Genomic DNA, 51,387 nt, shown 5'->3' on the forward strand with positions numbered 1-51,387 from the left:
AGCAGCTGTCAGGATCTTGCTCTTGAGAATTGTGGGAAGAGCTCTTTATTTGAGGTTAGAGTCCAGTCTGTGCTCTTGAGGCAGATCAGGAGTCTTAAAATGAGAGACTCAGAGCTTTCCTGGTCCTGGATAGGCATTGGCAGAAGAGGGGACCAAGCTTTGTGCCACAACAGTTTTCCCTAGGGTTCGTTTTCACTGAGAAGGTTGCAGGGACCAAGCTTTGTACTGTAACAGTTTTCACCAGATTTGTTTTCACCGTGAAGATTGGTTCTTTAGTTTGAGAAGTCTGTTGATCTCTGCTGGCCTGTCTGCAGCTCTGCTGACAGTTCCCAAAGCTCTTCTCCCAGCTTTAAGTAAGGCTGGTGGAGAATTGAACATTTGTCTACTTGGGATATTGAAGTGCCTGCAATTTCTTTTCTAAGGCCTTGACATGGAACTCTAGTTTCATCCCATACTTAGGAGCCCAGCTCTCCATTAACCTTATCTTCCCCGTAAAGATCAGAATAGCCATCCTGGATTATTCCACATCATCCTCAAAGATATATTCACCCAAGACTCCGCCTAATCATTTTATTTTTCTAATGAAATCATAATACCTTCTAGAGAGATTGTTGATGTTTTGGGCAGTGGTTGAAAGGAGCAGAAACTGATGGAAACCTCATGACATTTATAGGCAGCATTAATGTCATTGAAGTTACTTTGTCCTTGTAGATATGTAGATTTTCACCCATAAACTACAGTGTGGGAGCACTGATCACATGATGGTACTAATGCAATTTAGAAGGCAAAGTATAAAATCTCATGTGGATCATCCTGTCCAGGAAGTATGGTCACTGCTCATGTTTCCACCCATGCTTTGATCCTGTAGTGGAATCTCCTCTGTCTCTGACAACAACTAACAGGGTTAAAGGGGACTTTGATACTTCTAGAGTCACACCTGTGATTAAATATTTTTCTTTAAGCCTGATTCACCAGCTCTCCCCTAATGATCATGCATCTTTGAGTTTTAGGAAAGTGGTGTGTACTGAGATTGGAAGCTGATGGCTTTGGCATTTTACTGAATGGCTATAGGTAAAGTTGGTCACAGAGGAAGCATGCAAGGGGTTCCTATAACTCACTTCCTCCAGACATCACTACATGCATATCCCTTCTAGAGGTCTTTCTAAGCATCATAGTTGACATAGTATGCAATGGCTTCCTTAGCATTCAGAGGGACTCACCCTTTCTCTATGACATTTTAATTACACATTTTCTAAGAAAATCTTTAATTCCCAAAATAGATGTCCCCATATTCATCTCCAACAGACCTATATATATGATGATCTCTTTAGACCTGGTCTGAGACATGGTGAGAGAGAGGACCATAACTCAAGAAGTAGCCATCCCAACTTCAATATCTGAGTCAAAACCATCCCTTCCTTTTCTTTCCCTCTCCTCTTTTTTTCTTCTCATTCTTCCTGTTCTTGCTCACACTTTTCCTTTATTTTCTTCTCTCTCCCTGCTTTCCCCAGGGTCTTACTCTATAGTCTAGGCTGTCCTTGAACTTCCATTCTTCTTGTATTGGCTTCATAAGGGCTGGGCTTACAGATGTGGCCATGATGGCTGGCTTTGTTTTTCCTTTGCCTTTTGTAGACATACAATTCAATGGTTCTGGATTTTTTTTTTTTTTTGTAACCATTTTCTAATGTTCGCTTTCCTACTCTGGGTCTATGGTGAACAGGAATACAAGAAAGGGCCACTGACAGCCTGACACAGGGGCCTATTATGAAACTCTCTGTCCTGCCTCTCCTGTTCAGCTGGTCCTGCCACCTTTCAGGATCTGTTATAAAGCTTCCTTTGCAATTTCCAGTTTAGCATCAGGGTGTTGTGTGCTGTGATTAACCAAAAAGTAAACTCAAGAGCATCAGACAGAAAGGTGACAGTTTCACTTAGGAGTGCAGAGGAGGATGGGTAGCAATGGGTACCCATCTGGCCATTAACATCTCTGGTACAAGTCCTGTCAATTTCTCTGTCATTGTTCATGCCAACTTTCCTTCAGTCTGTGACCAGCTACAGCATTTGAGGCACTGTATTCAGACATGACCATAAAAGCATTTCCTGAAGCTTTCCTCAGACAATCTTGCATCTCATTGGCCAGACCTGGGTCACCTACTCATTCCTGAAGCAAACACCAGCAAGGAGAAATGGCTTACAATCATGACCTCTCCTGGAGCTTGTGAGTTCTGACAATGAAAATCATGGGTAAGTAAGTAGAATAGACAGTTCCCAAAGTACAGATAGATGACATCTTTAGTATCCAGGAAATGAAAAAATAAATCTACATTAAGCTTCCATCTCACCCCAGGGGAATGGCTGTCATTGAGAAAGTACATTTCAGAAAGGGCTTGCAGCATCCGCTTATGTTGCATCCACAGCCAGGAACAAGAGGTCAATGAATGCTTGACTGTGCTGGCCTCACCTTCTCTTTCATGCAGTCCAAGATCTAATACTAGGGAATGGTAAGTCTTCCCACCTCAAGCTAATCTAGATAATCCTTCATATGCTTGTCCAGAGGCTAGCCTGATCTAGATATTCCCTCACAGGCATGCCCAGAGGCTAGCCTGATATAGACAACCTCTTACAGGCATGCCCAAAAGATAACCTAATCTTGATAATCCCTCACAGGCTTGGACAGATCCTTACCTGATCTAAATAACCCCTTACAAATGTGCCTGATGACTTGCCTCCTAGGTGATTATATGTCGGGAGCGGTCTTTGTGGGACTGCAATCAGAGCCAGCCAAGGGGTCCCAAGTTCGTACCTGAGTGGGGGAGTGTGGATGAGGGAATGACTAGCTATAGATAATAAAGAAAGACAGAGAAACAGAATAAAAGTTAGGAGGGCAGATCAGTCAATACTGAAATGCCACGAGTTTATTTTTCACCACTCTTATATACCTTAACCAAAAAGGGGAACACAGTATCAGGTATATGGAACAGACTTTTCTTCCTCACTTATTCTAAGGGTTCAGTAACGACACCTTTGCTCCAACTTCTTGTTTCCTAGCCTTGAGGTCAGGAGTAGCCACACCTCAAATTCAGATCTGTTGTTATTTAGAACAAGGCAGCCAAAATATCCTTCTGTAGCCACACCTTTGACCGTTAGGTCTTGTGACTTGCTGACAACTTTGAACTCTCTGCCCTTGTGCCAAGATGGAGTGCAGCCATCTTTATGGGTACCCACAATTATAGATCCTGTCAAATGTACATTAACCATCAGAATCTGGATGATGTAAACTAGTGCGGCCACCATAGAAATTAGTGTGGAGGATCCTCAGAATTTCTGCTTGTATAATCTTCGAGATTTCTTAGAACAGGGAAAACACCAGCAGCCATATGCAGGAGCCACTTTGTCTTAGAGCAGTTGAGTATCTATGGCGGTTACTTTAAAGGGGATTTGAAAGACTGCATACTTGTTTTGTAATTAGTGCCTTCACCTCTTTGCCCAGAGACATGGATAAATTACCCAGAAGCACCAAGCTTTGTTGTAAGACCTAATACCAGAGGGGGCAGGTGGACTTATGGAGCCAGAGACTTGGGGCTGTACACTGATTGTGTACAGTTCTTGCAAAACCTTTGCCCTTTAAGACTTTTGTTTCAGTTTTGTTTAGCAATTATTGAACAATCCTTATAACCTCCTAAAAGAAGTTTAAGCCATACAGACTACTTCTGCTTTATCATTTCCTGATTGTGTGTGTGTGACACAGGCCTTCTTTTGTAGCTGAGAGTGGCCTTAACTCTTGATTCTCCTTCCTCAGTGGCCCTGAGTTGGAAATACAGGTGTGTACCACTCCTGTCACTTTTTTTTTGTTGTTGGTAATTTTATTTAACATTGTTTTAATCAAGTAATGCAGCTGTTTAAAGTGGGAAAATTTTAAATACAGCTCAGTAGTGAAGTGGAGGACTGCTTTTATCAGGTAACCCCCATGGGAAAAAAAAAGCCAGATTGTGTGAATTTTAATTTTACTTGTTTGGCACCAGACTGAGTGAGTAGTAGTTGAAGCCCACGCCCTTGCCTCAGTGTTGAGAAGCCCTAGCAGTTTCCCCTTTAAAATAATAACAAGAGCCAGGCAAAATCTTGCCACTCTGACACGGAATGTTATGATCTCCTGGGAAATCTCAGTGACAGCTGTGCTGGCCACACAACAGAGACCCTGAATCCTATGACATGTGAGTGACATGAATTTTCAAATGTCTTGTCTTTGGTGCGACACAATACATTCCCTCATTACTATTCCAGGTATATGTGATGGTGTATGTGCTCCACACTCAAGATTCTTGCCAAGGTTTGAATTTACCAAATGTTTACATCATTTCAATGTAAATTTTTCTCCCATGCATTTAGTTTAGTTTTATAAACCATGAAATGGATGATATAAGGGATAAGATGCAAATGATGAAATGATGTCTGAGCTAATATGCCACAGAAATGGACACGGTCCTTAACTACCAGAATGTACTTTTGTGGAAGGAAATATATGCTAGGTTTAAATATATGCTATGTTAAAGACAAGTATTCAAATATAGTCAAGAATCCAGATGGAATTTGCACTAACTAGTGGATAATTCACTTGCATGTGCCTGAAGTTCAAGATTCAACCTGGTGGTCAGGCCCTAGTTAACTGCATCCATGCTTAGCAGCCCACATCCCAGGTGCTTTGCCTTCTTTTTCTTGAATGTGATGATTGATTTCTTGTTTGTCATTACTTCTACCACTACTACTCTTTCTAGACTAGTCTCTGTCGACAGGCTGTGTATCCTGATCACTGAAAGAGTTCTAGGGACCTTAAGGGACAAGGGACTCTGACACTTTGATCCTGAGAGCTGTAATACTAGATGCTGTTAAAGGTTGGGAATCTTGGCATTGTAGGCCTGAAAATTCTAACACTTGTTGAAGGGCTGAAGGTCACAGAACCCAGGGCCTTTAACTCCAGACCAGTAGTCCTCAACCTCCTAATGCTGGGGCCCTCATGTTGAGGTGACTCCCAAGCATAAAATAATGAAGTTGCTACTTCATAACTGTAATTTTGCTACAGTTATAAATCATAGTATCAATATCTTATATGCAGATGTCTGATATGTGCCCCCAAAGGGATGGTTGTGACCCACAGGTTGAAAATGCCACCTGCTGTTGCTTGCCGATGTCTGCTGCCACCACCCACTGCTGCTGAAAGACAAATATTAAATAGCTGTCATGTGCAGGGGCTACTGGTAGTTAATGACCAGGACAATAAGCTTCCACTTTGAGTACTAAAATCATGAGACTCTGGCTTCTAACTTCTGGAGCTCTAAGCTGTGAGCTTGTATGCATGGGCCATTTCCAAAGCTTTAGAAACTCAAGAGCCCAGGATTCCCGATGCTGGAAAAGTTTCCCTTCATCTACCCATGATCTCTCGCTTGTCTTATTTACTTTTCTATTGCTGTGAAGCAATAGACCATGACTGAGGCAACTTCTAAAAGAAAGTGTTTGTTGGGGATTACAGTTTCAGAGAATGAGTCCATGACCACAATGGTGGGGAATATGGTGGCAGGCAGATGGGCATGGTTGGAGCAGTATCTGAGAGCTCACATCTGATCCATAAACACGAGGCAGAAAGAGAACTAACTGGGAATGGGGCGGTGTCTTAGTCAATGTTCTGTTGCTGTGAAGAGACACCGTGACCATGGAGATTCTTATAAAAGAAAAACATTTAATTGGACCTGACTTAGTTCATTGTCATCATGGTGGGAAGCATGGTAGCCACACAGGCAGACATGGTGCCGGAGAGGTAGTTAAAGTTCTACATACAGATCAACAGGCAGCAGGAAGAAAGAGGTACACTGGGCCTGGGTTGAACATTTGAAACCTCAAAACCCACCCCCACTAACACACCTCCTCCAACAAGGCCATGCTTCCTAATCCTTCCCAAACATTTCCACCATCAAGGGACCAAGTATTCAAATACATGAGCCTATGGGATCATTCTCATTCAAGCCACCCTATTCTACTTCACTATCTCCACAGGCTTATAGCCAGGTCCCAATGCAAAATGCATTGAGTCCAATTTTAAAAGTTCCCTTAGCCTTTTACATTCTTAACACAGTTTCAAAGTCCAAAGTCCCTTCTGAGACTTGAGGTAATTTCTTAATTGTAACCCCTTGTAAATTCAAAAAGCACATTACTTACTTCCAACATGCAATGGCACAGAATATATATTACCATTCCAAAGGGAAGGAATGGAGACACAGTGAGGAAATAATGCACAAAAGTAAGACCAAATCCTGTCAGGAAAAACTAAATCCTGCAGCTCCTGGCTGTGTTTTTCCTTTTTAAATCCCTGACTCAATAGGGCTCTGTGCTACATTTGGGAATCCCAAGTCCCGGGTATAGCCCTGGTACCCATATCTGAATATAAGCCTCTTCTTTATTAAAATACCCACAGTCAGACTGGTAAATCTCTGGATGACTCCAGAACCATAACAGTTTCTTCCTTAATACAGCACTGTATGAGTTAATACTTAAAGCAGTATTGTCACATTGAATTGTAATACAGGTCAGGAGTGTGAGAGGTTGGTTTGGACTGAGCCTTTCCTGCCTTAAAGGAACACAACCCTTTATGCTTATATGTGTTTTCTGTGGAGCTGATGAGGTGCCTCAGCAATAAAAGTACTGGCTTCTCTTCAGAGGATGTAAGTCCAATCCCAGCACACACAGGGCAGCTCACAACTGTCAGTAATTCCAGTTCAGGAATCTGATGCCCTCTTCTGACCTCTGTCACCAGGTGCACATGTGGTGCACAGATATAAACATAGACAAAATAGTCACTCATATAAAATAAATCTAAAAGAGTGTGTCTTTTGTTTCCTGTTCTCACTACTCTAGCATCTAAAAGGAAACTAGAAAAGATGCAAAAGAGTTTAAGTCCTACATCAAGGCAAAAAAGAAATGATGATGAGCTAGCAATGTGTATGTTTTTTTCATGGCTAGTACAGTAGAGAGCAAGTAATGGGGAAGAAGGAATTGAACAGTAGATTTGTAGTCAGTGAAAGTTATCCAGGGTGAAGGTTTAATAACTATACCATTTTCAAGTTGTTCAGGTTCTGTGCATCTCTCTATTCCAAACTAAATATTAAAAACAGACATCTCAGTTGGGCAGTGGGGGTATATGCCTTTAACCCCAGCACTCATGAGGCAGAGGCAGGTAGATCTTTGATAGTTCAAGGCCATCTGGTCTACAGAGGGAGTGCCAAGAGAGCCAAGGCTACACAGAGACACCCTATCTTGAAAACAAAACAAACAAAAAAAAAATGGACATCTCAATACCTAGCTCAATACCAGATCATTAGGTTCTCACCTATTCAACTCATGTTTATTGGCATTGATTAAGAGCTGAGAACTAAAGGGAAGTCATATTTCCTGGCTATCTTCAAAAGTATGGCAGCTTCTTAACCAAAGACAGATTCTGTAGATGCCTTCTTTGGCTTTTGGCATTTTGTTGCCCTTGACTCTGGGCTGGTTTGTGACTTGTTTTGATCAACACATAGCAAAGGTTATAGATAGATAGCAAAAATTATACAGGTCTGTTTCTGGGCTACCTACTTGAAGGGAACTGACATTTTCTGCTTTGTTTTGGTCACCATGTAAACAGCATGACAGAGACAGAAACCACCATGCTGTGAGGAAGCCCAATTGAGCTATATGGAAAGGCTTCCCTGAGTTTTGATGAAAGAAACCACAGAGATTGATGACTGGTAGAAGTCAGTGGGGAATGGTAGCTTGTGAACCAGGGGTTTAACCCATCTCCTGAATCCTTATCGTGGTTCCCCTTAACTGGGAATGTAGGAGGACCAGATGACCGCTCAATGTTTTTTTTTTTTTTTTATCAGTAAATTTAGGAGGTAGAATATTGGGGATATGACTCAGTGGTAGAGTACCTGCCCAACATGGGTGACATCCTCTTTTATCTATTGCAATAGATTAATAATAATAATAATAATAAATTAATAAATGGAATGAAAAGGTGGAATTTGTCCTATGATTTTAGAAACAGTTGTCATAAACAGGAAAGAGACAGAGAGAGCAGGGATATGCATGCATCCTATGCTAGTTGAGCTCAGACTTGCCACTATTTAGATTACATTTCTTCTACTCACCAAGAAATTTGGGTATATATCCCACCAAAGCTATGATCTGTGCCAACTCTAAGCAAGAGCTTTTCCAACTCCTATTTTTTTTTTCAAAGAAAACCTGAGTTTAGTCACTTTAGATATCTTATCACTCCTCTTTTCTCATTTTTTTCTTTGTGGAACATTCCTCTTCATTGATAATTTTAATGTGATTTTGTAATGAAAATAAATATTTTATTTTGTATATACAAGCACTTTCAAATATCAGTCATATATCTGTATGTAGATATACTACAAAAGAAAGTATAAATATAAATGTGTAGATATGTAAAAGATCACTGACTTCAGTTTTTGTCATAAATCCTAAAAAAAAGGATTCATTGGCTCAATATCTCTTCTGCCTTCCTCTGCTATTTTGCAATAGGTGCAAAATAGTGACAGCCAAGTCTTCAGGAGCTCAAGTGCTGCTATCTTCTTCGTAGATGTCTCCTGAGCCAGAGGAGCCTTGATGTGAAATGGGAGCCTCTGGTGTATTGCTAAGCTCTGTAAACTGTAAATCAGGGTAGGGGACAAAGGAGAGTCTAGCACAGTGGTTCTTAGGCTTCTGAATGCTGTGTCCCTTTAATGTAATTCCTCATGCTGTGGTGACCCACAAGCACAAAATTATTTTTGTTACTACTTTATAATTGTAATTTTGCTACTGTAATTATGAATCATAATGCAAAAATCTGATATGTAGGATGTGTGATATTTGACCCCTGTGAAAGGGTTGTTTGACATCCCCCAAAGGGGTTATGAGTCACAGATTGAGAATCACTGGCCTAACTGCTAAGCTATTTTGAGTGGATGTTGGAGTGAAGTTAGAGGCTTATTTGGGGAATCACGAGAGTCTGCCAGGAGACCTAAAGCTGCTTGCACTTTGGGAAATTGGCCTCTGCACTGAGCAGGTAGAAGGGTGGTATCATACTTCCAGATGCCAGAGAGCACAGGTGTTCATGTAGGAGGCACCCAGACGCAGTGCAACAGATCATTCTGGAGACCTTACATCATCACGGTGCGCTTTCTCCCGGTGCCCAACTCCTGGTGTCCTGGTGCTCCTTAGCTAACATAGCTGCCTTCACATCTTCTTCTTAGACTCAGCTGGGCAGGTTTGCCTGAGGTTTTGAGGTTGTGTGGTTAGGTTCCTGTGTCGCCCTCATTGCTACTGGTCTTCATGGTCATTGGCACTGCTTCCATGGTTTCCATCTCAACACCACGTGGCTGAGAAGTCTGCCTGTAAGACAGTTTATTCACAGGTTTTGAAAAAGAGGTCAGGGCCACTCTTGGGTCATCATATTTCTTATTGAAATGCATGCCCAATACCGAGTGGGTTACAGTAGCAGACACCAGCCCAGCTCTCGGAGATCTCAGAGACTAGGACAACCTAGAATGTTCAGATGTGCAGATAGCAAGAACTTTAATCCTACTTGGGCATTTTCAGCCTCACCATCCATACATCAGAGGTTTACCAGTGTTGTTGGAACAAATCCTGGCCCATTCTTAATGATGCATATTTTATCACTGTCAAGGTAAGTCTAAATGAGCAACCAACACTATAGGCCTTTCTCACATTACGAAGATAAAGTCTGCCAGGTGGTGGTGGCCCATGTCTTTAATCCTAGCACTTGGAGGCAGAGGCAGGAGGATCTCTCTGCTTTCAAGGCCAGCCTAGTCTATAGAGCTAGTTTCAGGACAGCTAGGGCTGTTACACAGAGAAATCCTGTCTCAAAGAACCAAAAGTATATTTAGTTTTGAAAATCCTTTAAAATCATTTTTTATTTTTGTCAGCATGTAGCATTTTGTGATTTTTGTAAAAAAAATATTGAACACATGCTAACCTTAGTTTAGTTATTTATGAATTACTTCTGGAGCTTATGGCATCTGTATCAGTTGATAGTTGTCAAGTCTTACGTGAAGTTTTGAGTACTATATTTCTTTTAGGATTTATCACAGTGTTTCATAGAATGTTCCTTTTAACAAAACCACGCTCATACATGTGTGTGTGTGTGTGTGTGTGTGTGTGTATTTTTCTGGTGATCAAACCCAGGGCTTCATACATTCTAGGCAAATGTTTACCAAACTGACTACATCTCTAGCCCCAGTCATATAATTTTATGGGGCTTAGCCTTTAATGACTGAGCTATCCCTCCAGCCATAGTCATATAATTTTATATTGATATCCTAGTTAGCATTTTATTTCTAGTGAATTCATGCTCTGTTTCAAGAATGCTGATAGTCACCCATGGAATAATGCAGAGGCAAGGTCTAGAGACCTATACTGTGTGGCGTTAACAACAATGTCAGCTGGTTACTCAATGTTAGAAGTGCAAGGTCAAAGCCAATATGCCATTTAAGAAAGAATGATAAACATGCTTTGAGAAAGATGAAAAATATAAAACTGAAATGCCAGGAAATAGAGGGAACTCAGCACAAATGCTGCAATGTAGAATTTCTGTTTTTAGAAATACAAATTAAGGCTGGCATGAGTATGTTTCTAAGAAGGTATGCCATGTGAGATGAGTGCATGCAGAATATATTTATTGGTATATTCACAAAAGAAGTGGACACAAATTACCATTGATATGGCACCCTGCATCATAGGCTCAGTTCCTGCTGACCCCATTTTAAACACATGGTCTGAGAACTATGTGAGAAGTGAAGGGCTCTCTTCAGGACTGGCCCAGTCCTACATAATTCCTGCTAGCTGCTACAGAACTGAGTGTGAGAATTTCTAGTCAGGACAGGAACTCATCTCTTGAGAGGGTCTCTTGGAATCTTTATGATCAAGCTTTTCTGCTGGAGAGGAAGAATTTGATTCTACAGCTCTCTTGTACCACTTACCTTGATCTGATGTACCAGGCAAGGAAAACCACAGCTCCTACACCAATCAGGGGGGCCAGGACCGATGTGGAGATGGCCACTGAAAAAGACAGAACTAAACTAGAGCCCATGAAGGAATGCATTGCCAAGAATTGGTAATTGTTGGTAATTTCCATTCTTGCCTAGAACAGATGCCCTTCTAGCCAGCTTGCCATTAATAATGTATTCCAGGGCTGGAGCAAAGCTCAGCAATCAAGGGCACATACTGGTTTTACAGATGAATGAATTTTGGTTCCTAACATACACACAGGGAAGCTCACAGCTGCCCAAGCTCTAGGGGATTCGATGTCCTCTTCTGGCTTCTGTGGGCACCTGCACTCACATGCACATACTCCTTCCATATAATTAAAAACAGTAAAAATAAATCTAAAAAGTATAAACTAAAAGGAAAAGCTAGCCGAAAAAACACTCAAAGTAATTTCCAACAAGTCACAACCACATACACAGAAAACTCTTGAGTCTAATGGTTGTTGGGTACAAAGTGTTAAGTTATAATGAGACTGTAGACAATCTTTACTTTCACTAAAATTATTTCTCTCTCTCTCTCTCTTTTTGCCTTTGGAGTTTTGAAATTACACTATAGTGTAAGGGGTACGGTTTTTCTGCCTGCCGCCTGGTCTTGCCCCACTGCCTCAGTCGGTAGAGCATGGGACTCTTAATCCCAGGGTCGTGGGTTCGAGCCCCATGTTGGGCGCCACCAGGGAGAGGCGGCTGGCAGTTCTGCTTTCTCCAGACTATCTTGACTCCTCTCACTACTTCCTCTTTCCTCCTTGTCTCCTAGTCCCGCCTATCTTGCTTTCCTATTGGCCAACAGTGCTTTAATCATTAAACCGGTATGAGAAACATATTTACAGAATCACATCTCCCATCACTGTAGTCAGAAGAAGCAGTAAAAATCACAGAAAGAAGACATCTTTACAGACAGTAAATAAAATCAGCATGCCAATGTTGTTACAAAAACATTAGGAAACACAATAAATCAATGAAAGATGTCTTGAAGTCTCAGTCTCAGATTGGAATTTTTTTTTTTTTTTTTAGATGTGTTGCATGTAAACTGTTTCCACACTGGCTAGTAGACTTAGCACCCATTTACTGCCAAGGAGTGACTTACTGGAAAAGAGGAATTAATGGTAGTGAGTAGTAGTTCTATTTTCACAATGCTCTTCCTGTTTCCTTTTGACTGAAAATAAACAACTGCAGAATCATCAGGAAAGGAGTCTCCCAGGCCACAGATATCACCAAACTGGTGACTTAACTCCAGTTTCTTTTTCAACTATATCCATGCAATGTTGGGAGAGAAACTGAAACCAGACTTCCAGAGACAAGGAATTAACAGATCATATGGCAAGTTCTCCACCCTTTCTGGAGGGAAAAGGAAGAAATAGAGATTTGACACGAGACAGGAGAAGATGGGAGGAAGGAGATGACGGAGAACAAAGGATAATGGTAAAGAGGCCATGAGGGACACTGGCCCCCCTTCCTCTTCGGCCCATGGTGTAGGTTGGGACTAAGATGGAGAAGGCAGCAGAGACAGTCAGGGCCAGTATTCATGGAGGATGATGAAATTGGTGTGTGTGAACACAGAGGGAACAGATTCTTTAGCAGGACCCAGGCAAGCCAGGCCAGTCCTGCAGGAAGATATTACAGTGAGTCTGCATTGGTGCTGAAGGAAGAGCATCTACTCATTGTTCCTGGGGTGATGTTTCTTTTTGTCTCTTACTGTCCTGGGTTCATGAGAAGGGATGAGCTCAGGACTTGGGGGTGTAGTTTAGAGTACTTACCTACCCATGCAGCAAGACCATAGGTTCTATCCTTAGGATTAAAAAGTAAATAAATAAAAGAAATGTTGTCTTCAAACCAGATACTCAAAAAAAAAAATTGATTGCTTTAGCTCAGCTTTTAGAATTTAATAAATTTATGGTTCTCTCTCTCTCTCTCTCTCTCTCTCTCTCTCTCTCTCTCTGTGTGTGTTTGTGTATTCTTTTGTATGAACCTGGGTATGCTTGAACCACAGTGGGAGGCCAGAGGACGACCTCAGGTCCTCTGTCCACCATTTTTTGAGATGGTCCCTTTCTTGTTCTCTACTGGAAAGTCAGGCTGACTGGCCCATGATCTTGTAGGAGGTCTCCAATCTCTGCCTCTTGTCTCCCCTTAGGAGCACTGACATGATGGCAGATGTCATTCTGTAAATATGTTTCTCTTATTGGTTAATGAATAAAGCACTGTTGGCCAATAGGAAAGCAACATAGGCAGGACTAGGAGACAAGGAGGAGAAAGGAAGTAGTAGGGAGATTCAAGATGGAGGACCTACAGGGTAGTACGCCGGGGCCTCTCTCTGGTAAGATAAGACCACATGGAAATACTTAGATGAATAGAAATGGGTTAATATTTAAGACAGAACTAGCCAATAAGTAATGCTAGTAACAGATCAACAGCTTTATATCTAATACAGCGTATCTGTGTGTTATTTGGGGCTGGCATGGCGGTGGGACCAGACCGGCAGGAAAAACCTATCATAACACTGGCATACAGACATGAGCTGCCATGACCAGCTTTGCATGGGTTCTGAGAGTTGAACTCAGGTCCTCATGCTTGCCTGGCAACTCCTTTTACCCACTGAGACATCTTCCCAACCCAATATCTTTTAAAATCAGAAATAAGTACTTTATAGCAATTTAAGACCATCACTAGTAAAGATTTGAATTTTCATTAGAGAAATAGATGAATGACAGAATGACAGGTGTAGTTCCCATCAGATGCAGAACACATCAGTGACAACAAACTTCTATCACATGTGGAAAAGACTCAAGGCACAGTACCATTCTTGACAATAACCTTTTCACTCCTAGTGAACTAGGTACAGCAGCGTAAGTGCTAGTGCAGTTGACATCCTAGGCTTAAATTCTGTAATCAGGAGTTTTGGGCTGGTAAACCAGCTCAGTGCATAAAGGCACCTGCTGCCAAGCCTGAAAGCCTGAGTTCAATCCCCGGGAACTACATGATGGAAGGAGAGAACCCACTCCCACTAATGGCACACACACACACACACACACACACACACACACACACACCAAGGAAGATTTTTTAAAATAAAATCAAAAGTCTTCAATAACAGCCGAGGTGAGGATCAGAAAGAAGATATTGGGATAACTGGTTAAGTTCTTGGCAGGAAAGGCTGTCAAGGGAACCTGCTGATAGTAAAAATGGAAGCCACGTTTCTTCACTATTTATTAAAACTATTTATTAAAATGTCAAAGTTTTTACACTAACTTATTAAGTATCTATTGAGCATCAGCTATTGGCTGTTTTCTGTTGAATTAAACAACTTTTAAGCCAGTGGTGGTGGTGCACACCTTTGATCTCAGCACTTGGGAGGTGGAGGCAGGTGGATCTCTGTGAGTTCCAGGCCATACTGGTTTACAGAGCGAGCTCCAGAACAGCCAGGACTGGACAGAGAAACCCTGTCTCAAAAATAAACAAGAACAACTTTTAAAAGTAGTGATAACTGGGGCTGGAGATGTGGCTGAGTGGGTAAGAGTACACACTGCTCTCTCCACGGATCCGGGTCTGGTTCATAGAACCCACACAGCAGTTCAGGGCCGCACACTAGCATAGCAGTTGCCTTTACCCAATGAGTCATCTCCCAACCCCAATATCTTTTAAAAATCAGTTCCAGAGAGGGTCTAATGCCCCTTTTTGACCTTGGCAGGTTCCTGTATGCACAAGTTGCACTTTCATACATTCAGGCAGGTACATATGCATAACATAGACATAAAAAATTTAAAAGAAAATAAAAGTGAGAACCATTTGTATAACTTACTTTAAACATTATAGACTGGGGATATAGCTCAGCGAAGAGCACTTGTCTAGCATGTCCTTTGTTCCCTTCTTATCATAAAACTAAAAAAACCATTAAAACAAAATATCAGTAGGTTGATTATCAGTTAACTGACTAAGCAATCACTATGGTTGAGCATTGTTAACATTGCCTTACAGAGATGTGCTCAGTTGATTGCCTATTCATGAAGAAAAAGCACCTCACCCTGTGTCCAAGGAGCCAATAAGCATCTGCAGTATGCAACTGGGGTACTCGCAGATCTTGGGTGGCAGGGATGGATGTCAATGTAAATGGCAAACTTTGAAGACATTGTCACAAATGCTTTTATAAAACTCGACTGGTTGTTATTTCAATTTATACTTTATTAGCAGACAATAAAACCTTTAGTATCCCATTTTCATTTCCTTGCTAACAATTTGACTCCTCTCATAATCAGGCATTCTCATGTCTGCCTTTAAGGAAGAACACCTTATTTATTCATCAAGAACTGTTTAAAATATAAAGGCCTTTGTATTTCCCACAATCCCTTGCACTTAATTATCTTTGTCATGAAAACCATGAACTGGAAAATTAAGTATTAGATCACTAATATATCTATTATAATTATATACTAAGTACAATTTCACACGAGTTTCCATTTAGTTACTGTTGGTAATGTAACTCAAGACAGTAACTAAATTGTGCTCAGGTCTATATGGAGTAGACTATTCTGTAACCACTAAAGAGAGAAAGGTGGTTTTTATGTGTGGATAGGGAGGATTGCTAAGATATGTCAGTGTCCTGGGAAACACTCATTGTCAACCTGATATAGCCCAGTGTCATCTGAGAGGAGAAGCCCCAACTGAGAAATTCCCCAGATCAAGTTGGTCTGTGGGCCTTTCTATGGGGGATTTCTTTGACTGTTAACTCATGTAGGAGTTCAGTCCACTGTGTAAAGCACCATTTCCTCCATGGCCAGGTGGTCCTGGCTGTATAAGCAAGCTAGCTGACAAGACTGGGGAGATGGTTCAGCAGTTAAGAGCACTTACTGCTCTTGTGGTGGACTGAGTTTGGTTCCCATTATTCACATTGGGTGGCTCACAGTTGCCTGCAACTCTAGTTCCAGGAGGTTCTGATGCCCCTGGCGTTCTAGAGCACCTGCATTCACGTGTATGTGCACGCACACACACAGATTATTTAAAATAATAGAAAGTGATCTTTTAGAAAAACATTTTTAAAAATTTTAAAGAAAGCTAGTGCATCATGAACCAGAGAGTGAATGAGCATGCAGCATCCCTCTGTGGCTTCTGCTTCAAGCTCCTGCTTGAGTTTCGGCTCTGACTCCCTCAGGGATGGACTGTGACCTGGAAGTATAAGCTGAATAAGCCCTTTCCTACCCAAGTCGTTTTGGGAAGAGTGCTTTATCACAGCAACAAAAAGCAAATGAGGACAGCTAGTAAGCAAATAGACATGCAATATCTACCCTTAGATTTCTTCTGTATGTGCTTATTTGTGCACAGCCAACAGAAGGAGGCAAAGGAGCCTTCTCTCTGTCTCCAGGGATGCTCTGAGTCAGAGGCAGGGTTTTCATTCTGTTCATTATGCACTGACTTTTGATTTTTTTGTTTTGTTTTTGCTTTAAATGTGTTGAGGTATGGTGTTACTATGTAGACACAATGGTCTTGAGACTCACTATGTAACCCAGGCAGAACCTAAACTCAAAGCAATCCTCCTGCCTTAGCTTTCTGAGTGCTGGGTTTACAGACATATGTCTCCGTGCTATTTAATTTTTGATTTTCAGACCATGTGCAAATTATTAAGAATTTGAAAAATAAAATATTCAAAACTATGTGGAAAGATTAATGGGCTATGTGTCATAGAGAAAAATAAGCTGCCTAATTCTGATACATTGTTCTCTTAAATCATGAATATGTTTTTGTTTATGTCCTTGTTATTAAGTGAGTTTTTCCAATAAAGTATTCTTCAAAGAGTCTTTCTAAAATGTCTTGCCTTCATCTATCATCTCTCTCTCTCTCTCTCTCTCTATATATATATATATATATATGTGTGTGTGTGTGTGTGTGTGTGTGTGTAGGTATGTGTATACACACACACACACACACACACACATCCATCTGCCTATGTATCTACTGTCTTTCTATCTATGTTTTTCATTTTGCAGTGTTGAGGACTGAGAAAGTGCTCTCTACTACTGAACTGTTATATCCACAGTCCTCTTCATGGTTTTAATTTTGATGTGGGGTTCACTAAGTTGTCCAGGCTGGCCTTGAGTTTGCAGTTCTCCTACTTCAGACTCCTGAGTAGCTGAGAATATAGACCTTTACCACCAAGGCTGTCTTCATTTGGTCATTTAAAAAAGAAAAAACACCATAACAAACATACTGCTAATATATCTAACAAATATACTGCTAATGTATCTAAAGCTACATCTGATTGCCAGATGTTACTTAGTGCAGGTAAAATAAGACCAAAAGCCAGTAAGCCATCTCCAGCTGGAAAATGTACGAATAGAAACTAGAGCCAGACAGTGTTGGCATACCTCTTTCACCCCAGTACTTGGGAGGCAGAGGCTGCCAGATGTCTGTGAGTTCGATCACAGCCTGATCTACAGATCAAGTTTCAGGATAACCAGGGCTGTTACATAGAGAAATACTGTCTCCAAAAGGGAGGAAGGGGGAGGAAGGAAAATAGAACATTTTATCCTCTTAAAAATGTGTGTGTGTGTGTGTGTGTGTGTGTGTGTGCGCGCGTGTGCGCGAGTGTGTGTGCGCGCGCGCACGTGCAATATGCAGGTGCCCACAGGCCAGAAAAGGCTGTTGTGTCCCCTGAAGCTGGGGTTACAAGTGGTTGTGAGCTATCTGTCTGGGGTGCTGGGAACTGAACTCTGGTCCTCTGCAAGAGCAGTAAATACCCTTTACCCCTGAGCCATCTCTCTAGTGCCTTTTGCTCCTTTTAAAGTTTGTCAGAATACACTGTTAGATTCCTCCTCTCTGCACCCCACACCCTTCTTTATGGCACTGAAGCTTGGCCTTGATGAGCGAGCAAGCATAGTCCCTGAGCTGCACCCCTCCCTGCCCTCCCTCCTCTCCGGCTCTTCTCTTTCTTCTCCAAGATCTCTCGTCCTCCCTTTCACAAACACTTTTCTGATGTCCTCCTGTGTTGATTGTACAGTCTCTTTTTCTTCTAACTGTAATGCTCCATGTCTTGTATCAACAGAAACATTTAGAACAGTCATCATGCTCCAGGCTGTGAGCTCTAGACAGTTTCTAGCAGAATGACATTGCCCTAGTGACAGCAGCAGGTTCCTGTGGATTCCTGATATGCCCTGGATATGAGTGGAGCCTGGTGGGGCTTACCTGTGACTAACTGAACCTTTGTACATCAGTAGTGTGACAGTTGGAAGCTACAGATCTTAAGATAAGTAATCATGGCCAATGACAAATTCCATCAACAGGGTATTATACAAGGTATTCTCTGGTGGAGACATATCAGAGAGGCAAAGGTGTACTGCTGGTGACCTTGCTAGAGTGGCCCGGAAGAGGCTGATGAGCATTCTGGGTCCATTTTACAGTCCCTGGTTATAAATACATCTGACAAAAGTAAACACTCACCTCTGGTCATTTTGGAGCTGTTTGGAGAAATCTCTGCAGAGGAGAGAGGAAAACTGAGTCAGGGTTGGAGTTCCGAAAGCCCCAGGTTCTCATGAAACTGGAGAGATTAGAGCTGGTGTTATCTTAGAACCATAAGAGAGATGGAGCTGGTGTTATCAAACTGGTCTCAGCAAAAACGAACAGGATAACATGCTGAGGTGCTTGGTCACACCTAAGCAGTGGACATGCCTTAGAGGGGAACAATTGCCAGTGGCGTCTCTGCCTGTAGACCACAGCTCCACACTGTCAACTCCTGCCGTTCTCTGGCGTGCACACCAGTAAGCCATGTCATATCTGAGAAATGGGATTTCTTTCCTAGCTAGCCTTCCAGTGGGGATTGCAGAGACCATTCAAGCATGATGGTGGGCAGCAGGCGGCTGGGCCACTCAGTCAGTTCTAAGCCCGAGTGCTTCAAAGCTAGTGCAGATACCCTCCTGCAAGATCCCAATCCGGGCGGGTCTCAGAAGCAGTACGTGGGGAACTGGCCTGTCCTTGTACAGAGCTTGGGCTAACCTGGTGTCCTGAGGGAAGTGGAGGCTGTAGGCTCCAAGGCCATTGTTGCTGCAAGAGATGGGGCTCGGGAGGATTCATGACTGCTTGTCCCCGCGGTTCCTGCAGAAGCTGGTTGGGATGGAGTCAGCCGGGAGCCTGGCACAGTAACTATCTCTGTGGCCAATGTGGTATCTGATTTGGGAGATACAGTTTCTGGCTCTGCAGGAAATTCCAAGACTGAGACATAAAAAAATTCAGACTAGTATTTGGAACCCAAGGACCCACTTCAGGGAACCTGTCTTAGCCAACCTGCCCCCAGCAAACAGTCCCCTTTATCTGTTTGCTTTATCTGGCTGCCAGAGGACTCAGTTATACATGCGCAAGCCCCCCTTTTAAAGCAAGCATGCCAAGCGCGCACCCCTCTCTTGCCCTCTCTCTCTGGCCTCCTCTCTCTGCTCTTTCTCTTCTCTCCTGCTTTTGGTTGGCCACCAGCTAACCCCCCCCCCCTTTTTCTCCCCTCTCTCAATAAACTCCATGTGGTCTCTGAGTCTTGTGTTTGTGTTTCTTAGTTAATAATTATAGCAAAAGAACAACATTGGTGCCGTGACTCGGATCAGGCCCTCCTCAAGTACTCAGTGGCCATCTACTGTTGGATGGCCAGCCTGAGGTATTTGGGGACCCTGATTACGAACCAGCAATCCACTTCCATCCACCCGTTCGCTGGAAATACCATCCCACACCGGCTACAATTCGGTAAGGTACCCTTTTTCATTATTACTCCTTTCCTTAAGGTCTGGTGCATTTCCCACTGGTGAGTTAAGATTCCGGCTTGCAGCCTTCCTGTCTTCGGACTGCTGAGTCCTTATCTGGCACTTTGCCCTTGGCTACATTCTTGGGCTGATGAGTTCCAAAATAATTGGCCAGTTTTTACTTCACCCATGGGAAATAAACCAGCCTATATATCCCCTACAAAATAAGTCAAATTGGCCAAAATTACTGCCAGCGAACAGGTAGATGGAAGGAGTTTTTCCTGCCTCTCTGTTAAACAATCTCTTTCCTTAAACTTGTTTCTGTTCTCTTCCCACCACGCTAAAACTCTCCTGCCCGCCACAGTTGCAGCCTGTCTCAGGGCAGTGGGCTGGGCTGAGGCAGCATCTGCTCAAGTTTTTCATTTTTCCCCACGAATGAGGTTTTCGGATTTTGTGCCCTAGCACCACTCATGCTGACTGGTGCATTCATTTCTCAGATCCATGAGGGGTCTCTCGGGTTTTATATCCTAGCACTGCCCTTAGATTGGTACATACATTTCTCAGGCCTACGGTGGTCTTTTTGGATGTTGTACCCCTTGGACTCCGGTGTCCTGTTAGTTTCACAAATCCTTCTGCCTCACTCGTGGAAAGAAAAAAAAAAAAAAGCCAACAAAATTATATCTCAAAGCTTTATGATTTCTGCCAGCTGTTGGGAATATGTTTTATGGCAGCCGCCATCTTGACCATGTGGCCTAGCCTCACCCCCCATGGTTCTTCCCTCTGCTACATCAGCCACCTAGACAGAGGGAGTCTAACCGGCTTCTGCCTCCAACAGTACCTGTAATTCATTTACCTTTTGCCTTTTATTCTTTGTATCTAATTTCTTTTTTCACTATGTTACACATAGCTTCACACTCTAGTCTTCATTTTTACCCAGACCTGTTTAATATGTCTGTACATGTGATTTAAATTTAACTTTATATGTAAATGTAAACTAACACTATAACTTAAATTCAACTGTAGTAAGTCTCAAATATTTCTAAATTTGTTATGTGCCTTTAAATGGTGGTAAATATTTAAGGTTATAAAGGTCTATTTCAAACTAACAAAATATTTATGCAACCCCGTCTTTCCTGTAAGCTGTTTATAAAGGTTAAGCTTCTATTATCAAAGGAAATTTTTCTCTACCTCTTTGTCCCTTACAGGTGTAAGTCTAGCCTTCTAAGTTAAAACAGTTACAGTCAGGCTGGAGGGCTCTGAGTATAACATCCCTCCACAGCCTCTCAGCTTGGATCCAGTTTTCCAAACAGATTAATTAATTACAGGGATAAAGCCTTACCTAGCTACCTATGTGTTTAAGGCAAGTAACTAAAGACAAGTTTTGTATATTAAGATATGCTAAACAGCCAGACAGCCCTCAAATGCTCAGAGATCTAGAGAATATGGCATTTAAAATGTTTCATTAAAAAGCTTTTTATAACAGAGAGACAGGCCAGCTGCTGGCACCACCCATTTCCTCCAAGAAGACTGATGGACACTGAAGAAACTCCACCCACAAAAGTGGCAATGCTAGCCACTGAGCAATACTGCCTTTCATCTCAACTGCTGCAAAAGGCTCTAAGGACCATGGACAAGAGGGCAGTGGAATCGACTTTCTCCACGTTGCTTGGGCCAACGGCAGGTAAGTCTTCCAAAAGCTCCTAATCCACAGGTCTCGTGCCATCAGCAGAAGACAGATGTCCTTAAAGCCTCTGACTTCAACAACTGTGGAGGACCTGGGGGTGGCTGTCCATGCTTCCAGTTAGTAAGTCCCTGTTACTCTCTAATCATTCAGGTAAAATTTTATCCTTCTCAAGAACTCTGATGCATTTGACGACTGGTAGCTTTGTCAGCTTAAGGCAGCAGCCAAGGCTCCAATTGTTACAAAACAGATTTCAAAACTGGGTATTTTAAGGTTGCTACTGCTTATAGTCTTAACATTAATCAATAAAGTTTTAATAAGCTACTAATCCAATTCTGACAGTATTAAACACCATACTATGTCACTATATGATCATAACTCTAACTACAAGCTCACAATTAAGGTGCTTTTCATTGTGCTAAAAATCTGCCAGTTGTATGTATTAGTTCTTTCAGCCAAATCATTTCTAACATGAGTATGCTGATAAAGTGTCTAATATTTATGTTTCACAAACCCAAAGGATTCTTTAGGTTCCAGGGAGCAGAATTGGATCCATTTACAGGTCAGATTCACTCCAAATAAATATTACTCAACTTTTTCCTGGCCTTGGGACTTCCTAACCTTGTCCTGGGACCTCCTTGGGAGCCCCTCCCCCACCTTACACTTCTCCCATTAAGTACTTGGACCTAAGGGAAAAAAACCTTAACCTTGTCCTCTGTTCTGCTAACATCTTGCCAGGTCTCAAAGAGATGCCAGAGCTCCATACTATGAAACAACCAGCTACTAGGACATGGCAGCACCCCAGCTTTCTCAGATCCCTGGATCAACGCCCCCAAGTCAGCAGGAAGCAGTCTTGAGAACTCAAAGTCCTTTTTCCCTAACCTGCCACACCCAACCCCCACCTTTTTAATAACTGTAAGAGATGGGAATGTTGGGAACCAGCAGCCTGCTGATCCCGCCCCCGACGATGGGCGGGACTCTCATGGCTACGTCATCACTACATCAGGCTTTACCTGGCTGCTCAAGCTTTACCTGGCTGCCAGAGGACTCAGTTGCTCATGTGCAAGCCCCCCTTTTAAAGCAAGCGTGCCAAGCGCGCCCCCCCTCTTGCCCCCTCTCTCTTGTTTTTTCTCTCTCCTCGCTCTTTCTGTCTTTCTCTTTCTTCTCTCTCTCTCCCCTGCTTTTGGTTGGCCACCAGCTACCCCCTTTCTCTCCCTTCCCTCAATAAACTCCATGTGGGCACTGAGTCTCATGTTTGTGTTTCTTAGGCAATAGCTGCAGCAAAAGAACAACAGTTATAGTCTCAAAGACTTGATGCCAAGACACAAGTGGAACTGCATTGTGAAATTGCGCTGGAGTGCTAGTTTTCCCTTTCAGTTTCATTGGTTCTTTGTTTGTTTATTTGTTTTTCTAGACAGAGTTTGTCTGTATACCAGCCCTGGCTGTCCTGGAACTAGCTCTGGAGACCAGGCTGGACTCAATTCAGAGAGGTCTGCCTACCTCTACCTCCTGAGTGCTGGGATTAAAGGCATGTGCTGCCACCGCTCAGCTCAGCTTTGCTGTTTCTTAAGACAGGATCTATTATGTGTCGCTGGCTGGCCTGGAACTTGTTGTATAAACCAGGCTGGCCTCAAACTCATACAGAGCTCCCTGCCTCTGCCTCCTGAGTGCTGGGATTAAAGGCATGCACCACCACACTTGACTGTTTCACATGTTGGAATGACATTTTGAAATAAGAGGAAGCTTACATCCAGCTCCCTGCATTCCTTAGACAGAATCCAAGGAGAGGATTCCGATTTAGTTCCCACTGGCATGGAAGACATCTGGGTTTTGGCTCCTGTCTTCCTTATTCATCACTGGTAGATGGATACCCCTAACCTCTAAAATGGCCTACCCATTCCCTACTCTCTATTCTCTTCCAAATGAAAATGTGTCTTTCACTGTGACAAATAACAAGCCTGGGAAATGCAGTGTGAGGAAAGCATGCTGGGAGGCCGGGCATATTGGTACTGCAGAGGCATGATGTGGTGTCCCGCACCATGTAAGATGTACACATATCCTTAAGTCCTACTCAGATGTATCCCTCCTCCACAAACCACCATCCCTGCAGAAAACTCACATCCAAGAACTCATGATCATACCAATTAGTGTCCAAGGCTGTGTCTGCACATTTTTGTCTAAATGAGGAACATCTGACCAAGCATTTGGGACACAGAGGCAAGGCTGAGAGAGGTTGATCATTCTTATCTCTTGAGTATAAACACTGTGTATGATGTCTCATACCCAAGGAGCTTGGGAATCACTTCTGTTTTAAAAGGGTCATGTACCCACCACTTTCTTCTGTTTTCATGCAGCCTACTTACCAGAACAGACACTCCTTTTTGTTTTATTATGTTTTCCTAATAGTACTGGAGGTTGAACCTAGAGCCTTTTATATGCTAGGCAAGCATTCTACCAATGAACTACAGCCCCAGCTCTATTTTGTTATTAATTTTTCGTAAGCTGGAGCCTTCTAAGCTGCTGATTCTCAGAGCTGTCTCCAGACCAACTGGAATTCTTCAGCAAGGTCCCTGTGTATCAATCGCAGAGACCCAGCACACTGGAAGTTGTGAGCAATTGAGAATGATTGCAAACAGAGGTTCCCATAATTGGGAGTGGAAGGAGGAAACAAGGGAAAACCACAAACTGGATGATGTGACAATAAAACTTAATAGAAAACGAGAGCATTGTAGGGTGGAGAGCACAGGTTTCAAATGTTCTTAACAATGAGACAAATGCTGAGGGCACTGAACTAGATTATGTAAAATGAAGTGCAAAGCATTGAGCAGGGTTCAGTGGCTCGTGCCTATAATCCGAGGACTCTGGAGGCTGAGGTAGGATGCCTGTGCATTTGAGGCCAGGACACATAGAGAGACCCTGTGAGAAAGGAGGGAAGAAAAGAAGGAAGGCAGGGATGGAGAGTGGGGTGACGCTCCTGCAATATTTCTGTATTATTGTGTTATGACGGTTAGCTCTAACTTGACATGAGGAAAGGTAATCTCAATGAGGAATTGCCTACACTGGTTTGGCCTGTGAGCATGTCTGTGAGGGATTATCTTGATTAATTGATGTAGGAAGACTCATCCCACTGTGGGTGGTGCCATTCCGTAGGCAGGGGCTCCTGTACTGTCTCAAGAGTGGAGAAGTTGAGCTGAGCACATGCAAGTGAACACGCATGCATGCCTGTCTCTCTGCTCTTGATTGTGGATGTGACGTGACTGGCTACTTCAAGCTCCTGCCACTGTGATGGTTATAACATGAAAATGTAAGGCAAAACAAACTCTTACTTACTCCCTTAAGTTGCTTTTTGTTGAGATATTTTAACCCAGCAACAGAAAAGAAACTAGAACAAGCTTCCAAATTAAATTGCTAATGGTGAAGACTGGGAAGCTGGATAGTAGGGACACACTACTACTCGAGAGTGGTACTGCTACTGCACTCAAGAGGTAGAGGTAGGCATAGCCCTGTGATTTTTGAAGCCACCCTGGTCTATATAGTGAATTCCAGGACAGTGAGAACTCCATAGTGAGACCTGCCTCTACCCACCCACTCCCCTGCAGCAAATAAATAAATAAAGTCAGTCTACAATGAATCCCTCACACTGTTTCACATTTTGCCAAAGAGTCCTGTCCCTGCCCTTTCTTTGGACTGTCTTGCCAAGGACATGGATAGTGAGTAGCAAGTACTTTGGAAGATAGAGATGGTATCTACCTCTGGAGGAAAGATCAGGCTTTTTTGTTGCCAATTATAAGACATTCAGCTTCTGTGCCCTCAGGCTTCTCTGGCCCAGTGCAACCTGCAGAATACTGGGATGTATTCTTGCTTATCTTGCTGCCCTTGCAGGCCTGAGAGATGATTATGTGCCTGCTTCCCTGTGCCACGTGGAAAGCCCTTTAATAATGCTGATGCAAGTTAAGAAAGAAGTGATAGCCAGGTGTTGGCAGAGCATGACTTCAATCCCAGTACTCGGGAGACAGAGGCTGGCAGAGCTCTGAGATCCAGGACAATGAGGCCTATAGAGTAAGTTCTAGAACAGCCAAGACTACACAGAGAAACCCTGTCTCAAAAAAAAAAAAAAAAAAAAAAAAAAAAAAAAAGAAAGAAAGAAAGAAAGAAAAACAACAAATAAATAAGCAAAAACAAGTGGGATCAAATCTCAGGTGCTTGATAAGGTTCTTGATAAGCTTGATAAGGGTGAGTGTTTACAGCTTACTGGGTCTAATACGTTAATGGTAGATTCTAAGCCACTAAGAATTATGCAAATGTGAATTCTGGATATCAAATAACCTTGAGAAAGCTAAGCCTCTACAAGTTCTGAATCTTGCCGTCAACATAAAGTTCTGCTGCCTGGGTGGGCAGGGATCCTCAGCAGTGGGCCATGGTATTTATGATAGGGGAATGGATCCATCTTCTTCACATTTTCCCAGTTTTCCTACCTTTTTCAGGAGGGGAGGAGCTCTCTGGCTGTGGGGTCACCTTTGGCGTCACTGCTGTGGAAGGCAGCACTGGACTCTGGTGAGCCAGGGAGGGGTCTCCTAGAGAGAGGACATTCACATGGCATTTATGATTTTGAGGGCAGAATCTGAGGCGGTTTCAGAACTAGCTACGAAGAAAAATAATCAATGCCATCGGTGCACCTCTACTTCTCTGCCTTCCTGGGACAAGGCTAGTAGCAAAGGAAATGAGTCAGTTTCCCAACTCAAATGCACAGACTGAAAGTTGCCTTTTTAGGATTTCCCACAGGTCAGTCATCAAATAATTTTTGTGTGGAATGATATATGTAAAATCAACTCAATTTTATCATACTAGGTTTTCATGGGAAAAACAAAATACCACTCAACAGACTCCATTTATATAGGAGACTATCACTCAGTGCACAGGAGTTGGGAAAACAACGAAGGGGATTGCTGGTGGTAAAATGGCCAAAGAGCAAAACCTTTGCACCAGATGAGACTTAAAGATTCCTCCCGCTTTTGGACTCTGAAATTCTGATTACAGGGCCAAAGAGATGGCTGTCAATAAAGTGACTGTCACATAAAAACAAGGATCTGAGTCCTGATCCCCATTATGGCATAGATCTGGGACTCTAGTGGCTTCAACAGGCACCCTCTGTATATCCAGTACATAGGTAGCAATCAGTGAGTGTTGGGTTCAGTGAGAGACACCATCTCAAAACATAAGGTAGAGAATAACAGATGTAGACATTCTAAGACTGCCAGCCGTCACATGCATGGGCACTTATGTGAATGCACACTGTGCACCCACATGTATGTGTACACAAATACAAGACATGCACATAAACATAAGTGCACACACATATCTCAAAAAAGAAAAAATAATTGAGCACTTGGTGGGTGAACATACTTGCCATCAAGCCTGAAGATGTGAGTTCAAATCCCTGGACTCAATGTGGCAGAAGGAGAGAAACAATTGCTGCAGATTTGACCTCCACATACGGATGCTCTCTCTCTCCCCAAATAAATAAATACATAAATAAATTTAATTTTAAAGTATCCTCATTGCAGCTTCTTTATTTCCTTCTTATCTTCTTGCCCCTATTCAGAGTGGCTGTCCATCCTGGATTCCTTCACCAAAAGATGTGGGGTTTTGAGGAAACCTGAGTGTTATGGTTTGGATCTGGAATGTGACCTCCAAGATCATGTTTTGAAGGCTAGGTTCCCCCAGCTTAAAGTTCCTTGTAAGGCTATGCAAACAAGCAGGTATCAGGACTCCTTCCTTCCCTTATCTCTGCTAAACTCTCAGCCTGAAGCTGTGTGTGTATATGTGGTGGTGGGGGGGAGGGCAATGGGGAGGATGAAGACAATCTGACAGCCTGAGAGAAAGCCTGGCTCTTCCAGGAATTCCAAGAAGGAGCAGGGCATTTCCACCTAAGTCCTCAATGAACCTGCACTCGCTGCTGCTAGCCATGTACTGGATATGCAGTGGGTTCCTGTAGAAGCCGTGCTCTCCTGAAGATTACGGGCCACTTTACTTTTCTAGGGAGCAGAATGGGGATTAGTATTCCTGGAAGCACCACCAAGTGGTTCTACCTATGGAATGTTGGCCTTCATCCAACTGTGGGTGAGTTTCTTAAAAAGTTGATTCTCCCAATCTTTGTCCTTGCTCTTGATCATAGCTGGACACTGCACTGCTGAGTAAGCCAGAGATATTCTGTTTGTTAGGTTTAGCCAACCTTCCAGGTTCTGGCAAACAAGAAGAATGTATGTTTTCCTGAAGCCCTCTGCCTTGTGAGAAATCCAAAAAGCTCTCTGGGCAGCTTGAGCACACACCTAGACCATTGCCAATCCTCTGGCTTCTATCATGCCAAAACAAATACTGACGGTCATAATAATTAACCTTTATCAGGTTCCACTTAACTCTACGAACCATTGTTGACATCAGGTTCACTTTTTTTGGATCACCAAGCAGAGTTCCAAGAAGCTAAAGGATTTTCCCAGGGACACAAAATAGGTAAGTGGCAGAGCTAGGATATGAGCCAAGAATGGGTGACAGAACCCACTGCCCATGTATTCTTACACCAGTGCCCCACTGGTTTAGTTAGCCCCAGATCTCAGCACAGGTTTCTTTGGCTCCCACAGCTCCCACTCTTCAGCTCTCCTCTCTATTCAGCCTTGAAAGGAGGCAGGGGGACAGTGTGGGGACTGGTACTTACTGATGCACTTGAGGTTAGGAGTTGTCCAATGGGCAATATTTGTGTTCTTGTTAATCACACACTCGGTCAGTGTGGACGTGCCAGCTTTCCGTTTGAAACCAGAATTACAGACATACCTCTCCCTGGAGTTCACACTGTAATTCTTGACCCGTATGTCTGCATGTTCAACAGATATGGGGGTTGGGCATGTGGTACCTAGAAAGTGCATGAGAGGGGAGAGAGATGAGAAGGCTGTGGTTTATTCATGGGTGTCTTCATGGAAGCACAAGGAATAGCTTTGCAGCTAGGGTTGAGCTTCTCCTGGGGCCCATAGGAGAGATTCCAGGCCTAAGCACATGGATGTGATTCATCTAGAATCTTCCAGGAGTTTCCTTTAAATGCCAGCCATTTAGTGTGACTAGATACCCAAAAGTCTTCAACAAACCCTCTCCTTTACCCACCATCACCCATCTATCTCTAAGCTCATTGTATCTCTCAAAGCTATTCATCTTTCTCCATTCTGGGTCAAGATTATTTGAGGGATGTCACACTGCTGTTTTTGATCAATAGCATGAGTCTCCAGATTGGTGTCCCTGTGTCCCACTGCCAACAACCAGCATGATAGTTAGCCATACACCCTTAACTTTGCCATCATAATTGTTAGCCACGCATCCTTAACAACTTTACCAGCATGATTGTTAGTCATGCATCCTTGGCAGCCTGCTACTCTCACAGTAAAATCCAAAATCTCTAAGAAGCTTATAAGGTTTTGTCAGAATCTGCCCTATCTGCCTTTCCAGATAGATGTCTTCCCCTTTGATGATTCCCCACTGTCACTGTGGTCCCTCCTGCTTCCCAATGCACCACCACACTCTCAGCGACTTACCCCCTACCACCTTTCCTTGCTGACTGCCATGTTACCTGCAGGAATAGTCTTTGTTTGCTTAGCTGGTAACCTGAGTCCTAAGGTTCTGTGATCTTCCCCTCCTTGACAGTTTGTATTTAGGATGTTGGTATTATGTAATTAGTGTATATCTTACCATCTTTAGTCTGAGCTATGTGAGGGTAGAAGCCATGTCTACTTTGTTCAACGTTGTATTCCTGATCCTAGTACAGTACCTGGGAACACTTGATGCTCAGATACATGTTAAAAGAATAATGGGTAGATTTTATATGGAGGCTTGTACCTTTAATTCCAGCACCCCAGAGGCAAAGGCAGCCAGAGCTCTGTGAATTTGAGGCCAATCTAGTCCACATAATGAGTTCAAGGCCAGCTAGGGCTACATACTGAAACCTTGTCTAAAATGAACAAATGTAAGAATGATGGATAAACACTTTTCTTTAATAACAAGCTGAAGTCAGACCTCCTGGTATAATTTAGTTCAGTTCATTTTGTTTCTCTCTCTATAGTCTGCTACTCTGATTATCATCACATTTTCAGAAGAGACTAGAAACAGGATGAAACAGTCTGCTTCAGATGGATCTACTCTCATGATAGCTGGAATTGGGCCCACACTGCAAAGCTCCTGCTAAAACTGGCTGTGGTGGGAGGGCTCTGTATTGTAGGGATGGGGTGTTTTAGAAGGAAGTATCTGAGGTCCTAGAAACAAATGGAGGGTCCAAAAAGTTGGCTATTTCTAGTTGAGGATTTCATACTTGTATTTGAGTTCTTTTTATCCTAGCACTTGGGAGGCAACATAAGGAGGAGCTCTGAGTTCGAGACCAGCCTGGTCTACACAGCAAAGCTCCAAGACAGCCAGGACTATATAGAGAGACCCTGTCTCCAAAGAAATTATTTTATGAATATAGGTGTTTGCCTGAATACATGTGAACCATATGCATCCTTGATGTGCAGGGAGTCCAGAGAGGATGTCAGATCCCCTAGAACTGGAGTTACAGGTTCTGGGAATCAACCCTAGGTCCTGTGGTCAAGCAGCCAGTGTTCTTAACCACTGAGCCATTACCTATCCCCATATGTTTGATTTCTTGTACTGATTTTTCTTTTTAGATTTATTCATTGCTTTTTCTATGTTTAAGTGTTTTACCTGAATATTTGTATGTGTACTACATGTGTGCATTGGTCCCAAGAAGGTCAGAAGAGGGTGTTAGATCCCTTGATACTTGGGATCTTGAGTTAGAGATGGTTGTGAGCCACTACATGGATGCTGGGAATTCAATCAGCATCCTCCCCAAGAGCAACAAGCGCTGCTGTCCCATCTTGTACTTCCTTTCCTCTCTGTCTCCCCTGGTCTCTGGTTGCACAGTGCTTGCCCAACTTCCTTTCATAACACTTTTACTTGCATTCAATTGATTTTAATTTGAAATGGCTTGACTGAATCTGCTTATTTTTTTAGGGCCACTTATTTTTTTGTTTTCAGACTGGGGGATTGTTATCAACAAGCCGTTTCACATCTTCTAAGTCTTGAAGTATTCTCTGGGATTCTTTCAACTCTTCTCATTCATTGCACATGTAGAAATGGAACATTTAGGACTTAACACTTTAAGAGAGAGGCTTTAAAAATGGAGAATATGTTAGCAATAATTATAATGTAGTCATCAATGACTGTCTCCTGACAGAACGGTAGTTGTTGAGTCCATGAAGACTAGATGTCTTGGCATCCCATTCTGGTGCTGGGGTCTAAGTCTACATTGGGATCCTGAAGAACTAGGTTCTAATATCAGCAAAGGATGGCCTGAGGAGCAGAAGTGGCAAACTAGCCAGTCAGAGTGAGGCCAAGCAGACAGACAAGCAAAAGCTTTCTTCCTCCATGTCCTTTTGTGTGGTCCATCACCAGAAGGTGTGGTTCAGGTGATCCAACCAAGAAGACCCCTCCCCGGTGTGCTTAGCTGCTTGGATATTAGTTGATTACAGGTATAATCAGGTTGATAGCCAAGATTATCCACCATAAGCCCACATGTCAGTTTGGTGCTTAGTCACATCTCCTTATGTGATGCTTAATTTCCAAATGAAAATAATAACCAGAGCATACTTCTACTTAACATTATATAACTATTCCTACAACTGCAAATGCATTATGTAGGTTAGAATAGGTGGTGATATCCCTTGCCAGGATTTCCAAGACTATAGAATCACAAGCTAGATAAATTTTGACTCTATAAAACAGTGAGTCTCAGGTATTCTATTATAGCAACAGAAACCGTGATTAGGTCCTCTGAGGATTGCTCCCCTTCTTACTCTTCTTCCTCTTCTTTGGTTCTATGGATCAAACTCAGGGGCTTGCACTTGCTAGGCAAGTGCTCTACCAGGTTCTTCTTGAGGGAAACTCTGAGAGCCAATGACAGTTCAGGCCAGGATTATCAGTTGGTGAGGACATTTTCCTCCAGTTATTTCCCCTGGTTGTGGTTTTCCTAGTGCTGACTTGCCACACCCCTTTCTTATTAACCACCTATTCACACCTTTTAGTGTTCCTTCTTCCATGACCATGATCCAGTGCTGTAAATTCCACTGGTTCTGTATTTGACATTTTTCAGCTGTAGCTTTCTTTCCTGGGGCATGATCACCATTGCCACGTGGAATTGTTGCTTTGCTGTTTTGTGCCTCTTGTCACCCCAGGCCCTCTTTTCCAGTGATGTTTAGCAGTTGTGTGGATTAGACTGATCTGAAGAGCTTGTTAAAAACTAACTGGCTCCAACCCAGAGCTACCGAGCCAGTAAGTCTGAGGCAGAGCCCAAGAATCTGTATTTGCAAGTGTCAGGTGGTACAGGCCCTGTAGGTCCAGGAACAATACTTTGGAAACTGCTGCTCTGTCTACAAGTGCAGCTGAGCAAATGGCATTTGGCTTACAACAGAATGGTGTGAACAGCATCCTGGTCATACCATTTTCAGACCAGGACATTTCATCAATGAGGATTGTTTTTATACATTCATCTTTATATGATCTTCCAAATTTGTATTCTAAGGCTTTAACTCAAAAACATACATTTATTTGTGTGTGTGTGTGTGTGTGTGTGTGTGTGTGTGATGCATGCATACCATAGCACACATGTGGAAGTCAGGGGACAAATTGTAGGAGTCAGTTGTCTCTTTCTGTCAAGTGGGTGCGGAGAGGGACATGATTCAACTCAGGTCATCAGGCGTGCAGCAAATGCCTTTACCCACTGGCTCATCTCAAGAGCTGTGCTTTTAAGTAGATCTTATTCTCCTACCTCAATTTCTAACATATACACCCACCGTGTGTGTGTGTGTGTGTGTGTAGCTTGTCAGTTCCATGTGTTTAGCTCAATGTTTCCTAACTTTTAAATCTGCATTTGTGTTACTTTGCTATATGTTACATTGCTTGGAAAGTACTTAGGGGTGGATTAATGGTGTAGGGTGGAAAGGAACAAACTTAAATCAATTCAAATAACCTTAATAACATTTGGCAGCAGACCAGAATGGAGAGTCCAGTGCAAAATACTATGCCTGATCTTTGATAAAATGTTCCCTCCTTCTGGGAAAGCCTGAACTATGCTTGGACTTTTGGACTTCTGGGAGCGCTATTACATCATTTGTGGATGGACAGTCTCCAGCCATAGATCAGTATCTACAGGGACGTGTGAGGTCCCCAGGGGAAAAGGCAGAGAAAATGCATCTAGCTGAACTACCCTTTTCTTGTTTGCTTCAAGCCTGCTCCTGCTGTTATTATCTTGTCTTGGGTTGGCAGGGATCCTGTGAGTTCACATAGTTTGTTTTCCTCCCCCAGAGAACTGGCAGGCCCTGCCATGGGTCATTCTGAAAGCCTGGAGGCAAAAGAGCCTAAGGACCCCTGCCTTGCACAGAACATTTTCTGCCTTTGCAATTGCAGAGGTAACAAATTCAGCATGGAACACCCTTTTCCTGAAGGCTGATAAAACCAAGTTCTGCTTGGTTCCTCCACACATCTGGAGTGCTTCTGCTCCTGGAACATGGTGTACAGAATGTAGTATATGAACCAGATGGACACAGCTGGGATTGATAGATGGTGTTGTCTAATTGCAATTGCTGAAAAAGTTCAAGGATGAGGAAGAATTAGCCAGACGAATAAAGGAAAATCAGGACAAGTGGTCCAATTCGGTCAACAAGGACCAGTGCATTTCCAAAATGTTCCTGTGAGAAGACTCGGTCATTGTGACCCTGCACAACTGCTCATTTCTGGCAAGTGGAGGATGTCCCTTTGTCAGAGCCTTGAGAACACCTGTCTGATGTGTTGGAAGTTTAAAAACCAAATTTGAGCTGAAAGATGGCTCAGTGTTTAAGAGCAAATACTGCTCTTTGAGAGGGTCTGAGTTTAGTCTCCAGTCCCTACATCAGGTGGCTCATGCTGTCTGGAACTCCAACTTCAGTGGACCTGCCATATCTTTGGGCCCCCTTGGGTACCTACACAGCACATGGCAGACACTCACACAGACATATACATGCACACAAATAAAAAATAAATCTTAAAAAAGTAAAGAAATGAATGAATGACTAAAACAGAACAGCTAATAATAGAGGAGTGAACGCGGAGCTAGTCTACTCATCCGAAGTCTGATGGTGCTCCAGTATTTTTCCCTTTGTCCTCAGCATGATCTATCTACATTGAAGTCCAGGCAGGGGTGATGCATGCCTGTGATCCCAGCACTCAGGAGGTAGAAACAAGAGAACCAGAAATCCAGCTGCATCCTCAGCTACATAGCCATTTGAAGGTTGGCCTGGGCTACCTACAAGAGTCTGTCTTAAATTCTCCCCTGCAACCCCCTTCCCACACTAATATCTTATTAATGTATTTTCCTGAGCAGGTGTTATTTATTTCTCAGTATATTTCTCCCTAAGTCTAAATCAGCATTTTCAACCCTTCCTTTTTGCCAAAAGGGTTTTTTTAAACATTTATTTATTTATTTATTCGTTTATTATATGTGTATGTATATGCATGGCTGTGTTCATGCTGTGACATTTGTGTGGTCAGAGGACAACTTGAAGAAATCATTTCTGACCTTCCATCATGTGGGCTCTAGGGATTAAAGTCAGGTCAGCTTTGTCATCTCGACCTTCCCTTCCTTGACAGCTAAGCTCTCACTATATGTTTAGTGCGCACACATGCACACACGCACACACACACCAGCACAGGTAGATATCCAGTGGTATTTTCACAGGATCCTGAGCCAGGACCAAGTGTGTGCTTGTGTGTGTTCTTACATGTCACTCTATTGCTTTTAATCTGTTTATCATTTGTCATTCCCTCCTTATAACAAGTCTTGAACTGTGTCTGTGTATATAAATCTTTGTTAATTACTTTCAAAGTTGATTCTGTGCCCTTTTACTGAATTATAGAATCAGCACACCAATTTCCTGCTGAGTCTCCACGGGAAAGGTGTTATACTTGTAGACCAGCTCAGGGGACAACTGATACCTAAGTAATATTAAGTCTTTTCTACCCCAAATATAGTATCTGCCTTGATTTAAGTCTTTCATGATTTCTATAAAAAGTGTTTTATAGTACTTTAAGATTTCTATTTTGTGGTGTGTGTGTGTGTGTGTGTGTGTGTGAAAGAGAGAGAGAGAGCAACAAGAATAACAGAGTTCTTCCCTTCCAAGCACTTTTACCAGATGAGCCATCTCACCTTTAGCTTTCAGTACACTAGCCTTGTATATCTTTGTCAGACATACTAAGGGTTTAATTAATATATATATATATATATATATATATATGTGTGTGTGTGTGTGTGTGTGTGTATGTATATATATACATATATATAATTTATTCTTTGCTAATTTCCTGCATGTTTATAATGTTTTGATAATATCCACTCCCAAATTCTATTACTCCCTTCACACTTCCTCCATCCACTTTTCATTCAAACAAGTCTTCATTTTACATTCATGTCTTTCTAAAATACATACTGTGTTGGAGAGTGTTATGTCAGCTAGTCACAAGCTAGAGTCATCTGAGAGGAGGAAGCCTCCATTGAGAAAATGCCTCCATAAGATCAGGCTGCAGGCAAACTATAGGGCATTTTCTTAATTAGTGATTGACAGAGAGGGCTCAGCTCATTGTGGGTGGTGCTATCCATGGTCTGGTGATCCTGGGTTCTATAGAAAGCAGGTAAGTAAGCCATGAGAAACAAACTAGTAAGCATGAGCAACTGCCTCCATGTTCCTGTCCTGATTTCCTTTGATAATGAATTGTGATATGGAAGCATAAGCCAAATCCTCCCCAACTTGCTTTTTGGTCATGGTGTTTCATCACAGCATTAGGAACCCTAACTAAAATAAATATATATATATATATATATATATATATATATATATATATATATATATATACACACACACACACACACATATATATATATACATACATACATAAATATTTTAAATAGGGTGGGGTTTTCTGTTGTTGTTTATTTGTTTTGTTTTTTATGTATATGGTGTTTGGCCTGAATGAATGTCTGTTCACCACATGCATTGGATTCCCTGGAACTGGAGTCACAGTGTTGTGAACTTCAGTATTCTGGAAGAGCAGCCTGTGCTTTTGTCAGCTGAGCCATGTCACACAGGGTTTTAGTACAGCTGCTTGCATGAACATGGGTGTGGAGTCATTTGCTGGAGAGTGGGCAACTTACCAGTGGCTACACCAGTGAATAAAAGTGAGTCTCCATTAACTAGGAGCCCTTAATTACTAACTATTCAGGTTGGGGTGGGCTTCATGAGTTCTGGATTTAGCATTTTGATGCTAAAGAAAATAATATATTAAGATTTTTATTTCCTAGTGATTTTTGTTAGCATTTTGGATGTTGATTTACAAAACTATATTGACTTGGTGTTATGTTGTCTCTCTGAATTCGTCTCCTTAATAACATTGGTGGTGGTGCACACCTTTAATCCCAGCACTTAGGAGGCAGAGGCAGGCAGATCTCTGTGAGTTCAAGATCAGCCTGGGTCTACAAGAACTAGAGTTCCAGGACAGGCTCCAAAGCTACACAAGGAAACCCTGTCTTGAAAACAAAACCAACCAACCAACCAACCAACCAAATAAATAAATAAATAAATAAATAAATAAATAAATAAATAAATAACATTCTATGGGTCCTGTGGAGCTTCCTGTGGACATGATCAGGCTATGACTAACTTGAACATACCTCATAATTCTATTTTATCTCCTTTATTGTCTTATTAATAAAATCATTATTGCATTATATTTTTAATTAATTTTTTTTATTGATTGAGGCTCAGTTTTGTACATGATCTCACTATGTATCCCAGACTGGCCTAGAACTCTCTATGTAGCCCAGCCTTCCCTCAGACTCACAGCAATTATCCTCCTCAGTCTTGGCAATTACTGAGATTACAATCATGAATGACTATACCCAGTTGCGTATTGCATTATTTTAGAGGTTGCTTTAGGGTACCACTGTTTATCTTCAAGTGATAACTATATTGCCTTACACATAGAGTATAAGAACCTTAAACAAGACTGGAGAGATATCTCAGCCTGTAGGAGCTTTTGATGTCCAAATCCCCAGCACTCAAGAAAATTAGATGTGGTTACATGCATGTGTAACTCAAAAACTGGGCGTGGAGAGACAAGGGAGTCTCTGCTAGCATAGCTCCAGGTTCAGTGAGAGACCCTATCACAAAGGAATAAGTCAGAGTTATAAAACAGGACATCAAATGTTCCCCTTTAGCAAACACATACATACCTTCTGCCCCCACCCTCCTGTAAAATCTTAAAGACTATTCCCTATATATCCTTTCCTAACCTTTGTGTTACTGTTACCATACATTTTACTTTTACATACACTGTAATAACCAATGCATTATTATTTTTGCTTTGAAAAACAAAATTATCTTTTACCAACCATCAATGTAAAGAGGGATTTATGTTACATTAATCATTTCTAAGTGTTTGCATTAAGAGGGCTTTGCTTTTTTTTTTTTTTTTTTTTTTTTTAAGGGAAATCAATCTTGAGTCTTTCCATGGTCATCAGAGATAAACCTAGGAGTAGCTGATATTTGAATGCACAAGAATATAAAAATACTGCAGCTACCCCAAACAGCTAAGTGGTGGTGAGTTATTTAATTTACAAAGCTAAATGGTCTCATAGTTATATTAGAAACAAAATATTTTATTGTAATGACGTTTTCATTTCTTTCAGCCTTAATTACATCTTTTAATACTACAATGATACTAAAATCTCTGTCTCTCTCTCGATAGCCAGTGTAAGTCTACAGCCATACCATACTGAACTTGATAGGTCTTGTCTGGTCTTGGAAACTAAGCAGGGTCAAGCCTGGTTAGTACTTGGATGGGAGATATCCAGTGTCAGCAAGTCTCATCTTGTCTACTAGATCATAAGCTCCATGAAGATGATACCTGTATTTCATAGTTCCCTGGTACTCCTTTCCCAATTCTAAGCTCCATATATAGTAGGTATTTCTAAGTTGGGAACTTATGAATACATATAGTGGATGACGTTATGGAACAAGAAGCTAAGTTACAGTCCTAGTGATCATTTGCATGAAGCAAAAGGCTGCACCTCTTTCTGTTTCCCAGAACCTGTGAATCAAGCTTTTTTTTTTTTTTTCCATCAAGTTGGTTTACCAAGTCTAAGATGGGCAAGGAGCCCTGACCTACTCATGCATCTGGAGTTCAAGATTTGTCAGGTTAGCATGCCTCTCCCATCCTTTAAGTGGAGTGAGAATCCATCACAGCATTTCCTTTCCCTCAGTCTCCCATTTGAATGCTATGATAGAGGAGAAAATGTGGCTTACTCTGGAGCTCACTCTGAATCAGATGTGCCCAACCAGTCAGAGTATCTAGGCTTCCGGTAACCTATTTTTTTTTTTCTCCCTGGCTGAAGTGCCAGCCAACCCAGCATACTTCCTCATGGTGTAATAAGTACAGGTTGTTCTGAGCTCATTGCCCCAAACTCATCCTCTCTTCTTCACTCCTCAGTTTCATTAACTAGGTTTCCCAATCTAGTTTGAAGGCCAGAAGGCTGGGTGGTTAGAAGTTGTGGATCAAATGACAGGAAAAGAATGAAAACTGTTCCTTGCAGTTTGGATTTAGGAAGACTTCACTTGCTCCAGTATCCCATAGATACCACTGTGCTTCGGGATTTCTTCCCCACTCACTGGACTATTGCAGAAGCCTCAGTCTCACTTGCAGCATCCAGGCTCTCCTGACTACAGTTTGTTCCTACCCTTTTAGAGCAGCCGTCCTGCAGCCCTAGCAGTGTACTTCCTCCTGTATTGCTGAAAAGAGTATCAAGTTTTTCAAGGGGAAATCCTTCCACTAACTTCTACTACCATAAGTGATGATGACACCAATGTGATTTCTAGGACACATTCGAAGGGATTGTATAAGGAAGAAAATCACCAGGTCCAGGCACTTGGGAGGCAGATCTCTGGCAAGGCCAGCCTGATCTACTTGTAGAGTTCTGGAGTTCTGGACCAGCCAGTGCTACACAACAGTACCCCATGTCAAGGGAAGGAGAAAAAAAAAAAGGAGGAAGAAAAAAGAGAGTATATCATTTCTCAGCATGTTATCTCTTAAATATTGCTATTTTGGGGGGCTGTTAGAGAACATTAAACATGCAGAGACAACCTAAATGCCAAACCATCAGGGGATAACTAAAGCACAACCACATCTCTAACAATAAACAATTGTTTAGTTGGATGTGGTATCATACACACTCCTGTAACCCCAGCACCTGGGATGCTGAGGCAAGAGAGTAGTGAATCATTCCTCAGCTCTTTCTACCTTGTGTGAGCCTCTCTCTCTCCCTCTCTCTCTTTCCACCTTGTGTGAGCCTCTCTCTCTCTCTCTCTTTCTCTCCCTCTCTCCCTCCCTCCCTCCCTCCCTCCCTCCCTCCCTCCCTCCCTCCCTCCCTCCCTCCCTCCCTTCCTCCTTCCCTCCCTCCCTCTGACTTTCTGAGATTCTCCCATTCCTGCCTCTCATCCCACCCTATTGTGCTATGCATCCTGCTCACATGAGTTCAAGTCCTCATATCTGAGTAGCAAGAGATTTTTTTACCCTCTAAGTCATTTCCTCAAGTAGCCACCCTTCTATTTGTTTATGAGTAGGAATGCTCCACCGGATTTGGTGGGAATTTATTGTTGATTCAAGTGATAATTACTAAGTTAAAGAAGCCATATAAGAAAGAGCACATACTGTATAACTCCAGTTATATAAAATTCTAGAAAGTGCAACAAATCTAAAGGAAAGAAAACAAACAAACAAACAAACCCAAACAAGTCATTGCAGAGTTGGGCAGGAGGCAAGGGTTATGGAAGACACAGGGAACTTGGCAGTAATGGGCTTGTTTGTCTTGATTGTGATGATGGTTTCAAGAGCATACGCTTTTATCTTGAAACTTAACAAACTGTACAATTTAAATGCATGCAGTATACTGCAGTCAGTTATGACCCAATATGGCTGTTCTTAAAACCAAGATTCAGGTGCCTGCTGATGGCAAAAGCATCATAAGGTCAGAGAACGAGACTGTGCATAGTACCTGAGCTTCAGAAAGGCCTTCCTCAGGCAGCTACCTGGGAGGTGCCTCTAGGCTGAGGAGGGCTAAAACTGCATTCACTTTCAGATTATTTGAAATAGCTGCAGGCCATTTCTGGCAGCTCAGGACCATTTTCTGCTATCTATCCAGTTTAAAAAAAAAAAAAAAACATCAAGAGCCAGCTTTACAGATAGAGAATAGGGACCCACGAATAACAGCCTTGGGAAAATGAACCCCATTACACCCCTACAGAGCCAATCCCAGAAGCAGTTGGGCCAAGTCTCAAGGAGACTTGATTGGATATGCCCATCACTGGGAAGTCTTGCTTTAAAACACACTCAGAAATAAGGAGTTGCTAACTCACAGGGAAGTCCATAGATGATCTTCAGTGAGTCTTCGGCCCCCAAATCATGCGCACATTTTGCAGGCATGTGTTTTCATGTACATTTCTGTACAGAGCGTACATAGATTTTTATCAGACTCTGAAGAATTTCATGATTACAAAGAGATGAAGCGTCCTGAGCCGGGACATTGCTAGACCCATCTGTTCTGTCTCTTTCCCTCTAGATTTATAGGAACAAAACTAGGGTCCCACTCATTCTTCCCGATGAAATTAGATCTAGGCCACACGTTCCGGAACCTATAACATCCTGTCTTTCCTGGGACCACAGTCTGTCTTCCTCTCTAACCATCCCAGCCCCGAGCTTCCTGTGCACTTGAGAACTGGGAGTTGTTTCCTAGCGTTCAGATGTGCAATCTGCCCCACATGTTTTCTTTCACTCTCAGCACAGTTCTTGGCCCAATGCCTTCCCTTTAACTCACTTTGACCTCAAAGCCGTGAGTGGTGGTGTTTCCTCGAGCCCTCCTGGAACCCCACACAGTGCAACACCCCATGGCTGCACGTGTGGGCTGGCAGACTCCATAGGCACACATGTCTCCAAGTTCCCTCTTACCAAGCCTGTCAGACCTGCTCTTCTCCCTAAGTCACCAAAACGTCAGAGGGGTCCCTCGACTCCCTTGCACGCGGAGCAGGGCAAGGGGCTCTTACCTATCTGCACTCTCCACCGCTGCCTCCACGTGTCCTGACCACCCCCCCCCCCCGAAATCTGACGCCCCCGCTATGATCCTCTCCAGCTGCTCTTCTGGCTCAGCCGGATGAAGTCTTAAGCCCCCACGGGTTAAGTTCAGCTAGGTACCCCCCTCTACTCTCCTGTTCGAGTTCACGACGCTCCCTACCAGGCGTCACCCTCAGCGGGAGCAGCAGCAACAGCAACAGCAGCAGCAACACTTGGAGGGCGTGGACTTCACAGTCCCGGAGCTGCCGTGAAGCCATGGCAGATCCTCCCTCGCTGTGCCGGGACTCAAGGCTGGGGTCTCTGGGAGGTGGCGAGCTCAGCTGGAGGACCAGCCGGCAGCCAGGAGCATTCGCTTTCGCTTTTGCTTTAGCCCCCGGGGTTGCAGAGAGGTGCGAAGTGGTGACAGATCTGTGACTCAGCATCCCCACCCCTGCTTTGGAAGAAGCACCGGCGGCCCACAGTGACACCCCCTCCTCAGTGATGCTGCTCCTGTCCTCTCGAAGCGGGGGCCCTCACCTGAACAAGCCCGCGATCTCCCTTTCGCTCCTTGACGTGGTCTTCACTGCAGAGGCAAACTCCTCTGGGTCCCACTCTGTGGTTTTGTGTGCACACCTAACTTCAGCTTTGTTCACTTGTCACCTGCCCTGGCCTCTGGTCCTCGGTAATCCGGATTGCAACTTTCAGAGTTTCTCTCCAGGTAGCTCTGAGATCGACTGTTCACGCTGTGCGTCTCTGGACGACTGTGGAGGTGTCGCCCCAGTGCGGCCAGTCTGGGCAGATGGTGGATTCTACACCCAGGTCACTTTCTCCATGCACTGTGCACTGTGCCTTACTAAAAGAGCACTACCTGCTTTCAGTGGTGCTGGCAATGATTAACACCTGCCCAAGGCCCAGGACACCTTATCTTATTCTGGCTGCACCGCTCCAACTCAAGAAAATGCCAAGTGTTTGAGCTGAGAGAAGGGGCATAGAAGGAAAGGGAGGAGGAGAAGGAGTACGAAAAGGAGGAAGAGGAAGAAAGGGGAAGAGAGAATGGGGAGGAGGAAAAAATGTATAAAGGAGGAGAAGGAAGAGGGGAGAGGAGAGGAGGAGGATAGAGGAGAAGGAGGAAGAAAGGTAAGTTAGTCATTTTTATATTTCACATTTAATTTCTTTAGTCAATAGACAACTTTTCAGAGTCTAAGAAAACTGCGCGCGCGTGCGCGCACCTGTGTGTGTGTGTGTGTGTGTGTGTGTGTGTGTGTGTGTGTGTATAACTTTCTTGGAATTTTAAGTCAAACCCCATGCTTTGGAGGACTGAATCTGACCCTGGGAAAACTCCTGGGGCAGGGGCTCAGTCAGAAATGCCCGTATCTAGATGTAGATAGGTTAGGAAAACAGACACACCCGAGTTCCAGTTTTTAGCTCCCTAGATAAAATCTGACACCATTTGAAGCTCTTGAAAGGATGCATGCTGATTTTGTTTGGGAAAAAAAATATAGTGATATGTGATGGAAATAACCCACCCTCTAGGCAAGATAGGATGGACACTCTATACTTGCCCCTTTTCCTAAAAAGTTTTAAGACTGGCACAATAAATAAGAAATATGCCCAATAAAAGTTCAGAGAGATGATCAGAAACCACACCTTCCAATCCCTTATAATCAATGAAAGAGCTGGAGAGGTTTCTTGAAAGGACCTGGGTTCAGTTCCCAGTACCCACACAGGACTCATTGCTATCTGTGATTACAGTTTCTGAGGATCCAGCTCTGTCTTTTGGCCTCCTCAGGCACTGCATGCATGACATACATATAGTCAAAACACTCAGACACATAAAATAAAATGTAAAAAACTAAGTATAATGAATGCTGTTTTTTTTTCCTTGATCAAACCACATTAGTCTGGAAGGAATCCACATCTTTTCATTTTCTGTGGAAACAAAAATAGAAATCCTTTTCCCCAGTAACTTGTCCTTGAACTTAAATTTTGGAGTCAAAGCATTTTTTTTTAAATTTAATTTATTATTTTACATGTTGATCCCAGTTGCTTCTCCCTCCCTCCCAACCTCCCTCCCTCCCTCCGTCCCTCCTTCCCTCACTTTTACCCTCTCTGCCCTCCCACATGCACTCTAACCACCCTCCCACCCCCCACCCCAATTCCATATGTAGGGGAATGCCATCCAGTTGGGGTCATGTAGGTCTGACAGGTCATGTGAAGTAGGGACTAGGGCTTCTCCCTTGACTCTAGATTAGGGCAGTTATCCCTCCATGGGGGATGTGTTCAATACCGGTGCTTTGTATGGTTCAAACTTATAAACATTTCTTTTATGATGGGCATTTTCAAACATCAAAATGAAAAGCATGTGGACCCATACCGGGAGCCCCCCACACAGGAGAGTCTGTGAGTGATGTGTGGGGGACAGTGTCACCCTCAGCCATCTAATAAGGATCCTTAATCATTTAGAGTCAAACTGGGATTTGTGGCTTCAATGCAGGAAAGAGTGCCTCTTCCGGGCAATATGGTGCAGAGAAGGGGTATAATAAAGATATATTTAATCCAAGAAAGGAGGAGCTCAGAAAGATAAAAAGCACATCCTAGAACATGGGTGTGGGGCTCTCTAAGAGGGGGTCCCACTTCCCTGCCTTTACAATAGTCACATAGAGGATTTTGTTGGATGTTGAAGCTATTCTAAGAGAGGTGGAGGAACCTATTGTAAAGTAAAGGCTTAGATTATAGAAAGGCAGAACACCTTTACTGCACAAAGCTGAGATTCTCCCACAATGTCCAGGGGAAGGAATGAGACCCTACCCAAAATCACACACACTCAAGCCTTAAGCCAGGTTCACTGCTACTTTTACAAAAACTACCCATGGAAGGAACAATATTTCTGTGTTGGCAACACTTACAGAAAATCCTGATTGTGTGGGAATCCTTGCTTCTTAGATGGCAAAAGCTTTAACCTATTCCTGAGTGAGGGACTCCTTTTCCATCTCATGTTTCCCTATTTTTTTCCTCTTTCTAGCCTGTCTACAGCCTCTGTCTAAACAAGCTAAAAACCAAAATTAAAACAGAAACATCAGAGGATATAGTTCAGTTGGCAACTGTTTGCCTAGCATGGACAGGTTCCTGAGTTTTTATCCTCCATATTGCATAAGCCTGCCATGGTGGCACATGCCCATAATCTTAGCACTTAGCACTGGGAAGGTAGTGGTGGGAGAATCAGGAGTTCAAAGCCATCTTCAGCTGCATAGAGAGTTGGCACTCTGTGAGACAAAACAAAAAAGACAGAGTACCACAGTTAAACCTACTCACCACCCATCTACATGGTGACCACAGGAAGTCTATTATTTCATCCCAGCAGGAATAACCCGTCCAACTGGGGCCAACCTGGATGTCATTTCATTTCCTCCCTAAATATGTAAGCATATATGTAGGGATGATAAAGTAAAATGCATCAAGCATATTCAGGTTTTATTGAATGCATAAGAAAAATATAATGATTCCTGAGTTTAGCACTAGTGGTACATGTCTATAATTCTAGCTCTTGGGGATGGGGCAGAAGAATTCAAGAGTTCAAGGCCAACCTCAGTTATGTAATGAGTTTGAGACCAATCTGGGCTACATGAGATCCTATTTCATTCCATCCACAGTCTGCAAATACACTTCTTTCTAGTCTATGAAGTAGAGTGCTTTCATATTGTTTTCAGAATCTCGTGATCCTTTTGCCATGACCTCAGAAAAGATGCAGATATCAGGCAGAATTATTATAGAATAGTGTGAGTGACTCTCAAGGTTGAGAGTGGACAGTGATGAAGACACTGTTTTGGAGAAAAGCACTCTCACAAAGTGAGAGCAGAAAATGGTCAAAGGGGCCACCGAAGAGGAAAACACACGGGGTGAATGTGAGCAATGATCAGAGACCACTGTGGTGACATGTAGGCTTTATACGACTTCTTAAACTTTCTGGAACACAAAACTTGCTGAGGGGTGGTTTCCTACCCAGGTTTATTGGCTGGCCCACTTGGCTTAACTCTTAAAGGAGAGGGCAAGGATAAGTCTTTGTCCCTTTATAAGGTAATATTATGGTGTCTTTGACAGTTTAAAATGTCATGTTCCCATTCAGGGCCAAAGAGTGGACTCAGATCCTATTCTTTTGACCAGTAATTAAAAGGCTGATATTTTACTTGCCAGTTTTGCAAGCTGATGACTATGAAAGGGGAGTCTATCCCCAGAGACTAGAAACTTGTTACTATATGAATTAAGTCCTTAGTATTGTGACAAGTATTTTGTAAACTCCACACTCTTATACATATATTATTTCCCAGGATTTGAAATATCTTATGACTTAAAACAAGAGAAACATGTTGTCTCTGTTCTAGAGGCTAAAAATCCAAAATCAAGGAGTCAGTACGACTGGGTTGTCATAATTTAGCTGCCTCTCCCCCTGACATTTTATCCTTAAAAAATGATACTTTGGGGCTAGGGAGATGGCTCACTGGGTAATGTGCTTGCTGCATAGACATGGGGACCCATGTTTAGATCCCTAGAGCCCAGATAAAAGCTAGGCATGATGGGACATGTCTTTATAGCCAGCACTGGGAAATAGAGAGAGGTGATCTCAGGGGCCAGCTTGTCAGGCTGAAATGGTGGGATCTGGGTTCAGTGAGGGACCCTGTTTCAAATAAATATGATGGAAAAGAGATGGAGAGAGGGCATCCTGGTGTCCTGTGATATCTGTACAAGCAGATGCAAGTACACATGTACACACACACACACACACACACACACACACACACACACACCTTAATAAGTATCTTTGTACAAACCATACCTTGTGAATTTAAGGTTGTTTAAACTTAATTTTCTTCTGTAGATCCCAGTGGACAGAGTGCAGTTGAGAGCAAGGACACAAGCTTTTAAATGTATAGATCAGCGGTACAGCACTTGATAGGGCACACACTAGAGCCTGGATTCTATCCCCAGTACTGCTGGAACAAACAAACACAGGAACAAGTTACTGCCTGCCTGATTTTGACTTGCTCAAAAGTGTATTGTTCTGGCTCAATATGTCTGTATAATTTCTTTGGTTATTGATATTTGGTTTTTATTCATTACGATCTGGTGAAATACAAATTATTGCTTCATTAAGTTTTCTTTGTTTATTTGTTGACTTGTGGTATGGCCCAAAATGTGATCTATCTTAGAGGAAGTTCCAGAGGTGACTAAAATGGACAGCTTCCAGATAGAATATAGATATCAGTTAAACCCATTTGATCTATGGTATAGTTTAGCCCTGATGTTTATTCATTAGTTTATTTTTTTGTATAGATAATCTGCTAATAAGAGTACGGTATTGAAATTTACTTCTACTGTAATATCTGGAGCTATCTGTTCCTTTATGTTCAGTAGTGTTGGTTTTCTAATGGGATGCAGTGCTTTTGGACCACATGTATTTACAAATCATGGTATCGTTTTACATGAAAACAGATGTTTCTCTGAACTGTGAGCCAGCCTCAATTAAATGCTTTTCTTTATAAATGTTGCCATAATCATGGTGCCTCTTCACAGCAATAAGAACCTCAACTAAGACACACATAATAAATTATTTTAGCAAACCTAACATGATTTTTTTAACTTGAATTACAATGTAAATATAAGAATAATCTAAAAAAAACCATTAATCTATAGGATCTTATTCAAGCTCATCACCTGGAGAACTGCATACTATAAAAAAATAAATAAATAAAAGTCAAACTGGGCGGTGCTGGCACACACTCTGGCAACAGAATTAACCTTAAGCATACTCCTTGGACAAGGGCAAAAATCAGACACATTTTATACTAAAATATCATAAGACAGGTCTCTAGGCCACATATTAATATTCTTCTCCTCTGAAACCTCTTGAGCCAGGCCTCCACAGTTCATCAAATCACACTCAGCACCACTGTCTCCCATGTTCCCACTAGTATGATTCATTAAACAACACTTAAAGCATTCAACTGCTTTCCTAATCCACAGTCCTAAGGTTCATATTCCTTCAAATAAAAGCATGATCAGGCCTATCACAGCAACATCCCAGTCTCTAGTACCAACTTCTGTTTTAGTTGGGGTTTCCACTGCTGTGAAGAGACACTGTGACCATGGCAACTCTTATAAAGGAAAAGGAAAACATTTAATGGGGTGAATGACAGTTTCAGAGGTTTAGTCCATTATCATCATTGTGTGACATGGCAGCATGCAGGCAGACATGGTGCTGGAGAAGGAACTGAGAGTTCTACATCTTGATCAGCAGGCAACAGGAAGTGAACTTTCTCACTGGGTGTGGCTTGAGCATATATGATACCTCAAAGTCCACCTACACAGTGGCATTCTTCTTTCAATGATGCCGTACCTCCTAATAAAGCATCCTTTGGGGGCCATTTTCTTTCAAACCACAACATCAAAGTATTGTTATTTGGGCCTATGTTCAGCCCTAGAGGGGCCAGGCCACCATTTACAACTTAGGCAATATTCAGCCGAGAATCTCAGCTGGTAAATCAGGGTCTATATCTGGAGAAAGGTAGGGAGTAGCATTGCCTTTGTGGACCATTGCCTTTGTAAATCTGACTCTTTATAGTACTGTAATGTTGGAAGGAATCAATCTTCTCCTCGTTGTTTGGAAAAAGCACATCAGAGAACAACATGTAGGAATTGGTTCTCTCTTATTGCCACTGGATCAGACGGATCAAATTCTAGTTGTCAAGTTTAGTGGCAAGTGGTTTTCCTTGCTGAGCCATTGTGCTGGCCTGGAAGTAGCATTTTTGTTAATTAGAGACCCAGAGATGTCTATTAGAATTGTTTAAACTGGATAAGACTTTTTGCCTTCCTGCCAACTGGTGGATGAGGCCAGATTTACTATAGATTCAATGTGTAAGCTATAATTTCTTGTTTTAGAAAATTTTAAATCGGCATATGAGTTAATTGTATATAATAATGAGTTCCATTATAACATTTAAATAATCTACATATAAAGCACTTGGATCATAAGCACGCTCATTACACTCTTACTCCCTCCTACTCCTGCTTATGGTCTCTTCACAGATAATTCCTCTTCTAGTGTGTGTGTGTGTGTGTGTGTGTGTGTGTGTGTGTAGTGAGTTTAATAAAGGTTACTTATAGATAACTTACAAGAATATGGGTAAAGGGTTATTACAATACTGAAGACAAATGTCTCTTTCCCTCAGCAACCAATAACTCCATAAACAACTAGGGAGCCCCTAACCCTCTGCAGTGTTGATGGGCCCTATGCAGCTCTTGAGCAGGTAGTTTCTGAGACTTCGAGAGTGCAATGGTCACATCATATCCAGAGGAAAGTATTGCACTACACCCCACCCAGCTCCATCCTCTGTCTTTTACCTTCTTCAGCTTGCTGTTCTTTGATCTTCCATGAGCCTTGGAAGGGGTGGTATAAATGGCCCATTAATGACTGAACATTCAATACTCTTTTTGTTATTGTGTTTGTTTGTTTCTCAAGACAGGGTTGATTGTGTAGGCTTGGCTGTCCTAGAATTCACTATGTAAACTAGGCTGGCCTCAAACTCACAGAGATCTGCCTGCCTCTCCCAAGTTCTGGGATTAAAAGGGTGCACCATCACCCTTTTAATCACCCAACTCAACAGTCTCTTATTGTCAGAGTTTTAATCAGTTATACGTATCTACAATAACTACTAGTCACTGCAAAAAGAAGCTTCTATGACCAAAGTTGACCCAACACTATTCTATAGGTAAAACATAAGTATTTAGAAAACAATTTGACAGGACATCTTGACCATTTAACAAAACAACAGCAGTAGCTTCTCTAGTAGAGCCTATGACCTTCCTGGCTCCTGGCCTTTGAACAGATTTACAGTATCAGGAGTCTTAGGGTTTCTATTGCTGTAATTAGACACCATGACCACAGCAATTCTTATAAAGGAAAAACATTTAATTGGGGTGGCTTACATTTTCAGAGAATTGTGCATGATGGTGTGCAGGCAGACATAGTGCTGGAGAAGGAGCTGGGAGACTCACAGGAAAAAGGAAGGGGTCTGAGTGTCACACCGAGTGAAGCTTGAGCCAAAGGAGGCCTCAAAGCTCACCTCCATAGTGACACACTTTCTCCAATAAGGCCACACTACTGCAACAAAGCCATACCTCCTAATAATGCTATGGGGACCAATTGCATTCAAACTACCACACCAGGCATGAGTTGAATGGAATAGGCCTCAAATCCAAGCATAAAGTATTTGGTTACCCCATAGTAACTATGCCACTATTGTACCAATGGGCACATTTTCCTGGCAGGTCAGTAGTATAGTATACAGGATCCATAGCTGAGTAAGACTACTGATGAGAATTCTCCCCAATAGCCTACATAGTGTTTTCTAACTCTATGACAGCTAGTCAGCATGGAGGAAGAAGCAGCTGTAATATCCACGTGGGCTTGGAAATTTGCATATCAATCACAATTAGCCCAATCAGCTTTAGCAACAAAGATCCCTCACTAAGTGTGTTCTTAACTTCATTGTATCAAAAAATTGGCTAAGAGTATGTTCCAATTGGCCTTTACAACATGATACACCGATAGAAAAAAAAATGTATCTTCAAATTTTAAGGCAGATAAAAATACAGAGTGGTTGTTAAGGCAGGGGCTATCTCTTTAAGCTTTAGCTTGGTGAATAAGTATGCATGCATCTATCATACTTCTTGGCTAAAACAAATCATATGGCCTTGCCTGAGCTTAAGAGAGTAATGAAGAGTACTTTCCCCATGTGGGCCACCAAATATTTATGAACATTTATACCTACTTTGAGACAGTATGATGCATTCTCCTTGTAGCCAGTGTATCCCATAATATGTCTTCTAGGAATTCTTTGAATTTGTAATTGGTAATCATGAGAGTCTCTAGACAGATTTTCTGTCCTGCCTGGTCCCACAGCTGCTTTGCTCCAAATAAACACACAGAAACTTACATTATTTATAATTGGGCCAATGGCTTAAGCTTCTTGCTGGCTAGCTCTCTTTTAATTATTAACTCATAACTATTAATTTATGTATTTCTACATGGCCTTATCTTACTGGAGAAGGTTCCAGCATATTGCTCCTTCAGTGGCTACATGGCATCTCCCTCGAGACCTCTTTCGGCATCCTCTCCCCCAGAATTCTCCTCATCTGGTAGCCCCACCTATACTTCCTGCCTGGCTACTGACCAATCAGGGTTTTATTCATCAACCAATAAGAGAAATATATATACAGAAGAACATCCCCCATCATCTCAAAACAGTTACCTAGCAAGAACTATAATTAACAATGTTTAAGACCATTAACATTTAGCAAAATTTAAAGAAAATATTCTATCATCTAGCCTATCTCTGTGAGTCTAAAGTTCTGTGTGTAATTTATCTTTTATCATAACTAAGGACAGCCATAACCATAACTTTCTGTCTTCAACTCCATGAAAGACCACAGAAGGATAATATATAAACTCTACAATTGACAGAGACATTTTGCTGCCTGGACAGTCACTCAAAGTTCCTCTGTAACATTGGAGCATCCATCTTCAGTCCATAGGCCATAGTGTGTCTGGCAGACTTCTCAGCAAAGCAGGAAATTTCACACTGTACTGCATGTATTGACAGTTTGTCAGTCATTTTTCTGGGTTTTCTACAGAATGTCTGGAAGACTCTTCCATGAAGCAGGAACCCTGCAGGACTATCCCATCTTGTTTTGGTAAGTTTAGCAGTCACTTGTCTGTGGGTCCTTCATATCCAATTTATACAGCACACAGTCAAACAGTCCATTCAAGAGCAGTTTCTTGCCGAAATGGCTATTTCTGCCATGTTGACAGCAAACTCCATAACTCGTTTCTTCCATGCCCATCTTCCTCTCTAAGGTAATTGGTGTTGCCAGAAGCAGTTGTGTCTCTTTGTCATAAAAATCCCAATAACCATTGTAAATGCCATATTCTGAAGGCGTTTGGAAGATTTTAAAGAATATATATCCATCTTAAATGTATCTCTGTGTGTCTAGAAAATCTAACTAACATAACTATAAGTTTTAGGTGACTATATATAATCAGTGTTTAAGTATACATTACATTTTTAAAAAATCATGTAAATCAGCTTTAATTTAAATTTATATATATATATATAAATATATAATTTTTTCTTATTTTACATATCGATCCCAGTTCCCTCTCTCTCCCTCCCTTCAATTTCCCCCTATACCTCCTCCCATCCCATCCCCACTCCCAACTCCACAGGTAGGGTGATGCCTTCCAAGAGGGATCATCAAAATCTGGCAAGTCATTTGGAGAAGGGTCTAGGCCCTCCTTCCTGCCTCTAGGTTAAGGGAGAATCCCTCCATAGGGAATGTGCTCCCAAAGTCCTTTCGTGCACCAGGGATACATCCTGGTTGCACAGTCATAGGTCCCTCAGATTGCCCAGGCCTTCTAACTGAGACCCACATTCAAGAGGTCTGAGTAGGGTACAATGCTGGTTTCCTAGGTATCAGTCTGGGTGTCCATGGGATCCCCCTTGTTCAGGTCAGCTGTCTATATGGGTTTCTGTAGCCTGGTCTTGACCCATTTTCTTATCACTCCTCCCTCTCTGTGACTGGATTCCAGGAGTTCAGCTCAGTGTTTATCTGTGTCTGCTTCTGTTTCCATCAACTACTAGGT

At 42.4% G+C, this 51,387-nt stretch overlaps 1 protein-coding gene and 1 non-coding gene across 2 annotated transcripts; one reads left to right on the top strand and one right to left on the bottom strand.

Annotated features, from left to right (window-relative positions):
• Nucleotides 1–8,325: 8,325 nt before the first annotated feature.
• Nucleotides 8,326–28,408, bottom strand: Il15ra (interleukin 15 receptor subunit alpha). Its single transcript, XM_051194816.1, has 6 exons — nt 28,186–28,408; nt 25,949–26,047; nt 19,065–19,262; nt 18,513–18,545; nt 11,025–11,103; nt 8,326–9,417 (listed from the first exon to the last, which is right to left on the bottom strand). Exons 1-6 carry the CDS (start codon nt 28,391–28,393, stop codon nt 9,321–9,323), a joined length of 714 nt encoding a protein of 237 aa, XP_051050773.1. The 5' UTR covers nt 28,394–28,408; the 3' UTR covers nt 8,326–9,320.
• Trnak-cuu (transfer RNA lysine (anticodon CUU)) lies at nt 11,685–11,757 on the top strand. The gene has a single exon. It is a non-coding gene; the product is annotated as a tRNA-Lys (tRNA).
• Nucleotides 28,409–51,387: the final 22,979 nt, after the last annotated feature.

Source organism: Phodopus roborovskii, unplaced genomic scaffold, assembly GCF_943737965.1.
Source record: "Phodopus roborovskii unplaced genomic scaffold, PHOROB, whole genome shotgun sequence".
In the NCBI taxonomy this organism is placed as follows: Eukaryota; Metazoa; Chordata; class Mammalia; order Rodentia; family Cricetidae; genus Phodopus; species Phodopus roborovskii.

Excerpts from the sequence above, each read along its gene's own strand:
- Il15ra (XM_051194816.1), bottom strand. The coding sequence starts at position 28,393 with ATGCACTTTCTAGGTACCACATGCCCAACCCCCATATCTGTTGAACAT. Across the intron at positions 26,048-28,185 it reads TCCTAACCTCAAGTGCATCA|GAGACCCCTCCCTGGCTCAC; the intron begins GTAAGTACCAGT and ends TCCTCTCTCTAG. Across the intron at positions 11,104-18,512 it reads CAGCTCCAAAATGACCAGAG|TGGCCATCTCCACATCGGTC; the intron begins GTGAGTGTTTAC and ends TGTCTTTTTCAG.